This window comes from Chelmon rostratus, chromosome 24, assembly GCF_017976325.1.
Source record: "Chelmon rostratus isolate fCheRos1 chromosome 24, fCheRos1.pri, whole genome shotgun sequence".
Taxonomy (NCBI): Eukaryota; Metazoa; Chordata; class Actinopteri; order Chaetodontiformes; family Chaetodontidae; genus Chelmon; species Chelmon rostratus.
Window position 1 is genome coordinate 15,106,810 of NC_055681.1, and position 72,089 is coordinate 15,178,898.

Here is a 72,089-nt window from a genome sequence, read left to right on the forward strand (position 1 = left end):
GAAAACCGTAAGAGATATCAAAATGTGCCGAGGGTCATTTGGAGCCGACAAAATTATCTACGTTTTAAAGTTCAAATGAAGTCTCTCGGTGAATGTATGCCTGAGCTACAGACGTTTGAAAAACTCCAATTTCCATCTTTTTTTTTCGCCCGTCCCATTCATTCTTATGGGAAATTTATCGCAGTTTTTCGCGTCTTACGACGCGAAAAACTGCGATAAATTTGAGAAAAGTAATAGCACACCGATCCTGATCAAACCGCACGTTTTGATATATAATTTGCAAGGGTTTTCTCAAAGCTGCGGGGCGAGTTCAGGGACAAAAATTTGGAGGATGATGAAAAATAATAATAACTAGAAAATTCCCCCTGGGAAATTTTGAAAGGGACACGGGGTGTGTTCGAGCCGACAAAATTATCTACGTTTTAAAGTTTGAATGAAGTCTCTAGGACAAAGTATGGCCGAGCAGCGGACAATTGAAAAAGGCTGAAATTTGAGGAAATTTCCCCATTCATTTCTTATGGGAAATTTATCGCAGTTGTTTGCGTCTTACGTCGGCCTTCGATGGTCATAGCTCGAAAACCGTAAGAGATATCAAAATGTGCCGAGGGTCATTTTGAGCCGACAAAATTATCTACGTTTTAAAGTTTGAATGAAGTCTCTAGGAGAAACTATGGCGAAGCAGCGGACAATTGAAAAAGGCTGCAAATTGAGAAAACGGCAGATATCAGAGGTAGTCAGTCCCTGATTAATGAATTGCTCTCAGCTGTGTTTCTGTGGCTTTCTCCTTGTCTGTCTCTGTTGATCACCTCAGCTGTCTGTGTCTGCTTCTCTCCTCTGCTTCATGTCTCTGTTAACATGAATTAATGAACTGAATCAATAAACATGAATGGAGCTAATGCTAACGGAGCTAACAGAGCTAACACTAACTGAGCTAACAGCTAAAGGTGCGAATATAGCTAACGGCGCTAGCGCTAACAGAGCTAACTGTGCTAACAGAGCTAACAGAGCTAACGGCGTTAACAAGGGGGCGGGGGGGTGGGGTTTTTCATTATGCATTTGTCTGTGTGTGTGTGTTTATGTATCTGTCGTTGTGTGTGACTGCGTATGTGTGTGTCTTCGTCTGTTTGTGTGTGTGTGTCTGCTTGAACTACACAAGCAGCCCAACCAGCTCCTACATGGAGATGTGTCTGGTATATGTGTGTCTGAATGTGTGTGTGTGTGTGTGTGTGTTTGTTTGTGTGCGTGTGTAACTTCTGCCCCACCTGCTGATAATTACCTCTCTACCTCTCCCACTTTTTACCTGTTCCTGTTCAGTTTTGACGTGCTTGTTTTTAATCACTTTTTAGCTGTTGGTTAGCCCTGCTTGTGTGTGTGTTTGTGTGACTACTGTCTCAACCTTTTTGGCAAAGCGCTTGGTGAAGCTGAGTTTAACTGTTTGTTGGATGGAGATTGTTTTCAAACAATGCCCTTGTTTTGACTGAGCTCGTTAAGATAATCATTCTCAGGCTTGTTGTCCTGCAGATGTGTGTGCGTGGGTTATTGACCGGTGTGTGTGTAAATGACAGTTAATGACACACCTGTTAACTGAAAAGCGGCTTTTTCGCTGTCGGTTTCTTCCGAACAACTTGCGATTGTGTCAAAACCGTAGCTGCTATCAAAAAACCGATTACACTGTGAGATGCGGACAAGTCTGGGCCAGATGTACGTGTGTTTTATGTCCAGATATTCTTTAGAAAAATGACAAAATGGTCGACTTAAAAAGACTCTGCGACTCAGAGAACAGGAGTTTGTATTGTATGCAGTGAGATTTGGGTTCGGCGAACCTCCTGAACTAAATCCTCTGGTGAGAGAACCGTACCTCGTATCAGAGTGTACTATAGATCATCGGACTCCCGAGAACTTCCTGAGTCCGAATATCATCTCGTTTTATTCCTGAGACAACAACTTTTCGTTTTATGGCGATGTAAAGACAGGAGGCATTTATGCTTTTCTCACAAAACAGCTCTGAATTTTTACATTGGAGTCAATGGGAGAGCTAGAGGGAGGTGGCTACACAAAAAGCCTCACTATTTAAATTCAGTAAGTCTCTCTGCTTTTTCGAGGACATCACATGAAAGAGGACAAGTTTGTCTACAAAAGATCCCAAAATTATGTGTCTCCTATTCACCGTTTGTATTTTACGGCAATTTTAGAAACACATTTCAGGGGATTTTTCACCGGCTGTCTCACTCTAACTTATGACATCACCCACTGTAGAGGGAGAGATTCTGAGCATTTTTGTGAGAAACTTGATGGTCTTCAGATGGTCATAGCTCGAAAACCGTAAGAGATATCAAAAAATGTGCCGGTATTAATTTTGAGCTGACAAATTTATCTACGTTTTAAACTTTGAATGAAGTCTCTAGGACAAAGTATGGCCGAGCTGCGGACAATTGAAAAAGGCTGAAATTTGAGGAAATTTCCCCATTCATTTCTTATGGGAAAGTCTTCGCAGTTGTTCGCGTCTTACGTCGGCCTTCGATGGTCATAGTTCGAAAACCGTAAGAGATATCAAAATGTGCCGAGGGTCATTTGGAGCCGACAAAATTATCTACGTTTTAAAGTTCAAATGAAGTCTCTCGGTGAATGTATGCCTGAGCTACAGACGTTTGAAAAACTCCAATTTCCATCTTTTTTTTTTCGCCCGTCCCATTCATTCTTATGGGAAATTTAATAATTTAAATTTGAGAAAAGTAATAGCACACCGATCCTGATCAAACCGCACGTTTTGATATATAATTTGCAAGGGTTTTCTCAAAGCTGCGGGGCGAGTTCAGGGACAAAAATTTGGAGGATGATGAAAAATAATAATAATAAGAAGAAACACGCGGGATAGTAATAAGTGACTCGGGGCTATGCCCCGAGTCACTGGCTCCTGCAGCAGAGCTGCAGGAGCCAGTGCCTCGGAGCGTGCCCCGTGTCCCTAATAAGAAGAAACACGCGGGATAGTAATAAGTGACTCGGGGCTACGCCCCGAGTCACTGGCTCCTGCAGCTATGAAATAGCTGTAGGAGCCAGTGACTCGGGACGTTGCCCCGTGTCCCTAATTACTGGTTACATAATCAAAAAAATTACTTTCCGGGTCTATATCTATATCTTGTTCCTGCATAATTCAATGTGGTTGCAAACAATCACCTTCCCAGTCACACACAGCAAGATTTGAGCGTATACACACCTACAAAATTAGGTAATGAGACAATGGATTGTCAGAGCCAAACATTCAGAGCTCTGAGCTCCAGCTCCAGCTCATCCAGACATAGACAGAATCGCAAGAGCGTTTCCCAGGTGTCAGACTGCGGGGGGACAAGAAGCCAGAGAATTAGGGCTAGAGTTGGCTGTGGACGGTGATGTCGGTAAGTGAACAACAGCCACTAACACTGAAAGTTTACATTCACGCGATCACCATGACCAAAGCCCGATTCGAGTCTGTCACCGGCCGCTTGTAGCCTATTGAGCTGCAGCATGACAAGACATGCTGCTCGCATTGAGCAGAGGAGAGAGAAGGTGATTGGAGATCAGGGAGGTAATGTTAGTCTGTGGGGAGCAGGTGCATCTCGGGTCCGGCGGCTGGATTTATCTTGGGTTTACAACCCACTGTGTATTATAGCAAACGCGAATACGAATCCATCACCGAAACAGCGCAAACGAGCAGCAGTGGAACAGCAGAGGAGCCTGTAGGGAGAGACAGGGGGCTGTCAGGCAGCCCACAGTCAGAGCTAAGGAGGGGGCGTGTCCTGGGTCCTACCCACACTGCTACACATTTTCTTGTCTTTGCCGGTGACTCTAGCCATCCATGTTCGTCTGCTCCACTTGTGTCTCCATGTTCACCTGGCTTGTTCCTTCCAGTGGGTCACAGGGTGTGAGGTACACTGTAATTAGCTCCTCCCCATTGTCCTCTGAAACCTGGGTCCAACCTGTGCAGTTAAACAAGTTGTAAAATGTCAACCAGATTTGTGTTCACTTTAGATTACAATTTTTTTGGACTCTTCTGATTCAAAAAACACAGGATGAGATGTTGATATCCTTGTGCGAGCATATATAGGATAGTGGAAGGATAAATTTGGAGAAGCTTTGGGGTAAATTGAATTTATGGAATGCATGCATCAGTAGTGCTCCTCTGGCTCATGGGGTGTTTTGGCCTTTAACACAATATACCTGTCAGGGTGGAATGGCTGAACAAAGCTAGGAGACCCAGGAGCAGGCGGAAGACAAAAAGTCAATCAAAATGTAGTTGTCATGACCCGTGCCATGCACGGCGGTTTTGTTTAGTTTTCCTCTCGATGTTTTGCCTTATTCAGTTTGTAAGTGTTCATTGTAGTGTTCTTTGTTCATGTTCGTTTCTCTGTTCTACTCCGTGTATTCATTATGTCTTCTAGTCATGCCATGTGTTATGTGCTTGAGTCTTGTCTTAGTCCATAGTCATGCCATGTTTTATGTAAGAATTTTGTATTGTCTTAGTTCTCTACCCTTGCCCTGTCTTGTTGGTTCTTTTGTTAAGTTTCCCATTGTGTCTTGTCTTTGCCTGGTTTTCGTTACTTCCTGTTTTATTTTGAAGGTTCATGTTATGTGTCCTTTTGTTACTTTACTTCCTGTGTTTTCCCTCCCGTGTGATTGTCTGATCGTTTCCACCTGTGCGTCATTAGTGTTTGCCCCTAGTGTATTTAAGTCCGTGTCTTCCCTTTGTCCTTGTCGGTTCGTTGTCTGAGAAACCATAGTCAAAGTCATAGTCTAAGTTATCATTATAATTCTTGCCATAGTCCCATAGTGAGTGTTTGTTGTGTTGTTTCTTTGTCATGTCCAAGTCTGGTTTCACGTAAGTGTTTCTGTGCTGCGTTATCTTTGTTCACGTCCGTGTAGTGTTTCATGTGTATGTCTCCTTGGTTTGCCTCTGTCCTTTGTTTCAGTCCCTGTAAGTTTGTTTTTTGTCTTTGTTCTTGTCCATGCTGTGTTCTCTGAGAGTTTTCCTTTTCTTATATTTGCATAGTCAAGCTTTGTTTTGTTTTCGCTAAACTATAGCCGAATTTCAGTTCCTTGTTAGATTGTCCCTTGGTTTTGTTTTATTTAGTAGTAGTGTTGTCTCCCTCAGAGTCTCAAGAAGTGATTTTGTTCTGTCGTTTTGTTAAGTCCTCAAGGTCTTTCATAGCTTTTGTGTTTTCCTCCGTTGGAAGCATTTTCTGTTATTTATTTTATTCCCTGATAGTTTGTTCCTAGTCGTGTCTATGTCATTAGTCCTGCCCCAGTTTATGTAATTGAGTTTCTAGTCTTGTCTTGTTATAGTTCTGCCACAGTTTATGTAATTGAGTTTGCAGTCTTATGTTATAGTCCGCCACGTTTTGTGTTAGAGTACCTGTGCTGCCCTGTCTCATCCATGCCCATTGTGTTTGAGTTAGCGTGTTTCTATTGCTCAGTTTTTTCCCCCTCAGTGTTCCCTCGTTGTATGTATAGCCCTTGTCCCTAGAGTGTGTGTTTTATTATAGTTTCCTTACTTGTAGATTTTCGTTGTGACTGAATAAACATATATTTGATTCTAGTGCATTCCTTAGTTTGTCTGTGTTCATGTCCTTCCAGTCGTGAGTGGTTTTCCGTGTCTTGTCTGTGATCATGTCCATGCCACGTCTCATGTAAGTGTTATCTGGTCTTGTCTTTGTTTGTGTTACCATGCCATGTACCTTGTCAATGTTTTCCCATAGTGTCTATCCATAGTCTACGTCCCCTTTGTTTGTCTGCACCTGGGTTCAACCCTTTGTTTTCCCCTCATAGTTCCCCTTATAGATCCCCCTAAGTCCCCACCTCCCTGACAGAACGAACCGACCAGTATGAACCCAGCAGACATAAGATTCACCTCTGACTCGAGTTCGACTCGGATCTGGACGACCTCCTGGGTGTCCCATACTGGGGGCCTCGCTGGTCCTTACTAGAGCTTCTGCGGGAAGAACTGCCCCCCCAGGTCTGTACCGTACCGGGCTGACCCCTCTACAGCTCTGACGAGGATTATATCCCAGTGCCCGTTTCTGGGATTTCCGCTGGACCCCGATCCTCCTGCACGGAGGAAGCGGAGATCCAGACGACCGAAGGTGTTGGCTAGTCAGCCTGCTAGCCTCCCGTCGTCCAGTGCCACCCCCAGCGACCAAGCCAGCACCTGCACGGAGGAAGCGGAGATCCCGACGACTGAAGGTGTCGGCTAGCCAGCCTGCTAGCCTCTCCTCTCCTCCTGTGCCCGAGCTGCTTCCAGTCTCCGAGCTGCCACCAGTTCCACTGCCCAAGCTGCCACCAGAGCCCAAGCTATCCTCGCCTCAAGTGCCCAAGTTAACCATGCCTCCGGTGCTGCCACCACCCGGATCAAAGCCACTGCTGCCGCCAGAGCCGCCGTCGCGGCTGCTGCCAGAGCTGCTGCTGTTTCCCGCCGCCGCCAGTTCCAGAGTCGCCTGAGCCGTTGCTGCTGTCGCCGCCGTCTGAGCTGGTGCTGCCGCCGGAGCCGCTGCTGCCAGCCAGAGCCGCCGTCGCCGCTGCTGCCAGAGCTGCTGCTGTTCCCACCGCCGCCAGTTCCAGAGCCGCCAGAGCCGTTGCTGCTCGCCGCCGTCTGAGCTGGTGCTGCCGCCGGAGCCGCTGCTGCCGCCAGAGCCGCTGCTGCCGCTGCTGCTGTTCCCGCCGCCGCCAGTTCCAGAGCCGCCAGAGCCGTTGCTGCTGTCGCCGCCGTCTGAGCTGGTGCTGCTGCCAGAGCTGCTGCTGTTCCCACCGCCGCCAGTTCCAGAGCCGCCAGAGCCGTTGCTGCTGTCGCCGCCGTCTGAGCTGGCCTCGAGCTGCCGCTGCCGCCGCCTCCGGACCTCGAGCTGCCGCTGCCGCCGCCTCCTGACCTCGAGCTGCCGCTGCCGCCGCCTCCTGACCTCGAGCAGCTGATGCTGCCGTCTCCTGAACCTGAGCTGCCGCCCCCTGACCTCGAGCTGCTGGTGCTGCCGCTGCTTCCGGTCCTCAAGACCTCGAGCTTGAGTTGCTGCCGCCGCCGCAGCCTTCTGAACCGGAGCTGCAGCGACCACCTCGACCAGGATTACAGTCCTCCTTGTTGCCGGCCCTCTGTCCTGTTGCCATGTTGCCGGCCCTCTGTCCGGCTGCCATGTTGCCGGCTCCCTGTCCGGCTGCCATGTTGCCGGCCCTCTGTCCTGTTGCCATGTTGCCGGCCCTCTGTCCTGTTGCCATGTTGCCGGCTCCCTGTCCGGCTGCCATGTTGCCGGCTCCCTGTCTGGCTGCCATGTTGCCGGCTCCCTGTCCTGTTGCCATGTTGCCGGCCCTCTGTCCTGTTGACATGTTGCCGGCTCCCTGTCCTGTTGCCATGTCGCCGGCCCCCTGTCCTGTTGCCATGTTGCCGGCCCTCTGTCCTGTTGCCATGTTGCCGGCCCTCTGTCCGGCTGCCATGTTGCCGGCTCCCTGTCCTGTTGCCATGTTGCCGGCTCCCTGTCCGGCTGCCATGTTGCCGGCTCCCTGTCCTGTTGCCATGTCGCCGGCCCCCTGTCCGGCTGCCATGTTGCCGGCCTCCTGTCCTGCTGCCCCGCTGCCGGTCTGCTGTCCTGCGGCCTCATCGCCAGCTTCTAACCTTGTTGGTCGTCGCCGGCCTCCAGAGGGGTTCCGCCCTCGCTGCCGACCTCAACGGGGGTTCCGCCCTCGCAGCCGGCCTCCAGAGGGGTTCCGCCCTCGCAGCTGGACTCAATGGAGGTTCCGCCCTCGCCGCCGGCCTCCAGAGGGGTTCCGCCCTCGCCGCCGGCCTCCAGAGGGGTTCCGCCCTCGCCGCCGGCCTCCAGAGGGGTTCCGCCCTCGCCGCCGGCCTCCAGAGGGGTTTCGCCCTCGCCGCCGGCTTCAACGGAGGTTTCGCCCTCGCCGCCGGCCTCCAGAGGGGTTCCGCCCTCGCCGCCGGCCTCCAGAGGGGTCTCGCCCTCGCCGCCGGCCTCCAGAGGGGTTCCACCCTCGCTGCTGGTCTCCAGAAAGACTCTGCCTTGGTCTTTGGCCACTGGCCAGACCACCAGAAAAACTTTGCCTCAGCATGGACTTAAATACCCTGCCCAAATGGGACTTTTGAACTCTTTTGACTATGCCTTAGCCTGGACTTTAAGTCCCTCCTCCAGATCCCCCTCCACCCACCCTGCTTGACTTGAACTTTTGGACTCCTTTTTTCCATGTAGGGACATCTGGGATCTGTCCCTTTAGGGGGGGGTTCTGTCATGACCCGTGCCATGCACGGCGGTTTTGTTTAGTTTTCCTCTCGATGTTTTGCCTTATTCAGTTTGTAAGTGTTCATTGTAGTGTTCTTTGTTCATGTTCGTTTCTCTGTTCTACTCCGTGTATTCATGTCATGTCTTCTAGTCATGCCATGTGTTATGTGCTTGAGTCTTGTCTTAGTCCATAGTCATGCCATGTTTTATGTAAGAATTTTGTATTGTCTTAGTTCTCTACCCTTGCCCTGTCTTGTTGGTACTTTTGTTAAGTTTCCCATTGTGTCTTGTCTTTGCCTGGTTTTCGTTACTTCCTGTTTTATTTTGAAGGTTCATGTTATGTGTCCTTTTGTTACTTTACTTCCTGTGTTTTCCCTCCCGTGTGATTGTCTGATCGTTTCCACCTGTGCGTCATTAGTGTTTGCCCCTAGTGTATTTAAGTCCGTGTCTTCCCTTTGTCCTTGTCGGTTCGTTGTCTGAGAAACCATAGTCAAAGTCATAGTCTAAGTATCATTATAATTCTTGCCATAGTCCCATAGTGAGTGTTTGTTGTGTTGTTTCTTTGTCATGTCCAAGTCTGGTTTCACGTAAGTGTTTCTGTGCTGTGTTAACTTTGTTCACGTCCGTGTAGTGTTTCATGTGTATGTCTCCTTGGTTTGCCTCTGTCCTTTGTTTCAGTCCCTGTAAGTTTGTTTTTTGTCTTTGTTCTTGTCCATGCTGTGTTCTCTGAGAGTTTTCCTTTTCTTATTATTTGCATAGTCAAGCTTTGTTTTGTTTTCGCTAACTATAGCCGAATTTCAGTTCCTTGTTAGATTGTCCCTTGGTTTTGTTTTATTTAGTAGTAGTGTTGTCTCCCTCAGAGTTCTCAAGAAGTGATTTTGTTTCTGTCGTTTTGTTAAGTCCTCAAGGTCTTTCATAGCTTTGTGTTTTCCTCCGTTGGAAGCATTTTTCTGTTATTTATTTTATTCCCTGATAGTTTGTTCCTAGTCGTGTCTATGTCATTAGTCCTGCCCCAGTTTATGTAATTGAGTTTCTAGTCTTGTCTTGTTATAGTTCTGCCACAGTTTATGTAATTGAGTTTGCAGTCTTATGTTATAGTCCGCCACGTTTTGTGTTAGAGTACCTGTGCTGCCCCTGTCTCATCCATCCCAGTGTTTTGAGTTAGCGTGTTTCTATTGCTCAGTTTTTTCCCCCTCAGTGTTCCCTCGTTGTATGTATAGCCCTTGTCCCTAGAGTGTGTGTTTTATTATAGTTTCCTTACTTGTAGATTTTCGTTGTGACTGAATAAACATATTAATTTGATTCTAGTGCATTCCTTAGTTTGTCTGTGTTCATGTCCTTCCAGTCGTGAGTGGTTTTCCGTGTCTTGTCTGTGATCATGTCCATGCCACGTCTCATGTAAGTGTTATCTGGTCTTGTCTTTGTTTGTGTTACCATGCCATTACCTTGTCAATGTTTTCCCATAGTGTCTATCCATAGTCTACGTCCCCTTTGTTTGTCTGCACCTGGGTTCAACCCTTTGTTTTCCCCTCATAGTTCCCCTTATAGATCCCCTTAAGTCCCCACCTTCCTGACAGTAGTTTATTCAGGCAAAGGCGTCGACAGGGATGAGGCAGAGAATCAGAGTCAATGGCAGGCAGAGTTCGAATACCGGCAGGCAATAAATGATCAAGCAAATCTTCACAAAAAACAAAACATAGGCAAGGCTCACGTGACAGTAATTTCCAAAAAAGGCCAAAAACACAAACAAAGAAAAGAGCCAGAAATGTCCCAAAATTGACCAAAAAACAGAAAAAGGCTCACTTGGCAAAAACTCAAAAACAGCTCCAAAAAGCTTCAAATAACAAAGACAAAACTCACGTGGCAAGAGGGGTCACAACAAGGCAAAAACAGGCAAAGCAAGGCTTGAGCATGGGCAACAGGAGCAGAGTTCACTTCAGAGTGGCAAACAACAATCTAGCGCTGACCATAGTCTTTGGCTTAGTTTTAAAGCCGTGGCTGATGAGCAGAGTGGAAGCAGCTGTAGCCTGGCCGTGGTAGGTGATTGGTCGCAGGTGGTGTGGTGTAGGTTCAGACCAATGTCACCAGAGGGCAGGGGCACAGGGGAAAAGTGGGCCAGTATATACAGGGCCAACCCTGCATGTTAGATTGCAGGACAGGTTAGAGCTGGGCTGTGACAATACCCTCCCCAGAGGTGGCCAGCTACAGGCTGATAAGATCTAAGCTTGCGTCCCATGCCCAATTAGTCGTGAGAGCTGCCTTGTTGTCAAGTGGCAGACATCTGAATCTATTCAGTATCACCCTGTCCCTTACATACTCTATGGTCAGTGTCCTGTTCTGAAAGCTGATGCTAACAGACTCAAACTCATCAGCTGCTCCTGTCCTGGGAGTGGAGACCCAGCTGGCTGAGAGAGGAGGATGCTGAGGAAAACTTTCAGTATCATGGACATACTTTTTCTACTTTTTTCCTTATATATATATATATATATATATATATATATTATTGTCAACCACTGTGACTTTTGAACAACAATAATAATATGGTGTCCCTTCTGAATAAAGAAAGTTCGATTTTATCCAGTTTTATATTACATTATTATATTGTTTATACAGGACAATAGCAGAGTATCATATCAACTTAAAAATGACATAAAGTCTGAGAATTTAAACTAAACTATTGAGTGCACACTAATATGTGTGCGGTGAACTTTAAACGTCATGCCTCCAAGGTAGCAGAATATGTTGTGTGAAGTATTCAACCAATAATTAATGGATTTCTTTTTATTCGTATTATTTTTATTAATTGTCCATTTGCATCTCTAGCTCTGCTTGGGTAGTAGTAGTATTTTGTTCTGCATCTCAGGAAGGTAGACAATCAATGGTCATATCTGTGCATTATGTCAGTAGTTCACTATCAAAATAGACATTATACTGTCATCCCCAAATTTATGCAACATGCTCTATGCACAGCTCCACTACTTCCTGAACTTAAGGCAGCTCCTTAATTTCCTGTCTAACATTATTGGACAAACTGAATAATCTAAGTGTGTCTGACCTCAGCAGTCACAATGGTCAGACACACCTGGATTAAGCAGTTTGTCCAATAGCCGCCTTAAGTTCAGGTAGTACTGGAGCTGTGCATGGAGTCCATATATAACTATACAGATGAAAACAATGGCAGTGGACAGGCATAACAGTTTTGAGTCAGCTGTCTTTCAAAGTGTACAAAAAATCATTTTTTTTGAGTGTGTATTATCTGGATGTATCTAAGGCTAAATATCTAAGGCTAATATATTAGCATACAATGCATGCATCTCACCTTCACAAAGGTACTCATAAAATGACCCTATTTTGTGTAGGCAAAATCAGTCAGTCCAAGAAGAAAAATCGGCTTGTAGCCAATAGCATGTTTCTCAAGCTGCAATGACACAAGTTTGTATTATCAGTTAAAGATAGCTCTTAAAAGTGCCTTTGGGTTTATTTAGATGATTCAGGATGGGTTGACAGAAACTACGAGGAGAAAAGAGACAAGTATTTAGTCCTGCAAGCTAGCTATCGTTCACCTGTGTTTTCTATTCATACAGAAAGATTTAAAAAGTGTATGCAACTGATTGGACCATGATTTTCCCATCTTTTGAATGAATACAAAAGATTTTTTCTAAATCAATACACAGTGTTTAAGGAGGCCTAATGAGACATTATGCCTCCTGTTATTATATAACATAACGTTACAGTACAGTAACTATTAGCATACACATAGCTGTCTTCAGCTAGCCAGACAAAATTGTTCCCCTCACAAGTTAGAAAGTCGTTTTCATAGTCTTGTGTTAAATAATGAGACCTCTGTTAATCATTGCTTTAACATTTAAACCGTGTGAATAATGGAAAAGTAAGACATCTGCTCAGAGAAAAACCACACATCTTACCTTGGGAAGAATTAGTGGGAGAAGGGCAGAATGCTTCCGGCAGAAGGTGGCGATTGCCATGGGGGGAAGGACTACGATACTTTCACAAGGAAGAGAAAAAAAGATATTACACTAATATCAGATGGCATTGTAAACGTAGTGGTACCTTAAAAACCGTAATGTATTTGCCGTTTATGAAAAATAAATGATACAGATATTCGAAATAACAATAAAATCCTTTTTTTAATCACTGAATCCTGCAGCCAAAAAGAAGAAGAAAGGCATTAGATCATAAAGATGGGACCTGGGACTTAAATGTACAGGCTTGAAGTTACATTAAAGCTCAGAGAAAAAAATACTTATGAGCTAATGACCGAAGATTGCATTCAGCAGTAGTGTGAGTGCATGCATGTCTACTTCCAAAACACAGTGGTTGCTATGGAGTTCAGTGCGTTTGATTTAATGCACTGGGACGTTTTCCACGGCTGATCCACAGACATCAAGACACGCCGCTTGTGTCGAATTGACTTGGCTCAAATACCACATAAATTGAGTAAATGTAACTGTGCTGCCCCTTTAAGAGTAGGTTAATGTGCAATGTGTTTTTTGTCCATGTAGGCTTGCCGTAGTTCTTTTCCAGTGAGGATAGTTTGAAGCAAAGCTGTTGTTTTTCTGCTCCACATTTACTTTTCTCTGCTGAACCTGGAAGAGCACGTCTGTAAGTAATAGTTACCTTTTTATGTTGAATTTGTTTGTGATAGTCTTCTGAAACTGTTCATAATTTGCTTGGAAAACTTAAAAACGGGAGCGATGCTAGCGCATTAGCCGGTCTATGGCGTTTTCAATGTTAAGTTAGCATCAAGCTAATCGCCAGTTTACTGTAGTGACTAATCAAACATATTTTCAGCACATAATTAATGACTCGCGTTTTTGGATGTAATTGAAAGAGTCAAATACATTATCTTTGTAACATTTTATTTTTATTTTTGTATTGCAGTTTCATAGTGCTTCTGACAGTAAACATCTGAAACTTGCCTGCTGACTCCTGGATGTTTATTAAGGAACCTGTTTAACTGTCGGCCAAGCTAGAAATCAGCTCTACATCCTAGTAAGGGCAGAATAGTGAAAAGACATTCACCTGATGGGTTACTTACAGAAAAGTGGATCTTCGTGGAAACACAGTTTTCTTCTGCCATCAAAGCTGCAGTAAACACAATGGATAATAATGAAGACACATTTGAGACACAGTCGGTATGTTCCAACACCTCACGTGTCAGTCAACGTTCCTCTGCAAGCGCCATTGCAGCCAAAGCACGGGCAAAGAGAAGCAGACATGATTAAAGCACAAGCATACATTGAAGAGGAACAGCAAAAGGTTGCAGCAGAGGCTGCTAGAAAGAAAACGGAACTGCAAGCCAGTCTGCATACACTGAGGCTAGAGAGTGCGGCTGCCGAAGCTAATGTTCTGGAAGCAGCTGTGGAGAACTAATTTGGAGAGCCACATCGTGCTAGCCTAAAAAGTGAATATACTGAGCATCAGTATATGGAGAATCCAAAACCTGAACCTCACCAAGATTCAAAGCTTCTGGAACCCACACCAACATCAATGTGCCAGCTAACTATGGACGATGGTGAGACAGCTGGAAACAATATGGGGGAAGGTAAAGAGGAGTCAAGTGAGATCAGCCGCTATGAATTCTGGGACTTACTGTTCAGCAAACATCCAAACTGAGGGATGATGCTTCTCCATATTACCCCCATGCTCAAAGATCAAGCAGGACTGGCCATCTGAAGCGGGAGCATCAGCACGGTTTAAATCCATCCAAAGACACTTACAGCCACCAAACGCAGTCACACAATACTAGACCATTCAGTGATAGCTACCAACCTCCTCAGCCACATAAAGGCGCTGCTCCTAGAACCGAAGAGCCCTGTTCATCATCTACAACCGATTTGGCCAAGTATTTGATACGTCGGGAGATGATAAGCTCCGGCTTTTTAAGGTTTGACAATCATCCAGAAATTACTGGACCTGGAAGGCGTCTTTCTGCAGTTCTACGGAGGACTTAACAGCAAGGGAGGAGCTTGATCTGCTGTGTAAATGGCTTGGGCCAAAATCTTCCGAGCATGCAAAGAGAATACGAGCAATCCACATCCACAACGCAGCAGCTTCTCTTGGAGCTTGAAGCTGCTAGCGCAGATGGATATTTACCTGGTCTCAACTACCTGGACACATCTCGTGGCATCACTCAGATCGTCTAAAAGCTGCCATACTCCATGCACGACAAATGGGTCTCTCTAGCATCTGGGTACAAGGAAAGCCACCAGACATCTTATCCACCTTTCTCCTTCTTCGCAAGCCAAAACACTCAATGACGCAAGCTTTGCCTCACTCACAGGCAGTTGGAGCACTGGAAAAGTAGAGCATTCCTTTAAACACAACATGAAAACACCCGTCTCTGTCAAAAAGACAGAGGTCTCAGTAGACTCAGACAGCAGCCATGACAACCCTTCAGAAAAAAGGATTGCTGACCCAGACAAGCAATGCCCGCTAGGAAAGCCTACCTTAAAGAGAAGAATATTTGCTTCAGGTGCTGTGCATCATCCAGTCACCTAGCCAAAGACTGTGGACAAAATGTCCAGTGCAGAGAGTGCAAGAGTGAAAGACACCCTACTGCACTACATCCGGGGCCGGCTCCGTGGATATCTGAGACCTCTGTAACCACGAGAGATCAAGGCGGGGAGCAGGGGGAAGAGGCCCCCTTCCAGGCCCCCCAAGCTGTCACGTCAAAATGCACTGACATCTGTGGGACTACAGTCAGGTCAAGATCGTGCTCTAAAATCTGTCTCGTCCGAGTTTATCCAGCAGGCCAGAAAGAGAGAGGCGTTAAGGCTTATGCTGTCCTGGATGAGCAGAACAATAAGTCCCTGGCAAGAACAGAGTTTTTTGAACTCTTTGGTATTACACAGGGCACGGCAGCATACACCCTGAAGACCTGCTCCGGGGTCATTGAAACTACAGGGCGACGAGCAAACAATTTCATCATGGAGTCATTGGATGGTAAAACTCACATCCCACTCCCTACTCTAATCGAATGTGACATGCTACCAGATGAAGTCAGAAATCCCCACGCCTGAGATTGCCAGACACTATACACACCTCAAGCGGGTCATGGGCAGGATCCCAGCTCTAGATCCCTTTGCAGCTATCCTAATTCTGCTTGGCCGAGACGTACCACGGGCACACAAAGTTCGAGAACAATGCAATGGACCCCACGACGCTCCCTACGCCCAGCGTCTCGACTTGGGCTGGGTGATTGTAGGAGAGGTCTGTCTAGGAAGAGCCTACAAACCAGATTGTGTCAATGTCAACTAATGTGCTGTGTAATGGGCGCACCTCTCTGTTCGACCCCTGTACTAACAGCTTCCACATCAAAGAAGTTTGATACTTCAGTCCATCGCCATCAATCTCCAAGGGCTAACGAGATGAAAGACTTGTTCGATGAAAAAGACAGCCTTAGTGAAGGAGTCTTTCAGCGTACGCCAAGTGATGACAAGCCTGCCATGTCCGTGGACGACAAGGCCTTTCTGGAAATAATGGACAGGGAGGTCTTTATGGATGACTCAAACAGTTGGGTGGTGCAACTACCCTTCAGAGAACCAAGGCGCAAACTCCCTAACAATAGAGCACAAGCAGTCAAGCTCTTTTCAACGCTACGCCACACTCTTGGAAAGAAGCCAGACATGAAGGAACACATGGTTGCTTTCATGCAGAGGAACTTTGAGGCAGGTCATGCTGAACCAGCCTCACCGCTCAGTGAGGGTCAACATGGGCGGGTCCAGAGAATTTTCTGGTGGGGGGCACAGGGGGTGACAACAATAAATCTGGGGGGGGCCGCCCAAAAGTAACAAAAATGAAGGCGGCCCACTTTAATATTCATTGCTGTTTTGTGCATGTTTTCATCTTGCTTTTCTTGGCCACATTAAATCTGCTAGGTATAGTTTTACCAAGTGGCTAACACACAGAACACTATGATGTTTGCTGTAGCCTACAGTCAGTCAGAAGGTGGTGCTTTTTTGGGGGGGGGGGGGTTACATTTATTTAATTTTTATTGTGTGTCATCTTCATTTACTATTCACCAGTAACACATACACTAATAATTACCCATCTCAACAAATCCTCAAAGTGTTCCCTATGACACCAAAATTATTCAAACAGACCTTGTGGTTCCAGATGTACTCATTTTATTAAATATATGCAATTTTCAAGCAGAGGAAAAAAGGCTCAGCAAAGAACAGTACAGAAAAGCCAGTAGCTGAGGTGAACGTTGTCTCTGGAACACAGGGCAGTGAAAAATGCCTACATGCAAAACAAAAAGCACAGTCCTGGGAGTATTTCACCCAGGTTTCACGAAGCCCTGAACGCTCTGGTCCTACCCTATCCGTGCTGGGTGCGAGGGAAGGTCTTCAGGACAGGTTGCGCAGGACCTGCAGCTCTGGTTTGAGAAATGTCTGGAAATATTAAAAATAAATCCAAAATTAGTTTGTGGAAATTAATACTCATGATCAACACTGACAATTAAAGACAGAAATATGCTTTTGTTATTGTTCCTATGGCAAAAGTTTGAAAAATATATGCAAAGATTCAGGAATTTTTAAATTAGGATTTTATTCAACTTATTAAAAGTTGAGTTGGATCATTAAGCAACAACAACTCGAAAGTAACATTTTGATTGTCAAGCCCTTTAAAATATATAAAGGGACAACTGCATTTCAGCAGAAAATTAATACAAAAGAGTAATTCAGATGTTGCTGGTGATAGGTTAATATAATTTTTAATAAATATTCTACCTTGGGGACCTTTCGGCGTAGCAAAGGATGGATGAACTGGGGGGTTCCTGTTGCTGCTGGAGCTGCTGCAACTGCTGTAGCTGCAGCTGTCATCTGACTCAGCATGGTCAGACCATTCTCAGTCCTCTCCCTTTGTGCATCTGAAAGTATTGATTGACAAAGTCAGCACTTAATTAACTCATTTTTTAATTGAACATACATTATAAAGTGTACATGATTATTTTTTAAATAATATATAGCATGAATATATGAACTGTTTACCAACTACACAATTTTAAGTGCGTACTGGTTTAGTACCATGATTAAAAGGAGGTAGCCTATTTAAATTCCTTAATTCACTAAATAACTGTAATTGTGCAGAGAGCACCACACATTACACATTTTAAAGCATTTCCCTAATTCCTGCATTTTCACCTGGAAGTCCATGAGCGCTGTTCAGGCCCTGGAAACTTTGGTCATTGTTAGCTTGGCTGCATTTACCCTGATTCTCACACTCCTCCTGGTCACTCTCCCTAATTTTCTTCTTCGTGAAGAAGCTGGAGATATCTCCCTGCCTCCGTTTCATACTATAGTCTACATTGAAAAACGTGTCCACAAACACAATGAAAAGCAACATGTTATTTGTACCGTCACATCACAGTGGCAGTTAATTTAAACACAAGATACTTGTGCTCAAAAAGAGGATTCATTCTCAGTGAAGAACCTTGGAGCTCTAATCTGCCTCTATACCTGCCAAAGAGCAGTGATTCCTAACACGTCTCTGGGGGTCATCAGGTGGAAACCTCCCTTCAACAGTGTTTCGCCTACTTAGTCCCACTACACCTCCAGGAGGTTAGGCAGTGAACTCCGGCGTCCCAGAGTCACCCCCCCTAGTGCCAGTTCACACTGCTCCTACACAATCCAAACAGCACCGCCACGTTCAACTGACCCAGAGATGCTCCAGGTAGTGGCCAGTACCGATGCTACCATTTAACTATTGCTAATGCTACTGCTAACCGCTAGGAAGAACAGAAGAAGACAATACAGTTCCGATGCTACCATTTAGCTAATGTTATGTGCTAACCGCTACCTGCTAAGAGGAACAGAAGAAGACAATAACGCTAGATTCACCTATACTGTTAATGTTAATTGCTAGCTACCAATACTAACTGCTAAGATACTATCATACTCTCACCGCTTTAGCTATTGTTAGCTGCTACAATGCTACCACAGGCCTAGATGCCACATGTAACTGCCGATTGCCACACTACCATCATCTACCCCTGCCTCTCACCAACTGCACCAAGAAAAAAGCGGGGTGGGAATACAAACCCTGGTTCGGGTAGGGGATAGAAAATAAAGAGGTAGAGTCAAAAGATGAAAGCAGGGATTGGATACAGACCCTTGTTCGGGTAGGGGGTGGAAAATTTAGAAGGTGCTGAAGGTGGAGGCCTAAACCACAGACTAGATTTAACAGCCTCTTCTAACTTTTCCTTCAAGAAGCAGCAAACCCTACCATTTCCTTCAAAAAGCAAACAGAGCAGGAAAACAAACCCTAACATTTCCTTCAAGAAGCAGACAAAACAGGAAAACAACCAAAAAGATCAAAAAACAAGCCAACTCTGTGTCTTACCACGCAAACTCACCTGAACAGGCCGCATGGTCCCAAAGAGAGACTCTAGCTGGCCACACCCCCACCTTATCTAAACTTCCTGGTTCTCTTCCTATTGGCAGAGCGAGAAGATGGGGCGGGGAAAGCAGAGCAGAGGAGAGGTGTCTTGTTCAGACTTTAACCTCTTCTCTTGCCGGGTTAGGCATGCATGTCCTCTGCCTGCCCCCCCACTGTCCCTATTTCACCCCCCAACTACTATTATTTCTCCTGATCCATATCCACTGACTAGACCTAGCAGCCTCATCTGACATCTCCCTCACTGTCTTTCTTAAATTTTGCCCATGCACTCCCAGCTCCCTCAACAGTGAAACAGCTGACCCTGCAACAAAACCTCTACACCCCACTTCAACCGGACAGACCCTGGTCTTCCATCCCCTCTGCTCAGATTCTGTCTTTAAATCTGCATACTTAGTCTTCTTCCTTTCATAAGCTGCCTCCACTGAATTTTCCCAAGGGACTGTTAACTCAATAAAATACACAGTCTTTTTACTCATGGACCATAAGACAATGTCTGGCCTCAGATTACTATAAACTATTTCCTGGGGCACAACTAGCTGTCCTCCCAAGTCGACCTGCATTTGCCAATCATCAGCCCCTACCAGGCAGCCACCTCCCTGCTTTCTCCCTGACTTAGCAGCTTTATTTTTCTCCCCCTCTCGAACAAACTGCACATCTAACCTCTCCTTTCTAGAACTTCCAGAATTCACCTGCTTCCTTCTCTCCTCAATGCCTGCGGCTAAGCTTCTCAGCACCTGATTATGCCGCCATGTATACCGGCCTTGTGATAAGCTAATTCTACAACCTGACAAAATGTGCTTTAAACTTGCTGTACCTGAGCAGAGTGGGCACGATTGATCGCCCTGTACCCAGAGACTTAGGTTCTGCGGGGTTGGCAACACATCGTATGTCGCCCCTATCAGAAATTTAATACGGCCTTCCTCCATATTCCACAGGTCCCTCCAACTAAGTTTCCTCTTCTCAACACCTTCCCAATTCAACCATTGTCCCTGTTTGGCTTGACCAACTGCTTTTGCCCCTCTTAACAACTCCTCCTGCCTACGCACCTGTTCCACTACAAGCTTTCTTTTCTCCTTTAGACCTGCTTTATTCCACACTGGTTTGCCTGGGCCAAGCCCCAAGCCTCCCCGGCCAAATTGAACATTTCCTACTATTTCTGCATGCCTAAGAGCTGCCTCTGCCTCCTGCACTGCTGCCCTTGGGTTCCATTTCCTCCCCCCAGAAGGATTCGGAACCACATTGCTAACTAACATGTCCTTACTCCCAGATAATAAAAGTTCTGTCCTAACCTTAGTGCATTTAAACTCCTCTGTTAGACTGGATACTGGCAGCTGAAGCATTCCTTTCCCATACAAAGCTACATTGCTTAAGCACCTGGGAGCACCCAACCATTTTCTAATATAAGAGCTAACTAGCCTTTCCATTCTCTCTGCTACAGATAATGGGACTTCATATACTGACATTGGCCACATTAACCTAGGATACAAGCCAAACTGCAAGCACCACAACCTCAGTTTTCCTGGGAGCCCTGATTTATCTATTCTCTCCAGCCCTTCTGCAACATCCTTTCTAAATTGCACAACCTGTTCAACATCATTCAGGTCCACATTGTACCACCGTCCTAGACTCTTAACTGCTTTCTCCCTAATTGTTGGGATTTCCTCACCATCTATAGCAAACTTTCTATCACTTACTTTCCCTCTGTATATTGAAATACTCCTTGACTTACTAGGCTTAATCTTCATACTAGCCCACTTGAGATTCTGATTGACTTTATCTAACAACCTCCTTGTACATGGCACTGTTGAAGTTAGCAGTGTCATATCATCCATATAAGCCCTAATTGGTGGAAGACGCATTCCATTCTGCCGTCTCTCTCCACCTACGACCCACTTGGAAGCCCTAATAATTACCTCCATAGCCATTGTGAAAGCTAGCGGGGACACTGTACATCCTGCCATAATACCAACCTCCAATCTTTGCCAGCCTGTTGTGAGCTCTGCGATACTTGCACACAGTCTGATGTCTTGGAAATATGCTTTCACCAAGTTAACAACTATCTCCGGCACTTTAAAGTAGTCAAAGGAACTCCAAATAAGGTTATGTGGCACTGACCCAAACGCATTAGCCAGATCTAAAAATACAACATTCAAGTCTCTTTTCTCCCTCTTAGCTGTCTGAATCTGATGCCAAATCATGCTAGTATGCTCTAAGCATCCCGCAAATCCTGGTATCCCTGCTTTTTGCACTGTCGTATCTATCATACCATTCCTTTCTAAGTATTTAGCCAGCCTCTGTGCTACGATACTAAAGAAAATCTTTCCCTCAACATTTAGGAGAGAAATCATCCGAAACTGGCTAAGGTCCGATGACTCCTTCTCCTTAGGGATGAAGACACCTCCTGCCCTGCGCCATGCTCTTGGAATACTTTGTTTCTCCCAAACTATTCTCAGGTATCTCCATAGTGTCCTTAAGATGCCAGGTGCACTCTTATAGACACGGTAGGGGACTCCATTAGGCCCTGGGGCCGAAGAAGCCTTTGCACGCCTAACCACCTCCACCACTTCTCTCCACCTAGGTGGGCTCACATCCATCTCCTGCTCCACTTCCCCTAATGGTGGCATGTCAGGTGGAAGACCTATGTTCCTATTCTCCTTTGAATCTGAATACGTCGACTTCAAATACTGTTCAATCTCTGATTTCGTTGCCTTAAGTTGCCCTCCTTTTTCTTGATTAAACAAGCCTTTCACAAAATTAAAGGGGTTCCTAAAAAATGCTGACCTTGCACGTTCCTTCTTCTTTCTCTTCTCCCTAAGGTGTTCTGCCCTTCTGAGTACTGCTAACCTGCTTCTCAGTTCCTCCTGCAACACCTTAATTCCCTCCCTTTCTTCTTCTGTCGCCTTCCTCCACTGCTTTCTTAACTGCCTCCTTTCCTTTACTAACTTCTCTATTTCTCTTTGCCGCCTAGACTTGCCGACCTGCACCCTCTCGCCTTTCCTTTTGACAAGCACCCCAAATCTCTCTCGACCATAGGAGTAGATCACATCTCCAATTTTATCCAATTTCTCCACTACATCTCCTCTAAGCCTGCTTAATATGACTGATAAATCTCTATCAACTGCCTCCCACTCTTTGCTATCATTAGCCCTCGGCCACTTAACTCTAGCTTTCTGCTCCATGCTTCTCTCCTTGGCTGGCCTGTTGCCCTCAACACCAACTGCATCCCCTCTCCGTACCTCCTCCTCTCCAGGGATAGTGTTACTGATATCCTGCGAACTGTGGTTTTCTACCTGTCGCTGGACTTCATCCGACTGATTCGACTGACTTCTCAAGAAATACTGGTCGATGCGGCCACTCTGCCCTTCCACCGCTAAACACTTCCTCCTTCCCTGATGAGTTCTAAGGCCTCGGATTGATGTTATTTTCTGCCAGCCACATGGGCAAACTTGAAGCTTCTTATCCTCTGCTGCACAACTTTTGCTCTCCTTAGTTGCCTTCCCTGTCACCTGAGTACTGCTACCTCTGGCCCTAAGAGATGGGTCCGTGCCCCCATCCCTCACTGAGTCATGTATCCAAGGCATAGTCATATCCGTTATCCTGTTCGTTACCATGCAATCCACCTGTGAGTCATCTTCCACCCCTGCTCTCGCTGACTCTTGGGGTATTTTCCTTATATTGGTTGTAGCTAAGTCTGGTTGTAGCAAGGTTAAGGCTTGCCACTGCTGCCATGGGTTGCTAGCCCATACCAGCACCTGTGGGGTCTTTTCCCTCCTGTCAGCTGTCTTTCCAAGCAGTCACATGGTCTTTCCCATGTTGTCAGCTGCTCTATTCACAACAGTCACTAGCCAAGCTAGTTGTGAGTTAATTTAAACACAAGATACTTGTGCTCAAAAAGAGGATTCATTCTCAGTGAAGAACCTTGGAGCTCTAATCTGCCTCTATACCTGCCAAAGAGCAGTGATTCCTAACACGTCTCTGGGGGTCATCAGGTGGAAACCTCCCTTCAACAGTGTTTCGCCTACTTAGTCCCACTACACCTCCAGGAGGTTAGGCAGTGAACTCCGGCGTCCCAGAGTCACCCCCCCTAGTGCCAGTTCACACTGCTCCTACACAATCCAAACAGCACCGCCACGTTCAACTGACCCAGAGATGCTCCAGGTAGTGGCCAGTACCGATGCTACCATTTAACTATTGCTAATGCTACTGCTAACCGCTAGGAAGAACAGAAGAAGACAATACAGTTCCGATGCTACCATTTAGCTAATGTTATGTGCTAACCGCTACCTGCTAAGAGGAACAGAAGAAGACAATAACGCTAGATTCACCTATACTGTTAATGTTAATTGCTAGCTACCAATACTAACTGCTAAGATACTATCATACTCTCACCGCTTTAGCTATTGTTAGCTGCTACAATGCTACCACAGGCCTAGATGCCACATGTAACTGCCGATTGCCACACTACCATCATCTACCCCTGCCTCTCACCAACTGCACCAAGAAAAAAGCGGGGTGGGAATACAAACCCTGGTTCGGGTAGGGGATAGAAAATAAAGAGGTAGAGTCAAAAGATGAAAGCAGGGATTGGATACAGACCCTTGTTCGGGTAGGGGGTGGAAAATTTAGAAGGTGCTGAAGGTGGAGGCCTAAACCACAGACTAGATTTAACAGCCTCTTCTAACTTTTCCTTCAAGAAGCAGCAAACCCTACCATTTCCTTCAAAAAGCAAACAGAGCAGGAAAACAAACCCTAACATTTCCTTCAAGAAGCAGACAAAACAGGAAAACAACCAAAAAGATCAAAAAACAAGCCAACTCTGTGTCTTACCACGCAAACTCACCTGAACAGGCCGCATGGTCCCAAAGAGAGACTCTAGCTGGCCACACCCCCACCTTATCTAAACTTCCTGGTTCTCTTCCTATTGGCAGAGCGAGAAGATGGGGCGGGGAAAGCAGAGCAGAGGAGAGGTGTCTTGTTCAGACTTTAACCTCTTCTCTTGCCGGGTTAGGCATGCATGTCCTCTGCCTGCCCCCCCACTGTCCCTATTTCACCCCCCAACTACTATTATTTCTCCTGATCCATATCCACTGACTAGACCTAGCAGCCTCATCTGACATCTCCCTCACTGTCTTTCTTAAATTTTGCCCATGCACTCCCAGCTCCCTCAACAGTGAAACAGCTGACCCTGCAACAAAACCTCTACACCCCACTTCAACCGGACAGACCCTGGTCTTCCATCCCCTCTGCTCAGATTCTGTCTTTAAATCTGCATACTTAGTCTTCTTCCTTTCATAAGCTGCCTCCACTGAATTTTCCCAAGGGACTGTTAACTCAATAAAATACACAGTCTTTTTACTCATGGACCATAAGACAATGTCTGGCCTCAGATTACTATAAACTATTTCCTGGGGCACAACTAGCTGTCCTCCCAAGTCGACCTGCATTTGCCAATCATCAGCCCCTACCAGGCAGCCACCTCCCTGCTTTCTCCCTGACTTAGCAGCTTTATTTTTCTCCCCCTCTCGAACAAACTGCACATCTAACCTCTCCTTTCTAGAACTTCCAGAATTCACCTGCTTCCTTCTCTCCTCAATGCCTGCGGCTAAGCTTCTCAGCACCTGATTATGCCGCCATGTATACCGGCCTTGTGATAAGCTAATTCTACAACCTGACAAAATGTGCTTTAAACTTGCTGTACCTGAGCAGAGTGGGCACGATTGATCGCCCTGTACCCAGAGACTTAGGTTCTGCGGGGTTGGCAACACATCGTATGTCGCCCCTATCAGAAATTTAATACGGCCTTCCTCCATATTCCACAGGTCCCTCCAACTAAGTTTCCTCTTCTCAACACCTTCCCAATTCAACCATTGTCCCTGTTTGGCTTGACCAACTGCTTTTGCCCCTCTTAACAACTCCTCCTGCCTACGCACCTGTTCCACTACAAAGCATCCTCTGACATGATACTCTGTTGTTGGCTATTAATTCATGTAGCAAAACGCTCAACACACGAAGGATGCATGACCATCATTTATCCAGATGGAGAGTTAACTAAAGTAAAACACAGTGAACAATTTCCCATGCCAATTCAACCAAGTGGAACAGAATTTGGAAAAACATTGTTTTTAAGAACCTGGATTGTTCTGTTCTTACCTTAGCTCGGTGCACCTTTGAGCATCACGTCGAAAAAAAAGTCTGTGACTGGTGAAGTTACACAAGTTCATGCGCGGAGCCGAGGAGCCACTTCCTTCTTTTTCCAAAATAAAAGCTTTCATGAGTTTTTAACATAGTCTAATCAAACAAGGTTTTGGCTTTACTTCCGTCATGCAGCGTCGGTAACTTTACGCAACGCAATGATTGACATTATGATGAGTCAATAGCTGTTGGGGGGGCACACGGGGTGGCCAATCAGACTGCAGGGGGGGCGGGTGCCCCCCCGTGCCACCATGGAAGCCTCACCTCTGAGGGTCAAGAGTGTTGGTTCTTGCCAGTGTTTGGAGGTAATCATCCACGTAAATCAGGTCAGGTACGAGCAGTGTTTGACTCCAGTGCCAAGCAGGACGGCGTCTCCCTTAATGACATCCTGTTGAGTGGCCCTGACCTGAATAAAACACTTGTGGGAGTTCTCACTCGCTTCCGTAAGGAACCTGTTGCGGTGGCAGCAGATATAGAACAAATGTTTTACTGCTTCAAAGTCTGCCAGAAACACCGCGATTCCTTACGTTTCCTCTGGTTCGAGGACAATGACCCTGCCAAAAAGATTGCAGAGTACCGCATGACCGTTCATGTATTTGGCAATAGCCCTTCTCCTGCTGTTGCCATATACGGCTTGAGAAGAGCTGCCATGCAAGGTCAGGACGAATATGGCACGGAGGCAAAACAATTTGTTGTAAGGACTTTTTATGTTGACGACGGACTTACCTCCTTCTCCACCGACGACGACGCCATCCAAGACCTGAAAAAGACCAAAGAAATGTTAGCTGACTCAAACATCCGACTGCATAAGTTAGCCTCCAACCATAATGCAATGATGGAAGCGTTTCCATCTGAGGAATGTGCTAAGGAGCTGAAAGACCTGGAGCTAGGTGTGGATCCTTTACCCCTGCAAAGACGCTTAGGTCTCAACTTGCACCTTCAAACTGATAGCTTTACTTTCCTTGTGTCTAGAGAGGAGAAGCCATTTACCAGTAGGGGTATTCTCTCCACGGTCAACAGCATATTCGATGGGGTTCTTGGCTCCAATGACAGTACAAGGCAAGGCAAGTCAGAGAACTATGTGTTGAGCATTGCGAATGGGATGACCCAGTACCTGCTGAACAAGATTCAAGAGTCTTTATTGTCATTGAGCATGTCAATGAAATTTTCATTGCAACCCCCATGTTAGGAACAGATAGTAAGAAAGATAAGAAGATTAGAAAGAATAAAATTAATATAACTACAATAAAATTAAAAATACATGCAGTAAAAATATTTGTAAAAGCAAAAAAAATAATATAAAAAAATATAACAGAGTGAAAATACACTAAGGCAATAAAATATACTAAACAATAAACAATAAAATATGGAAGTGAAATGTGCCAACAGAATAAAATATACAAGCAGAATAAAATACACACAGTGAAATGTACTGACAGAATAAAATATACTAGTGGACAATAAAATATACCAATGAAAATGGAATGTGCTAATATAGTAAAAAAGAATATAACTTAGTTAAGTGTATGTGTGTACCTAAAAGTTGAGTACACAAAAGGTGCAGGTGGTGGTGTAGGTGTAAAGTGCGGTGTGCAGTGGTTCACAGTTCTCACAGTCTCTCACTGCAGTGAGGGGCTGCTGGGGGTGATAGCTCTAACAGCTCTGGGGAAGAAGCTGTCCCTCAGTCTGTTAGTGGTGGTGCGGATGTCCCTGTACCTCTTTCCTGATGGTAGCGGTACAAACAGTCTGTGGCCCGGACGGCTGGGGTCCGTGGTGATGGATCTCGCCCTCTTCCTGACCCGGCCTTCATATATAGAGTCTAGGTCAGGAAGGGGGCAGCCCACGATGCCCTGTGCAGTTTTAACCACCCGTGCCAGTTGTTTCCTCTCCTGTGCCGTGCAGCTGCCATACCACACTGTCACACTAAGGCAGAGGATGCTTTCAATTGTGGCCCTGTAAAAATTGACGAGCAACCGAGAGGAGAGTCCAGCCCGTTTCAAGAAAGAGCCTTTGTTGTGCCTTCTTCACCAGGCGGGAGGTGTTCATGGACCAGGAGAGGTCAGATGTGATGTGGAGACCCAGGAACATGATGTTGTCCACACGCTCCACCACTTCTCCGTCCATGAGGAGGGGGGCGTGATCCATCTTCCTGGACCTCCTGAAATCCACAATGACCTCCTTGGTCTTCCCTGTGTTCAGCACCAGGTTGTTGGCTGAACACCACTGGGTGAGCTGGCGTATCTCCTCTCTATAGTGGGTCTCGTTGTTATCTGAGATGAGATACAATGGAAGTCTTGGAAAGACTCACTCAAAGCACTTGAGCAACTCCACATACCAAGGCCATACCTACCTGTTTCCTTGCGCGCCACACAGCACCGGGAACTATGTGTCTTCTCTGACGCGTCCACAGTGGCCATCTCTGCGGTGGCCTACCTTAGAGCAGTCGACGATAAAGGGCACAGTCACATAGGATTCTGTATGGGGAAATCCAAATTAGCACCACGTCACTCGCCTAATGTGCCCCGTCTGGAGCTTTGTGCGGCCGTGCTTGCAGTCGAGCTAGCCGACATGTTAGTGGATGAACTAGATGTTGAAATCCACACAATGAAGTTCTACACTGACTCCAGAGTGGTGCTTGGCTATATCTATAACACCAACCGCAGGTTCTACGTGTATGTCGCTAACAGAGTCGCACGCATCAGAAGTCCTCCCAGCCGGAACAGTGGCACTTTGTCAGCACGGACCACAATCCTGCAGACCATGGTATACGACCAGTAACAGCGGCGCTCTTGGGAGAGACAAATTGGTTCTCAGGACCCTCCTGGTTTAAAAAGGATGATGGAGCTACACTTGTTAAGGGGGGCAAAAGCAGTTGGTCAAGCCAAACAGGGACAATGGTTGAATTGGGAAGGTGTTGAGAAGAGGAAACTTAGTTGGAGGGACCTGTGGAATATGGAGGAAGGCCGTATTAAATTTCTGATAGGGGCGACATACGATGTGTTGCCAACCCCGCAGAACCTAAGTCTCTGGGTACAGGGCGATCAATCGTGCCCACTCTGCTCAGGTACAGCAAGTTTAAAGCACATTTTGTCAGGTTGTAGAATTAGCTTATCACAAGGCCAGTATACATGGCGGCATAATCAGGTGCTGAGAAGCTTAGCCGCAGGCATTGAAGAGAGAAGGAAGCAGGTGAATTCTGGAAGTTCTAGAAAGGAGAGGTTAGGTGTGCAGTTTGTTCGAGAGGGGGAGAAAAATAGAGCTGCTAAGTCAGGGAGAAGGCAGGTAGGTGGCTGCCTGGTAGGGGCTGATGATTGGCAAATGCAGGTCGACTTGGGAGGAAAGCTAGTTGTGCCCCAGGAAATAGTTTATAGTAATCTGAGGCCGGACATTGTCTTATGGTCCATGAGTAAAAAGACTGTTTTTTATTGAGTTAACAGTCCCTTGGGAAAATTCAGTGGAGGCAGCTTATGAAAGGAAGAAGACTAAGTATGCAGATTTAAAGACAGAATCTGAGCAGAGGGGATGGAAGACCAGGGTCTGTCCGGTTGAAGTGGGGTGTAGAGGTTTTGTTGCAGGGTCAGCTGTTTCACTGTTGAGGGAGCTGGGAGTGCATGGGCAAAATTTAAGGAAGACAGTGAGGGAGATGTCAGATGAGGCTGCTAGGTCTAGTCAGTGGATATGGATCAGGAGAAATAATAGTAGTTGGGGGGTGAAATAGGGACAGTAAGGGAGGGGGGGGGGCAGAGGACATGCATGCCTAACCCGGCGGGAGAAGAGGTTAAAGTCTGAACAAGACACCTCTCCTCTGCTCTGCTTTCCCCGCCCCATCTTCTCGCTCTGCCAATAGGAAGAGAACCAGGAAGAGGAAGTTTAGATAAGGTGGGGGTGTGGCCAGGGGGTGTGACCATGTGGCCTGTTCAGGTGAGTTTGCGTTGTAAGATACAGAGTTGGCTTGTTTTTTTTATCTTTTTGGTTGTTTTCCTGTTTTGTTTGCTTCTTGAAGGAAATGTTAGGGTTTGTTTTCCTGCTTTGTTTGCTTTTTGAAGGAAATGGTAGGGTTTGTTTCTTCTTGAAGGAAATGTTAGAAGAGGCTGTTAAATCTAGTCTGTGGTTTAGGCCTCCACCTTCAGCACCCTCTAAATTTTGTGGGGGCCATCATCTCTGTTGCCAGCTCTCCTTCCACATCGATGGCTGAATCCTCAACAGTCTGTAGACATTGTAAAGGAAAGTGGTTAGAGCAGGGAGAATGTCACCAGAAAAAAATAAATGATTAACATATATAACAAATTTGAATGATATGAATGGAACCATGCAAATAATAATAATGGGGGTGCTAATATCCTCCCCTCCTCCTCATACATGTTTTGAACTTGTAGTTTGACTTTGGTGTCTCTGTGTTTCCAAAGATTCTCAGTTGCAGTCTTTCCAATAAACACAAAAGGGCAAAGTGCAGCTGACTATGTATTTTACTGCACTCACCTCAAACTCCTTGATTAAGGTACTCACGTCTTCTTCCAGGTGATCAATGAGACATCTGATGACTTCTCTAGTTTTCTCAATGGGAATTCCACTCTGTTAAGAAGAAATGTATGTGAAATGTATTTGAACAGTTGACAAAATACAGTAGTCACTCTCCGAAGTGCACATTTAAATATTATAACAGATTTGATTAGACTGAAAAAAATGAAACAAAATTTAGTCGAGCAGTTAGTAAATCATTACAATTTTTATAAACAGTCATCATTCATCCCTTATCTGGAGTGGCCACTGCAACCTTGAAGTCATATTTGCCATTTGATATATTTTTGATATATAGCTCAGAATACACTCACACTGAAACAGAGTAAAAATGAATGAACAGTATAACATTAGATCGATAGATAGATAGATAGATAGATAGATAGATAGATAGATATACTTTATTTATCCCAAGCTGGGAAATTGCAGCTTATAATATAGTAGGCAGATGGGTAGAGGGGCAAGATTGGGCAGTATATGATGTATATTAAGTAGAAATACATTGTTAGGTCAGATTGAGAAACAATGGTGGAGAAGAAAAGAGAGTGGTGACAACAAAGGTGGGGGAAAATTGATCTCAATAGAGGAGTAAACTAGAATACCTGCAGCAGAAGATTCATCTCAGCACGATGCCTCTCTCCAGCAGCACCTTTCTTGGCTTGGAAGATGGCATGCAGTTTTGGGGTGTAGTGGTCCAACTTGAACATGAATTTTGCCTCAAGATTTACAGTGGTAATTCGGTGGAACTCAGCATTGACCTGGAAAAAAATAGAAAAAGACAAAAAAAAAAAAAAAAAGGCACAAGGCCCACTTTACAGACTTAGATTTAAACAAGATGCACAAGGTGCATTTGCATTAAACTGTACTGGAGGTTTTTCTTCTCACCTGTGACATGTCAAACAAGGCAGGCCACCTTTCTTTGATCTCTCTGATGCTCAGCTGAAGACTGACAACATCCTGTCTTCTGTGAGCAAAAGTGTTAGACATCAATTCAGTGATGGTTGCCCTCTCTCTCTTCTTTAATTCGGAGAGGATTTTAAGCCGCTGTTCCTCTTGTTGTTCACTGCTTTCTCCTGAGGGATATTGTGGGAGATACATCACTTCCCCCTTGTGTGCTTTTTTAACATTTTTGGCTGGTTTCCCCTCACCAGAACGCTTGTTTTAAAGAGAGTTGCACGTGACTTTAGGAAATCCAAGATTCCTCAACTTGGACCTATAGTTCCCCATTTTGTATTTGTGGCAGTACATCCATCCAATCCATCCATTGTGACTTCCAGGTTCTGTTAGACATGGGTGTTTTTGAACTAAGGCTTCTGCAACCTGTCCAACCCGAAGGCCTGTGGGATAAGCAGTGTAACTGTACAGGTAATCTGCCAGCCTTTCCATTATTTCAGATTTGACCCGGGTGTTGTTGAGGACAGTGCCATCTTTCAAAAACTGTTTATTTGCATCCCTGAGTACTGCCTCTGTCGCAACTGAAAAAAGTGGAATCTCAACTTCACTTGGCCACAATGCCCTTTGAGGGCTCAACAATATAGTATCTTGTGATGACAGTGATGATGTGCCATCTGACTGGTAGTCTGCAGAATACCAGATGTGCCATCTGACTGGTAGTCTGCAGACCATTACCATGTCTTTGAAGTAAAGCTGGAAGTGCCATGCACATCATCTGCATCTGCCACATTTTCAGTGTCCGGTGTCGCTAGTGTGAGCACAATGGAAGGAATGATGACCACTTTGATTGTCCCCTTATGTCTAACCTCCGTAGTAGAAGGAATTGTGAAGCAATCTCCGAAGTCCTCATCAAGGTAATGAAGAATGAATTCCACATGAATCAGAAAAGTGTGCTTCACAGTCTTATGCAATTGCTCCACTGTATCTGGCATCCCTGATGACAGTGTGAGCTTCTCACTATGATGATCAATAATCACCTTCACAACAACAGGGTCCATCTGTACAAAAACAAATACAGGCTTTTAACTCACCTAATACTGGACAATAATATGTTGTTTTAAACTGACCATGCATTTTCCTCCCACACAGTATGGTGTCAGCGGGTATGTATCACTAAGTTGCTCGATGCCCAGCAGGGTCACTTTCCCAGAGTGCTCCAAAGCAAACCCCTTAAAATGTTCATAATACCAGCTGTTGAGCAACTTAACAATGAAGTTAGCCTGAAGCATCTTTCCTATGGCTATGGCTAACTTAGCACAGGGAAAAGTGTTAAATTTTATTGCCAAACCGGTCCCCACCTTGAAATATGCCTGCATATGCATGTTCGAGCTACACAGTGTCTCAAAAAAGCCCATGACTCACTTAAAATGGTATAATATTAGGGTCTATTCAGATGTTAACGAGGCCAATTAACTTTGGTGAGGAATGGCTTCGTCACAACAGTAATGTTTGTAAACTGATATTTCATGCTAATGTCTGGCTTCAGCAACTAAGGAATGTTGAAATGGAGAAATACATTAATTGAAAATCAGATACTTACGGTCAGCTCATGCTGAACTCAATCCGCTGTGCCGCCAGCTCTGGTCTGTCCTAACCATCAGGGGATGACGTCACGACGTCACGACGTCAGCGTCACGTTACTTGATTTTTTTACGTAGTTAAGTTGCTGTCTAATAAAATTGAGTTGACTTGTTTGATAATTACACTAACATAAAACTAATTGATATTTGTAGTGCATTCTCAAAATTATTGTTGAAACATACCTTTATTATTACAAATATTTAAATCATGTAATCTGTGAGTCAAATATTAATTTATTTTAAAGACATTAAAAAAATCAAGACTTGATTTTAGTGTGGATTTTTCACACAAAGATTCCTGTTGGATTTTTACTAATGAATTTTGATGTAGTCAAATCAAATTCTCATCATGATGATATTCAGCATTTTTATTAAGCATGCATACCTATATATTACTGCCATATTTATAGGGGTCTTGAATTATTTCTTTCAGTGTTGGAACAATCAACATGTTAGATATAAGATCAAATCTTTGTTTTTTAAGAGCTGGTTTCATTAAACTATCTGCGGCGTGTTGCACTATATGTAAAAGATTTGTCCCCTCAAAAATTTTTAATTGCCTGAGCTACTGTATATTGTAGGCTATAGTAAAAAAGCAGGAAGAAAAGATTAAAAATAACCACAAAAGAGTTGCCTGATCACAAAATGCCTGAATCCGCAGCAGAAAAGAAGAAGTCGTATTTAGTGGCTCCCAAGGCTCAGAAATTAAATAAAATCCAACTCCTCCTGCGGCATGTGATTGCCGTGCTTGGATGCATGAAATAAACTTCCCATTAAAATACATTAGTTTGAAATCCGTTCTGGGTAGCACGAAAAAAGTGAGGATATTGTGTCGGCACGCAAGAAACAATAGATGAATTAACGTGACAGTTTCACGACTTTCTGTAAGACTGGGTTGTACAGTCTGCGGCCTCTCTTGCCCTGGTAAAAAAAAAAAACGTAAACCCTTCCTGGTGCCCACTGATCCTATTCCTGCCCACCCATATATGTAAATTCACCTGACCTGTCCAAATTGCCCACTACCTGCAAAGCAAAAGCATCAACAAATACACAAATTAGATAAATACTTATACTCATGTTGTAATCACACTGAACTATGTTCTACAAACAAAACAGCAACAACATAAATAATAGATATTTAGATTAAAAAGATATTTAATCATTATGGGTTTTGTCACGTCCTGTTTTATTTTGAAGGTTCATGTTATGTGTCTTTGGGTTACTTTTCTTCCTGTGTTTTCCGTCCCTGTAATTGTCTGATTGTTTCCACCTGTGTGTCATTAGTGATCCCTCCTTGTGTATTTAAGTCCATGTCTTCCCCCCTGTCCTTGTTGGGTTGTTGTCTGTGCTACCTTTCTTTCTTGTCACTTTGCTGTATACCACAGCCACAGCCATAGCCACAGTCATAGTCATAGTCACAGCCTTAGCCACAGCCATAGCCATAGCCCCATAGTGAGTGTTATTTGTTGAGTTTTCTTTGTTCAGTGTCGTGTTTCAGGTAATTTTCTCCTTGGTTTGTCGTTGTCCTTTGTTTGCTCCTATCCCTGTATGTTTGTATCTTGTCTTTGTTCTCGTCCATGCCTTGTTTCATGTTAGTGTTCTGTCGTCTTTAATGTGAGTTAGTGTTATTTTGTTGCATTATCTTTGTTCAGGTCCGTGTCTCTGTTCATGTCTGTGTTAACCCTCGGTTTGTCTGCGTTCATGTCTGTGCCGTGTTCTCTCTGAGTTTTCCTTTTATTGTAATTTCTATCGCCTGGTTTTGTTATTTTGGTTCCTGCTAGTTATAGCCGATTTTCAGTTCTTTGTTAGATTGATCTTTGGTTTTGTTTTATTTCTTAGTAGTGTTATTTTCCTCCGAGCTTTCAGGAGTGACTTTTGTTTCGGTTGTTTTGTTAGTTATGTTCTAGGTCTTTCATAGTCGTTTGTTTCTTCCTCCTACGGGAGTGTTTTCTGTCCCTTATTTTAGTCATTGATAATTTGCTCATAGTCTTGTCTTTGTCTATAGTCCTGCCACGTTTTGTGTTAGTGAGTTTGTTGTGTTCTCTTAGTCTTTTCCCCTGCTCCGTTGAGTTTGCATGCTCTGTGTTTCCCTGTGTTGCTTCGTTGTATGTATAGCCCTTGCCCCTAGTGTGTGTGTTTCCTTAGTTGTGGTTTTTCACTGTGTCTAATAAATTTATTAATTTGAATCAAACGCCCCCCTTGTGTGTCTGCATCTGGGTTCAATCCCTCATAGTTCCCCACTTTCCTGACACTGCCAGCTCCTGTGCCTGCCACCTCTTCACATAAATATCAACTCCAAAAATTCCAAAAGCAATTTTAATGATGCATACGAAACAATAGACTAAAATCTACAGTTTGGTGCTAGAACCGTCTGCCTTGCAATCTGGACTGGACAGTCTGGGGAGACGCAATGCCTATTGAGTATGGCTAGTAATCTCACAGTGTATAACCAGAAATTATAGCTTCTAACATCAGGCATTTCTCTGGTACACAAATACCATTTACTACTGAAACACACAATATAATCAATTTGACATCATATGAATAGCACAGTAGTATACAATTCCTCCTAGTCTGGAGCTTAAAGATAACACATTAATTAATCATCACTATTTGTCCTTGGCCTGGCTTAACTTGTCAAGACATCACTTTTTAACCTCTCTGGTTGCTTTCGGTGCTTTCCACAGCTCTAATAAAGGTGTTTGCAATCCTCCAATCCACTTTCATACACTTCTTTACATGCGCCTTTATATTCTCACACTGAGTTCATTTAAACACAAGATACTTGTGCTCAAAAAGAGGATTCATTCTCAGTGAAGAACCTTGGACCCCTAATCTGCCTCTATACATGCCAAAGAGCAGTGATTCCTAACACGTCTCTGGGGGTAATCAGGTGGATACCTCCCTTCAACAACCCACTTAGTCCCACTACACCTCCAGGAGACTAGGCGGTGAACTCCGGCATCCCAGAGTCACCCCCCCTAGTGCCAGTTCACACTGCTCCTACACAATCCAAACAGCACTGTCACGTTCAACTGACCCAGGCCTGTTTAGGAGATGCTCCATGTAGTGGCCAGTACCGATGCTACCATTTAGCTAATGCTAATGCTAACCGCTAAGAAGAACAGAAGAAGACAATAAAGCTAGATTCACCTATACTGTTAATGTTAACTGCTAGATGCCAATACTACCTGCTAAGATACTATCATACTACCACCGCTTTAGCTATTGTTAGCTGCTACAATGCTACCACAGGCCTAGATGCCACATGTAACTGCCAATTGCACTGGGTGTGGGAATACAAACCCTGGTTCGGGTAGGGGGTAGAAAGTAAAGAGGTAGAGTCAAAGATGAAAGTAGGGATTGGATACAGACCCTTGTTCGGGTAGGGGGTAGAACGTCTAGAGGGTGCTGAAGGTGGAGACCTAATCCACAGACTAGATTTAACAGTCTCTTCTAGCATTTCCTTCAAGAAGCAACAAACCCCAACATTTCCTTCAAGAAGCAAACAAAACATGAAAACAACCAAAAAAGAACAAAAAAACAAGCCAACTCTGTATCTTACAACGCAAACTCACCTGAACAGGCCACATGGTCCCAAAGAGAGACTCTATCTGGCCACACTCCCACCTTATCTACACTTCCTCTTCCTGCATCTCTTCCTATTGGCAGAGCGAGAAGATGGGGTGGGGAAAGCAGAGCAGAGGAGAGGTTCGGGGAAAGCAGAGCAGAGGAGAGGTGTTTTGTTCAGACTTTAACCTCTTCTCCTGCCGGATTAGGCATGCATGTCCTCTGTTGCTGCCCACAAAGAAACAGAAGGCTATAGGAAGACAGCAAAGCTGTCAGGATTTGTCATCTCTGCCTTTAAGTTTTCCCTGTGTTTCCTGTTTCAGCCCCCCTTGTGTTTTTGTGTGTGTTTCTTTCTCTCCCTCTGTGTCTTTGCCCGTATCTGTGTTGAGCTAGGCCTGGTTACCTGCTCCCTCCTGCTGCCTATGCACCTACTTACCTGAGGCTCGTCAAGCAATCAACCACTGCAGTATATGAACCCCAGCTCTTCAGTCCAGGCCAGATTGTCTCTTATCACTTTTGGTATGTAGTCTTGGCTCCTGCTCTAGTGCCAGCCAACTCTCTCTCTGGGTACATCCCAATTCTCTTGCGTCTTAGTCCCTTAGTCACCAGGAATGCATGGAGAGACACAAGGGGTACATCCCATTTCTCTTAATTGCATCCACATTTCCCTCACTTGCGTCTTTTCCTTGTGTCTCAGTCCGTCCGTCCATGGAAGCATGGAGAGACGCAAGGAAACCACGCAAGGAGAGAAGAAACAAGGAAATACGTTTTAGTAGAATTGAGATGTCCTGTCCTCAGAAGCATCATGTGAAGTTATGTGGCACAGCTGCCTCTGCTGCCTTTACTGCTACATTCACACTGACACAAACACCCCCTGCCTTCAATACTCTATTTAGACACCTTCACGTTTTTACATTATAAGAAAAAAAGTCACCAACCTAGCAAATAGGTATGTAACACTTTTATTAATGCACATGAGAACTAATTACTTCATTCTTGTCTAGATGCCTCTTCCCAGTTAACAGGTGTTCTGACCTGAACTTTATCACCCTCACTGTGTCTTTTTTTCCTGTTCAATGAGACATATTTCAGAGCTGTCAGTAAGGGGAAACCTACAAGCCATGAAACATATTATTTCACTCAGAGTGGAACAGAATTTGTAAAAATGTTAAAGTAGTTTCAAGGGATGCAAGAGTACGTCTTATTCAATTCAAAATTATACATTGTTTTTATTGGACTCCTTTTAGATTATTTAGATTAGGATTATTATCCACATCACACTGTTGGTGATGCAAATCTGAGGAAAGTAATTTAGTTCATGTACTATGGTTGTGTGATTAAGTCCAACAATATTGGTCCAATATTTATGATAATTTGTGTGAGATTACAGAGATACAAATACCATTTAACCCTAGATTATTTATTTTGGGTGATCATTCAGTCCTGACAGGACAGAACACATCAAAAGTTACATCCAAACCAGTATTATGATTGAAAGACAAATACTCATCAGGGGATGGAAGAAGAAGGGGGTGCCCTCTCTTCAGAGAAAGCTGAAGTTGCAGCATTTGAAAAAATGTCATATAAACAACTGGGTAAATTGGATGTATATCAAGCAAAATGGGGCAATTATTAAACATTTTTAAGGGGCTCCTGAAAGGGACCGTATTGTGGAGGGATGCAAATGTTCAGTTAATATGGATAAATATACCACAGTGCCTCTTGTTTGTTTGTATTTTATTTCAATCCAGTCTCACAGAAAGTCGTGAAACTGTCAGGTTAATTAATCTATTGTTTCTTGCGTGCCAACACGATATCCTCACTTTTTTTGTGCTACCCAGAACGGATTTCAAACTAATGTATTTTAATGGGAAGTTTATTTCGTGCGTCCAAGCATGGCAATCGCATGCCACTGTATACAGGAGGAGTTGGATTTTATTTAATTTCTGAGCCTTGGAAGCAACTAAATAAGACATGTTAGTAAATTAACATCTAGGCAAGAAGCTAGCTTGTCCCGACACAAGCGGCGTGTCTTGATGTCTGTGGACCAGCCGTGGACGGTACCCGTCAGCTGCCTCAGGAGTCCCACGTCCCAGTGCATTAAATCAAATGCACTGAACTCCATAGCAACCGCTGTGTTTGGGAAGTAGACATGCATGCACTCACGCTACTGCTGAATGCGATCTCCGGTCCATCCATCCATCCATTCTCTTCCGCTTATCCGGGGCCGGGTCGCGGGGGCAGCAGTCTAAGCAGGGAAGCCCAGACTTCCCTCTCCCCAGACACTTCCTCCAGCTCTTCCGGGGGGACCCCAAGGCGTTCCCAGACCAGCCGAGCGACATAGTCCCTCCAGCGTGTCCTGGGTCTTCCCCGGGGCCTCTTCCCGTTGGGGCATGCCCGGAACACCCTCCCAGGAAGGCGTCCAGGAGGCATCCGGTGAAGATGCCCGAGCCACCTCAGCTGGCTCCTCTCGACGTGGCTCTACTCTGAGCTCCTGCCGAGTGACAGAGCTCCTCACCGTATCTCTAAGGGAGCGCCCCGCCACCCTGCAGAGGAAACTCATTTCAGCCACTTGTATCCGAGATCTCGTTCTTTCGGTCATGACCCAAAGTTCATGACCATAGGTGAGGGTAGGAACGTAGATTGACTGGTAAATCGAGAGCTTTGCCTTTCAGCTCAGCTCCTTCTTCACCACGACAGAGGGGACAAGCCACCCTTTTCCGGTCGAGAACCATGGCCTCTGACTTGGAGGTGCTGATTCTCATCCCAGCCGCTTCGCACTCAGCTGCAAACCGCACCAACACATGCTGGAGGTCCTGGTTCGACGAAGCCAACAGGACAACATCATCCGCAAAAAGCAGAGATGAGATCCTGTGGTCCCCAAACCAGACTCCCTCCAGCCCTTGGCTTCGCCTAGAAATTCTGTCCATAAAAATAATGAACAGAACTGGTGACAAAGGGCAGCCCTGCCGGAGTCCAACATGCACTGGGAACAAGTCTGACTTCCTGCCGGCAATGTGAACCACGCTCCTGCTCCGGTCATACAGAGACCGGACGGCCCGTAGCAAAGGGCCCCGGACTCCATACTCCCGAAGCACCTTCCACAGAATGCCACGAGGGACACGGTCGAATGCCTTCTCCAAGTCCACAAAACACATGTGGACTGGTTGGGCAAACTCCCACGAACCCTCGAGCACCCTGCGGAGGGTGTAGAGCTGGTCCAGTGTTCCACGACCAGCACGAAAACCGCATTGTTCCTCCTGAATCCGAGGTTCGACTATCGGCCGAATTCTCCTCTCCAGTACCCTGGAATAGACTTTACCAGGGAGGCTGAGAAGTGTGATCCCCCTGTAGTTGGAGCACACCCTCCAGTCCCCCTTTTCGAATAGAGGGACCACCACCCCGGTCTGCCAGTCCAGAGGCACTGTACCCAACTGCCACCCAATGTTGCAAAGGCGTGTCAACCAAGACAGCCCGACAACATCCAGAGACTTGAGGTACTCAGGGCGGATCTCATCCACCCCTGGTGCCTTGCCACCGAGGAGCTTCCGAACTACCTCGGTGACCTCAGCCTGAGTGATGGCTGAGCCAACCTCTGGGTCCCCAGCCCCTGCTTCCTCTACGGAAGGCGTGGCAATGGGATTGAGGAGATCCTCAAACTACTCTTTCCACCGCCAGACAATATCCCCAGTCGAAGTCAACAGCTCCCCACCTCCACTGAAAACAGTGTTGGCAGGGTACTGCTTCCCACTTCTGAGGCGCCGGACGGTTTGCCAGAATATCTATGTTGCCGACCGATAATCCTCCTCCATGGCCTTCCCGAACTTTTCCCATACCCAAGTTTTTGCTTCAACAACTGCCCGTGCCACAGCATGCTTGGCATGCCGGTACCCGTCAGCTGCCTCAGGAGTCCCACGAACCAACCACGCTCGATAGGACTCCTTCTTCAGCTTGACGACATCCCTTACTTCCGGTGTCCACCACCGGGTTCGGGGATTGCCGCCACAACAGGCACCAGAGACCTTACGGCCACAGCTCCGAACAGCTGCATCAACAATGGAGGTGGAGAACATGGTCCATTCGGACTCAATGTCTCCAACCTCCCTCGGGATTTTGGTCAAAGTTGCCATAAAAATTAGAGACTGTTTATTTATTTCTTAGTATGAAAACTTTCAAAATCAGGGGGGATCAAATACTTATTTCCTCCACTGTATATATAAGGAAAAAAAGTAGAAAAAGTATGTACAAAATATAGTGTGAATGGAGTAAATGCCAATAATGGTAGGAGTAATGTGCATGCGTGGCATTCAGTGGGTGAGAGAAATTGTCCATGATACTGAAAGTTTTCCTCAACATCCTCCTCTCTCAGCCAGCTGGGGCTCCACTCCCAGGACAGGAGCAGCTGATGAGTTTGAGTCTGTTAGCATCAGCTTTCAGAACAGGACGCTAACCATAGAGTATGTAAGGGACAGGGTGATATTGAATAGATTCAGATGTCTGCAACTTGACAACAAGGCAGCTCTCACGACTAATTGGGCATGGGACGCAAGCTTAGATCTTATTAGCCTGTAGCTGGCCACCTCTGGTGAGGGTATATTGTGTTAAAGGCCAAAACACCCCATGAGCCAGAGGAGCACTACTGATGATGCATTCCATAAATTCAATTTACCCCAAAGCTTCTCCAAATCTGTCCTTCAGCATACTATATATGCTTGCACAAGGATATCAACATCTCCTCCTGTGTTTTTTGAATCAGAAGCGTCCAAAAAAATTGTAATCTAAAGTGAACACAATTCTGGTTGACTACATACAATTAAGGAGTAGTGTCATCTTTTAAAAGATATATGAGTGAATTGTGATCTTTTATTGCAGTGGCGACAAGACATATGCCAGAGAGGAAGAAGCTACAAAAAAGTAAGTTTGAATTATTCCTGTTTGTTATCCTTACAGTGCAAACCAATCATTTAATAATTTGTCTTTGGCAGGAACTTGGATAATGGTTCACTGGTTCACTGAACTGTATTTCCTGTATTTCAAAATTGCCCAGCCCAGGATACCTGGCCTTTATTGGGGGCAGGCTTTTTATTTGAGGGAGGCTTTTATTTCTAAATCTCTCCTCATCTGCTGATGGGCTTTATTATAGCCATGGTGTCTGTGCATGAGGTGAGGTGTTGGTCAGGTGTCATCTGAGTGCCATCGATGTAGAGAGAAGGGGGCAGACGTGCGGAAATTCACAACCATTGGATTTCTGAATGTTGAGGATGTGGTTGTTGTCTCCGCACCACAGTGTCACATCCTCCACTTCCAGCCTGTATGCTGGCTCATATCCGTGGGTGATGAGTCCAACCACTTCTCTGTCATCTGCGAACTTCACCACGACTCAACGTTGTTCTTGTGGTGAGCTCTGTAGTCGTAGGTCATCAGTGTGTACAGCAGAGGGATGAGCACACAGCCCTGGGAGAGCCAGTGTTCAGGATGATGGTGGAGGATCTGTTGTTAATCTTGATACTGACCTGCAGGTCAGGAAATCCAGGACTCATTTGCGCTAATTACAATTTTGCCCTGTTACAATTACATTTCTGAGATGAGAATCGGTATAAAATAGTTGCAGTATATGCAGTTTGTTGTTAAGTGAAGGTTGGTTAATATACAGAAAACTTTGTTGATATTTACCATTTTTTCTCCTCTCTTTTCAGTGGAAAGAAGTGGGCCAAGTCCTGGCAGCCAAAAGACTCAATAATACATTTGTAAATATGTATATACTGTTGTTAAGTTTCAACTCCAGTCCTGAGGTTTCATAGACCACTGATGGGTAATGTAATGTAGTTTGATATACCAGATTAACAGATATGTGTATACAGTGTTTTATTTTGTTCTCCTGTTTCATTCTAATTTTAATTATCTGTATGCATGTTCTATGTGTGAGGAGTATGGAAGGGGCGACATCTCTTTGATTCATTTTTGCAGACCTGTGTTGTAAAATGACAATTAAATTACCTTTATTCCCCGAATCCTTGATTCCTTTACCTTGCTAATCAGAGTACAGATGACAGCAGAGGACAAGATGACTCCTGCCTCTTATTAAAAACATGACCATCTTACAGAACCACTGCAGCATCCTCTGAAAACAAAACTGTGATGGAACTATGATGTGCTGTTTCAATAATAATTACAATCTTGTCTCAGGTATGTTATTAATACATATAAAAAAACATAGCCCTTTCAGGTAAAGCATAGCTCCAGAAACTGGGCTTTTTAGACTTTGATACAACAGTAACTGTATTTTGAAATATGTTTTCATCAATTGACTTTATGTACAGCTCAACTACTTCCTGAACTTCAACCAGCTCCTTTATTTACAGTCTGTCATAATTGGACAAACTGATTAATCCAGGTTTGCCTGACCTCAGTAGTCACAACGACAATGGTCAGACACACATGGATTAATCAGTTTGTCCAGTAATGACAGATGGTTGAAGCTGTTTGAAGTTCAGGAAGTAGTGGAGCTTTGTTTAAAGTCCATATTCCTTGCTGTTTTTCCCCACTACTGCGGCTGTCACATTTGTCTAACATTCACATTGATTCACTTAAGTGTTATCTGAATAGGAACCAAGTAGCAGTCTCAATTTATCCCCGTGTCTCACATTTTATCTGTTTCCAAATGTTTGTTTCATGTTGAAAAGTGTTTGGCTGAATGGGAGTTCAGGGGCAGGCAATTACAAGTGCAGTATCTGTAAAAACAGCACAGATGTGGCTATCACAGAGCCATTCAACAGAGCCTTTCATCCAGTATATAAAATATTATAGTGCAATATATACCTTACATTAATCCTAAACCCTAACCATAACCATTTTGGTCGGAGCATTGGGCGGTCGTTTTGCTCTCTCGTTTTGTTGGCGAACGAGCCTCCACTAAAATATTAAAATAAGTACTATCCCTTTTGTTTTCTTAAAATATTTATTTACCATGATGTAGTTAGCACAAAATATCAAGATAGACAAAATTCTATTTTTTTGTCTGTTTTGGCCCTTTGCCACAAATGAACGTCAGCAACATCCAGTGGGTTTTCCCAGACTGCCACACATATTGTGTAAGATGAGTCATTTAGTTTACTGACCGGTTTCACTTACTTCACTATTTTCATGCTTTTTTTTTCTTAAATCAGGACACATTTTGTCGAGATAAAAATTGGCAAACATCATGTGTAATTCATGACACAATTCATGGGATGAGAAGTTAAGTTGTCTGTCGCTGTTCACTGCGTTACATATAGAGATGTCACAATTCTCCAAATGCTTGATTCAATTCTTTATTTTAAGGTTGTGATTCAATTAGATTATTGCTCTTTTCCCCTCTTTTTTTTATTATTATTTTCAAAAAATTATTTGTTCTAATTCTAATTTTTATTTTCAGTTTATTTTTCCCTTGTTCTTCTGCCCCTTCTCACATTTACCACCATATCTGGCCAAATTTGGCATAGTTTCTGAAGTGTTGGAACCCCATCTATCACATAGCTACAATTAATAGAAAGAGATAATTCACTCTAATTAGCTGCAAGGCTGTTTTCTGCTGAAATTCCAGGATTGTTTTGTGAACATCGGCATAGAGGTGAGTACATATTGAGTGAGTACATATTATGCTTGAATGACGGAATATCGTTTTAAACTGTCTTTAACTTTGTTGTTAACATTATTGTTATTGTTAACGTTATTACAACTAGTTGAAATACTCAAAATACACAGTCATTGTACTTTAAAAAATGAGTACTCCTGTGTGTATTGAATTTGAATAAAGATTCAGATTCAGATTTCTTTATTCTTCCCAAAAGGGAAATTAATTTGTTTGTCAGCTCATCTGCCTTTTGGTATAGAATTATAAAGCCTGATGGCTGTGGGTAGATCTTCTGTATACCTGAGTAAAAAGAAAGGAGTATCCACCACTGTAGTTTGTTTGCTCCATCAAGATGAAGTGGATGATCTGTGTTGTTCAGAATGATGAATCCAGTCAGGTGGGAGGAGAGAGTCACATGATTGAAGTCTCCTGAATTTATTAGTATTATAAGTGCCTCAGCTGTAAGTGTGTGTGTGTGTGTGTGTGCCTGTGTGTGTGCCTGTGTATGTGCGAGAGGGAGAGTGAGTGACTCACATATTGCTCCATAGTAGCTCCGGTATTACTCATTTTCTTTTCCAAAGGAGAAATAAAGGAGCCATTAAAAACGCTGAATTGAGATTAGCAAGGTATCTCCTTTAAGTCTCAAGTATGACTCCCTCTATTTGTTCTGTCTCACCTATTTCTCCTAGTGATTTTTAGAAGAAACATGTGAGAAACATTTTAGACAAAACAGAAACTAAAATGAGGCTGAGATGAGAATCTCAAATTTGTCTCCCGAGCTATAAAAGAGCAAGCTTTGAGCAGTAAAATTTTCCTCTGGGAGGTGACAATTTTGAACGGCTAACAGTAGCAGAGTCCTCCATCAAGACGCTCCAAAACCAGAACCAGTTGCTGCTGGACCGGTGTAACGACATCGAGAACCACTCACGCAGATCTAATCTCCGTATACTGAACATTCCCGAAGGCAGTGGAGACGGCAAAGATCAACTAAAATTCATGTCAGATGCTTTGATGGAAATGATGGGCCCCGAAGTTTTTCCCACACCGCCTGAACTGGAGAGAGCCCACCGATCCCCGACCTCTAGAGCCGACCAGAGATCATCCCCCCGTACGTTTCTGGTCTGCTTCTCCAGGTTCCAGCAGAAAGAAGCGGCTCTGCGCTGGGCCAGAAATCACGAACTCAAATATCATGGTGCCGTTATTAGGATCTTTCAGGACTTTAGCACAACACTCGCTAAAAAGAGAGCCGCATCAACGGCATCAAGCAAGCCCTGTATCACAAGAATGTCAGATTCCATCTGCTGTACCCGGCCCGACTGCGACATGCTCACTTTTGACTCTCCTGATGAAGTTCAGAAGTTCTTTGATCGGAGGTTTGTTAAAGAATAGGACTGTGTGTCACGCTTTGGACTGTACAATTTGCCGACGATTGATCTCTGAAGCCCGTTGACATGTAAGTTCACATCTTCGTCATAAATGTCAACCTACGGTCCGCGGACCCAAGGTATGGACACTCAGCTATGTTATCCCCGGACTAATTAATATTATGCTGTACTATATTTAGAATTCATCTTCTATACAAACTATGTTGATTCTCTGTCAGTATAAAGATTCTATACGTTTCCATGCTTATGTGTGCCCACTTATTTGACAGTTACTGGGCTGCTGTTTAACTATTTCATTTTTTGTTTCCACCTTGGTGTTAAAGAGGTTTTAAAATAGTTTTAATATAGCCTATGGAACTGGGAGCCTTCCTAGGCAGAAGTGCTGAGGAAATGCACTACCAGAAGTTAGTGCATTAAATGCACTACCAGAAGTTATTTGAAAGAGTGCTTGCCTCAGAGAGAGTGACAAGTATAGGCTTATTTCTAGTTCTGTTTTTGGTTTTGTTGTTATACAGGGTTAGGGATAAGGACACCGCCATATGATTGCAGCATTTACTTGCTTCCACTTGCTTAGGAGGAAAAATGAACCAGACTGTGCACTTTAACATTATTGCTTCACCTCTCTTAATTATTTATTTTTATTTTTATTTTTATTTTATTTTATTTTATTTAGTTAAAGTTGGTAAATGGTACAGATCCAAGGATGGCCACTATGCGTTTTATTAGTTGGAATGTGAAGGGTTTAAACGTTCCAAAAAGAACCCGTGATAGGCAAAATCCGTGAAGTAGAAACCTTTGTTCCAATTGTTATACAATTAAATACTCTATTATACATTGAAAAGAAAGAACAAACCATTTTACAGGCACAAATAAAAGTACTTTAGAAAAGTTTTTTTCAACAAATAACTTCTGTACTGTACTGTCAAATAATAATTTTAATCATCAATGTGAACAGAAGGCTTCAAATTGCGGAGATTAGCACCGCCCACCGCGACCCGAGTAATTGGATTAAACGGGAGAAAATTAAAAATGATTATGAAAAAAATACAAAGTACAGTCGGACAAATAGTGACTCAGGTGTATTTCACTGCTCTTCAGACTGAGCCACTGCATCCTGACTCCACTCTGCAGTGTTTTCTTCTTTTGAAGCCCGCAGTGCAGGTGTGTTTGTTTGAGAGAAGAACATAGTGATAGGCAGTTGTTGTCGCTCTTTTTTCTTCCGAATCTTCCGCTGCCTTTTGGGCCCTGCCGCAGGTGCTTTTGTCGGTCCAGAGCCTTGTGTCGACATTATGGGTTTTAGAGAAACTCGAAATTGCAAGAGAATTTGCACGTATGTAATGTAAATTTGGCAAGCTGTTTTACATACGTGTACATATTAAACTGCAACGTTATTGACGCACAGGTAGAGAAGAAGGGGAGTGACTTTTTAGCCAATCAGAATGCAGAACACAATGCACGATGCAAACCATGAAAAGTAAACCGCGTTATAGCGAGGGATCACTGTACCAAGAAAACTTCTGTTGGCTATTTGATAACGTAAAATTAGACCTGAAGAGCTGGAAACGACTTCACCTATCCTTGGCAGGGAAAGTGAACTGTATCAAAATGAATGTACTCCCCAAGTTTCTTTATTTGTTTCAATGTATCCCACTTTATCTTTCTAAATCTTTTTTTTTTTTTAATCTATTGATCAGGCTTTATTTAAGATTTTATTTAAGATCAGGGCCGTGGCCTAGAGGTTGGAAAAGCGGCGTGGAGTATCTCCTCAAGGGCACATCAGCCGAGCAAGGCACTTAACCACCCCGGGTGCCTGATGCGGCAGCCCACTGCTCCTGTGTGTTCACTGCATGTTGCATGTGTGTGTTTACAGTGATGGGTGAAGTTTGTGATCCCCCAGTTTGGGATAAGTAAAGTGAATAAAATTAAATTAACTTCATTCATATGGGACGGGAAGAAACCCAGAATACAGCTAGAATTGTTACAGAGGCCCAAAAACCAAGGTGGTTTAGCTCTTCCAAATTTTTGTACTATTGGGCCTCAATGTTCAAAAAATCATGTACTGGCTCAATACTCCTGATTTCGACTGGTGCCACCTTGAAGCAGCATCTTGCATTTCCACCTCTCTCCGCGCCCTAGTCACCACCAGCCTTCCCCTCCCTCTCTTACAATATACTAATAGTCCTGTAGTCATAAACACCCTCAAAATTTGGGTTCAACTTAGACATAACTTTGGATTTAAAAACCTTCTCCATCTAAGTCCCATACATAATAATCACCTCTTCCCTCCAGCTAAGGTAGACTCTGAATTTACTCTCTGGCAGAGATGTGGCATTAATAAGTTTAAGGATATGTACATAAACTCTATTTTTGCAAGCTTTGGTGATCTATCGCACAAATTTGGCCTCCCTCGTTCTAGCTTATTCTTGTTATTTCCAAGTCCGCCACTTCCTTCAACATCATGATCCCAATTTTCCTTACATTTTCCTTCCTCTGGTTTAGATGAATTGTTAAAAATTCCATTCGATTCTAAAAGACTTATCTCAAGAATTGGTGAATGTATAGCCTCCTTTAAAAGCATAACACTGGCAAAGATCAGGGCAGGATGGGCAGATGACATGGGGGAGGACTTGGAAGATGGCACTTGGGAGAGCGCTCTACTAAGAGTGAACAACAGCACTTCCTGTGCTAAACTGAGCATTATACAATTTAAGATCCTACATCGCATCCACTACTCCAAAGCAAGACTGGCTAAAATATACCCTAACACAGATGCAAGCTGCGACAAGTGTCAAAACGCTCCTGCTGACCTGACACATATGTTTTGGTCATGTCCAGCCCTGGCAACCTATTGGTCTTCCATCTTTAAAGTCCTGGCAGAAGCACTGAATATCATTCTTGAACCCAACACAACTATGGCCGTATTTGGTGTCACAGATGGAAGACACGCAACACTAAGGAAAAGTTATAAAAACATAATTGCTTTTACGACATTGCTTGCACGTAGAAGAATACTAATGCACTGGAAATCAAAATATCCACCCAAAGTGTCTTATTGGTTTAGCGATGTAACACAATTCATACAATTAGAGAAAATAAAATATACTATCAGGGGATCCAGGGACAAATTCTTCTCTGTCTGGGATCCAGTACTGAAGCATTTAGATAAACTTAAAACTGTGCCCACTTAGTTAGCGTGTGGTGGCCATCTCTCCCATATGCTTTTGTGATGGTGATTGTATGTATGTGAATTACTTCTTGCTTAGTGTGTATATATATATATATATATATATATATATATATGTTTGTGTACACATGTGTGTATATGGGTATGTGTGTGTGTGCGTGTATGCATGTGTATGTATTTGTATATTGCATATGTATCTATTCTTCTTTTTCTATTGTAATCAGTTTTAATGGATTGGTGTCCACCATGTTCTTTAGGGTGGGGGGTGGGGTGGGGTTAAAATATAAATTTGAGCACTTTGATTCCTTTTTATGTATTTTTATGTTCTATGTCGCCAATGCTCAATAAAAAGACATTTAAAAAAGAAGCCTGGAGAAGTGAGGAAAAGGACTGCCTCCTGACCAATTTGATTTATCTGACATTTGTTTAATTTAACTCAGGGTAATTTCAGTTTTGAGTTTGCACTATCGAATGAAAGGGCAGTTTAAGCCAGGTTTAAAGTTGCCTACATTACACTAGAATGTTCGAAAATTAGCCTAAGTCACTTTTTAAAATCTTGGCTTATGTTTGGCTTTTGCCTTTTTTTATAGGACAACTGAAGACATGACAGGAAAGGGGGGAGAGAAAGGGAATGACATGCAGCAAATGGGCTGCAGGTACCAACTGAGCTGCTGGTGCCTTCAGTGGTATGAGGTGCGTTTGGCGTCTCTATAGAAATAAAAGTTAAAGTGAATTCAGCATAGCAGAACACAAAACACTAAATGTAAGTGTTTGTTCTGGTCTACAGATAAAACTCACTTGGTTGTAAACCATGCTATGTGCATTCTCTGCACACTGTTGATTTCTATCTGCTGTTGCTTACCTCCAGCTGCCCATTCATTCACCTCAGAGATCCACTGTAATGCCATTTCATCTGAGCAATGGAGCTCTGTTTTTAGCTCAGCTAACCTTGCAGTCTCGCCTTGGAGCCTTTGACATGTCTGATAAACAGTGTTGTACAATAATCAGGTTAAAGCTCTTTGGGATTGACAAGCCAAGTGAACAACAAATGTGTTAATAAATTACTCAACAAATCCTTAAATACAGACTTACCTTTACATATCTGGTGGAAAGTGCCTGGTGTAGAGAGGCCCTTTTTTTGTGGTTCCACTCCAAAGCATGCAATGTAAGCATGTCCACGCGTGCTGTTGAAAACAAATAATGAGTTTCTGAAATACAATCTAATAAGGGGTGCAAAGACATGGAAAACAAATTAATCACCTGCTTTCGACATGTATTTCGTTGTCAGGGCACAAGACATAGGTAGCTGTTCACTTGCTCCACCTCCTCACCAGCAGTTGTCCCAGCTCCTTCCTGGTTCCTACCACTCCATTTGATCTATAAGTAAGTAAAGGTGTTAATATCAATGAACAAGGTTACATACCATAGTTATAAACAGGCTTAATTTGTAAAAAAAAATGCACACATGACACAAAAATATTACCAATACCTCACACGTTGTTGCATGAGCCCTTGCATGCATAACACTTAGGAACGGCTTCATTTTTGTCAGCTCCTGGAGGGCAGGAATGGCACTGACAGCTTTTTCTAGGTAGGGCCAATATTTGCAGGCCACATCCATGGCAAAGAATTGAGGCTTGGCTGGCATCAGCTCTTTGTGAAGGTACAGGGGGTAAGCAAATATCTCCCCCCGTACATGTTAAGGGCTTTCAAAAGGAAGCCATGGCGACAGACAGCAACCTCCATCCCCTCTTCATCCAATTTGGAAGCCCTCTTTGAGCTCTCCCTTGCCGCTGTCCACTGGGAGTCTCCACATTTCCCTTTTCCATGTGTCTATGACATACACAACAAACATAAATAAAATGAATGCAATTGGGTCTGCTATACAGGCCAGTGTTTCTCTCAATTCAATTTCGGTAATATTTCAGGAATACAGCTATTTTGTGACATTATCAATAATACTTGCATTTTTCACTGCTTTTTGGATGGTCTGCGATAGAAAGAAATCATTAATCCCCGACGTGTAAACGTCGGTACAGGTTTAGCAGGCCTGTGTACATGAATAGAAAAAATTGAAAACGCTATTTTGACATCTGCAGCACACTGAAATGCTTATGTAGCGGTGCACAGAATGACGTCACAGAGGCTCAATCTGGTGCCACATATTTAATATGAATTTCTGTAACATACAAAATATATTCATTCCTTGTTACAATTTCCACACAGCGTTGTCAGTATTCGATTTGACCACAGATACTCTCGCTATCAGATACGATAACGACATTTTTTCTTGTCCTGACATCTTTTCCATTGACCCCCATTTCTTATTTAGCGGTCATGTAACATCTAAACATCGGTGGCGTGGGCTCCCTCACACGAGGGCTCATTGCTGGTGGCCGCCCCACGCTCCGTCTACCACATTAGCCGCTAACATGCTAACATCAACAACGATATCCTAATTAATCAACAAAACTGAGAACAGTGAAACACAGGTACAGTGTCCACATTACCCTTGCCCGTGAGCACATTATATCATCATCAGCTTACCTGTAACATACAAAATATATTCATTCCTTGTTACAATTTCCACACAGCGTTGTCAGTATTCGATTTGACCACAGATACTCTCGCTATCAGATACGATAACGAGATTTTCCTGTCGCGCTTCCTCTACACTCACTCGTGTAGCCATACTGACACCTACTGGCGATCCACAGGTGCTGCTGAATCACATCGTCACTGATAATGAAAACACTGTACCCCTCGTTTCTCAATAAATTTGAAACATTCCTCTTAATGAACACATACAAACACACAGTAGAAATAAAAAGAACCATCTCAACTAATATCAACCCTCAGGAACAACTGCCCTCAAAACCAAAGCAAGGCTTATTTGTGCCACACTCTCCCCCTCAATTTTTAAATGTCCACAGACATTTAGTTATCAAAGAACACTTCCACTTAACATATTGACTTTCCCTCTCACTGAAATCACGGTATTACTCCTAAATGGGTCTCACTGTTACATGACATCTATTGCACTTGTAATAAACTGATGAATCCACAGTTTCCATTTTTTTTTCCTGTACATCCATTACCATTTACCATACATTTTCAGTGGCAGTAAACTCACAATCCATACAGACCATTTTGCAGTGTAACAGAACTCAAATTTCGGCCTCAGTTCTCTTAGTCTGTTACCAGTCCCTTTTCTCGTTTACCACACATGTCACATATGTTTTGTTTTTTTTTTCACTTGGCACAAGTGTCTTTTGCAGTGTTCATTTCACTGTCACAACTCAGTCTCTTCTCATTCATGTGTCTTTTTTTTTTCACCCTGTAAGATGTCCCTATGCAGTGTGATTAACTCATTACCCCAATACCTGGTGTTATCCACGGTCGCCACAGTCTGTTGCAGGCTGGAGACATACTCACGTTCAGGCTGTCGACACCAACCTCCACGACGGCTGGTTCACCCAAGGCTCTGTAGGTCAACATCCTCCGTGGCCGTCTCTGTCTCTGCGGGTAGGCGGCTGCAGATGACGGGGCTGGCACATCTTCCTCAGATGCTGGTTCCTCAGATGACTCTTGCAGACTCTCTCCAGGTTCAGCAACATGGTCCTCCCCACCTGCCGCTGGTGTAATGTCCATGACATCTCTCTCCACTTCCTCTCGTCCTGACCCTCTCTCTTGATGCACCATCTCTGGCACAAAAGGCTCGGCATCTGGATTCATACGCACAGTTCCATGACTTGGTCGCTGATGGTGTGGGAAACGGCAAACCAATTCAGCATCCTCACTGTTTTCACTGTCTGAACTCCCCACTTGTCTGTTTGTGTGTTTCTTCTTTGTTCTTGACTGTGTCTGTCGTCCCACCTTTTCCTGTTTAGCATTCCCTTCAAGTTCATCCAGGGGCAGGCTATCACATGGGAGTAGCAGATTTCTATGCAAAACACGACTTTTGCCTCCACCCTCTGGGACAACCTCATACACTGGACTATCACTGCTCCTTCTTGATACTACCACATGGATTTTATTTTCCCAGTAGGATCGCAGTTTCCCAGGTCCTCCTCTTTCTGACAAATTACGCACCAGTACACGTCCACCAGGTTGAAGTTCAGCTCCATAAGCTCTTTTGTCATATCCCCTTTTGCCTCGGGAGGCTTCTCTGGCTGCAGTTTTCGAGGCTATCTGATAAGCTTGTTGCATTCTGGTTTGCCAGTTCCTGACATACTCAGCATAACTTTCTGATGTCTCACTGGGCTGGAGGTTAAAGAGCAGGTCTACTGGGAGACGGGGAGAGCGCCCATAAAGCAAGTAATATGGAGAGAAACCGGTGGCCTCACTGCGGGTGCAGTTATAGGCATGCACCATCTTGGGTAACGAGCTCTTCCAGTCAGCCTTTTGTTTTTGGGTGAGTGTGCGGAGCATTGACAGGAGTGTCCTATTAAAGCGCTCCACCTGTCCATTGCCTTGTGGGTGGTAACAGGTGGTGTGAGAACCTCGAACATCACAAGACTTCTGCAGCTGGGCCATCAACTGGTTTTCAAACTCTCTACCCATGTCATGGTGAATCTTTTTGGGGAACCCAAAACGAAGGGCAAAGTCATTGAACAGTTTCTCCACAACAGTTTTTGCAGATTTATTTCTTGTGGCATAGGCCTGAGCAAAACGGGTGTAATGGTCCATGACAATTAGAATGTACTCAAATCCCTGTTTACAAGCTTCCAAATGCAGGAAGTCAACAGAGACTAACTCAAATGGGTGTGTAGTCACAATGGGTATCAAAGGGGCTCTGGTTGCTCTGTGTGGTCGCTTGGCTTTCAGGCACTCACACACTTGAGTCACAAAATGTTCAGTGTCACTGTACATGTGAGCCCAGTAGAATCTGTCCCGGATCAAATTTAGAGTCCGTTCGACCCCCAGATGTCCCATTTCTCTGTGCAGCTCATGAAACACTGTCTGATGATGTTCTTTTGGTAAGACAAGCTGGCTTTTGCCTCCTGCTTTCCTGTAGAGAATCCCATTTTCATCCATGTACAGTTTTTGCCACTGCCTCAGCAAAGCTCTTACATCTGCAGGCTCACTTTTAAGAGACTTTCTGGAAGGGGGCCTGTTGTTCATCTTGTACTGTAAAACTTTACCAATGACTGAATCTTTCTGTTGACTTTCCTTGATCTGTTCTGGTGTTAATGGCTGTGTGGGTGAGCATGCATCACTCACCAAGGCCAGCACATCTATGCGAGCTGTCGTTACCCAAGGGGGTGGAGCATCTTTCTGTGCCATGACTCCCTGAACAGATGCGCTGATCACTTCCTGGTTCACTTCCTCTGTACACTGCTGAATGAGTTCATTTATGTCCAGTGGCATGCGGGAGAGGCCATCTGCGTCAGCGTTGTGCTTACCAGGCCTGTACTTAATGGAGAAGTTAAAATCGGCCAATTCAGCAACCCACCTGTGACCAGTGGCATTAAGTTTAGCTGTTGACAGGATATATGTAAGGGGGTTGTTGTCTGTATATACCTGGAAGTGAGGTGCATGATACAGATAATCCCTAAAACGCTCGCATATGGCCCATTTCAGTGCTAAGAATTCTAACTTCCCTGAGTGCATGTGATAGTTTTTTTCAGGTGGAGTCAGTGTTCTGGAGCCGTACCCAATTACTACCATCTTGTGATTCTGTCTCTGATAAAGTACTGCTCCCAATCCCTCCTGAGAGGCATCACAATGGAGGATGAAAGGTTGTGTAAGGTCTGGGTATCCCAGGATGGGAGGCTCTATTAGTTTGTCAAGGAGAGAGTTCAGAGTCTCTTGGTGACCTTGTGTCCAGTGTATGGGGGTGTTAGGTGGGAGGTTACCTTTGTTTTTGGTGTTGACCAACTTTTCTTTTTTTTCTGGCTTCCCAGGCAGTGATTTCACAGGCGATGTGGAGAGCAGCTGGTAGAGGGGCTTTGCTATTCTGGAGAAATTTGGTATGTATGCCCGGTAATATGAGAGAAAACCAAGCATCCTCCTCAAATCTCCAACCGTTTTTGGGACTCTCTCCTTTAAAGCTTGCACTGGGGCCACCTCATCAGGATCCATGGTATAGCCTTCACTAGACACCAAACGACCTAGAAACCTCACCTTCCTTTTGAACACCTCACACTTGCGTGGACTGAGTTTTACTCCATGTCCCTGATACCTCTGCAACACAGTCCTCATGTGGGAGACATGGTCCTCAAAGGTAGGGCTATGGACCAGGTTATCGTCCAGGTAAGGCTGACACATGATATCTCTCAAGCCAACTAAACACTCTTCCATGTTTCTCTGGAACTCTGCGGGAGCTGCACTCAAACCAAATGGAATCCTAGTCCACTGATAGAGGCCCCAGGGTGTTACGAAGGCAGTCAGGGGCTGGCTCTCCTCGTCCAGAAGGCCTTGATGGTAAGCTTTCCCCTGATCCAACACAGAGAACCATGAGCTGCCTGTGAGAGAGTCAAGCATGTCCTGAATACGGGGGATTGGGTGGCGATCAGGGACTGATTTTCTGTTCAGCTCTCTGTAGTCGCAACACAACCTCAGAGTCCCGTCTTTCTTTCTCACACATACGACTGGCGATGCATATGGTGACCGTGACTGAGTGATCCACCCCCGATTGAGCAGGTCCTGTAGATACTCCTTGACTTCCTGATGTAAAGGTTTTGGGACAGACATGTATGTTTTCTTTACAGGGGTGGTGTCATGGAGGGTGATGTGGAGTTTCAAGGAGGGAATAGAGCCTATGTCATCTTCATTATAGGAAAAAGCATGACACTCTTCTCTTAGTAACTGTCTCACCGTCTCTCTTTGGGCCTTGCTTAAGTGACTAAGGTCAACTTGGGGATCCCACTGAGCTGGAGTCTGTGTTTCTGTTTTGCCACCACTTGCTTGGCTTCCTCTTTCCATAGGTACTGTGTCACCTTGTTTATTCTCTTGCTGTTTTCCACCCTCACTTACATTTATCTGTTCTGTTCTAACAGTGTAACTGGTTTTAAATGTTTTAAGGTGACCCAAAACCATACGTTGGTTGATCATTACGTCTTGCTTGTTGGTGTTAGCAATGGGGACGGGCACATAACCTGACCTACCATTAGGGACAGTGATTAGACCCTCCTCGATAGTGACACCCTGTGGTAGATTTGACTGCTCACTTGGGACTAAAAGCAGATCCTGACCTTTGAACTGAGCCCCAGTATTAACTTTAACATAGGCAACAGTGACCTGTTCAGCCGCTAAGCTGATTCTCCTCTTCCCCATGTGCACTATTCCTACACCTTCATCACTATCTGAGTTCTGGATTATCTTAAGCAATGTCTGGGCTGTTTTAAATGTTACCGAAAAGGCATTACATACCCTCTTGATGGTCTCTGCCTTTGGGTGCTGACTGGCTGCTCCACCTACCACTTCTTCTATCACATTATAGCCAATGATAGGTTGTTCAGCCACATTTGGGTCACTAGACACGAGAATGGGTACCCACAGGGGCTCTGACTGAGCTGAATCTTTGCCTAGTCTGAATTCCACTTCCACCCAACCCAGGAAAGGAATTTGTGTCTGGTTGGCAGCTAGTCCGATCAGTGTATCTGACTCTAACCGTGTGGTATGGCAAGTTCATTTTTCTCCATTCCTCATTAATGAGACACGCCTGGGCCCCTGAGTCCCATAATGCTTCTACTGGAACCCCACCCAGCTGACAATGGACGATGCATCTTTTACCAATGAGGTTCAGGAGTTTTGCTTTGCGTCGAGGTGGAAGGTAGTTGACTGATGTTGCATGGGGAGGTGTAGAAGAGGGGGTGGTGCAATGCTTGACGGGACTGGAAGGAGAGTCGTGGGCTACTGAGGGTCCCCGCTCAGCAGCCCTCTCCAGTTTCCCTGCTGCTCTCTGCTTCGTCGACAGCCTCTGGAGAGGTGCCCCTCCTGACCACACCTATAACAATGCCTGCATGACTCACCTAACTGGGCGTCCTGGCATGCTCTGCAACCCCTTGGCCTTCTACGGCTCTGTGTGTCCGTTCCCTCTGTCTGATTTTTCTTAGTAGCTTCCACTGTTTCTTGCACTAACTTCTTTATTTCCTGCACCTCAGCTTTCAGCCCCTCTATGAGTTGACTGGTATCTTCACCCTGGTCTGTGTTTCGCCCCTGATTTTTCTTACCCTTCTTTGCTATCTCTTTGTTATTTCCTGTTTCAGTTCTGCCTTCCCTCATTTCAGTTTCTGCACTAACAGACAGTTGCCAGGCATGTGGGTATGCCTCTACCTGCACTTCACTGACTCTTGGGGGCCTACTCATAACTGCCTTTCTCAGTTTATGCTGCCTTTCCTGTTCTAGGTTTGAAGCCTCACTTACTCGCTCAATTAACACATCATCTGTTACAGAGGGATCACTTAAATAAGGCTTAAGCTGGAACTTCACTGCATCACTCAACAGTCCTGTGTCTACAGAGCGAAGGAATTTTCTTTGAATTAGCTCTGGACTGAACTTCTCACCTTCATCCTCATCATCTGATTTCCACAATAATTTTTCTTTCAGTTCAATGGCCCTAAATAAGAAATTCTGAGCAGACTCCTTTGGCTCTTGTGAGATGTTCATTAGTCGGTGCAATAGATCAGAGGAGGAGTCTACTTTGAAGTGACCTCTGAGGATGGTCTTGAGTGTGGGGAGTGTCAGTCCTCTCTTAATTTCCAGCATCTCCCTCAGGTGAAGGCCTGGGCTTACTGCACGTATGACTGCTTCAATGATCTCAGATTCAGAATGTCCTTTCCGTTGGCCAGACTCTATTTGGTTGATGAGACTTGTATAGGACAGTTTGTCTCGCTGACCCGCTTCACCAATCTGTCCACAAATCCGGAACTCCCTTCTCAGAGTCACCTCTGGCAGTGAGGTTAGCGGTCCAACTGCAGTCAAAGTGTCCTCTACTCTTGTCTTTATTTTCAGTCTCTCACCTAATATCCCAATTTCCTTCTGTAACTGTTTTTGGGCCTCATTCTGTTCCTGCTTTGGCCTTGTTCGTTCCTCATCCTGGGCGTCTGACTCACTGGTCTCCTCTAACTCCGTTCCTGATGTATTTAGTTTTGGCTGTTTCAGGGAGCTCATGACAGACAGCAGGTGCTGAAGGAACTGCTCAAATGATTCTGAGTCCTCCTCCTCTTCTATGTCATCTAAAGTTTTCTCTGCCAACCTGATGAGGGCTCGTCGAGTTTGGCTTGCAAACCCTCCCACTGGCTCACTACACTTTAGATGCTCGCACACAGAGATGAGCTCAGACTTTTCTAGTAGCAGTAACATTCTGCTTACTTCGTCCTGCAGCTGCTCCATGGTCCGTCAAACTAGTTCAGGCTCGTCTCCTTTGGATTGGACCACTGGCTGGATCACACTCCTCCTGGCTGGCTCGCCAAAATATGTAGCGGTGCACAGAATGACGTCACAGAGGCTCAATCTGGTGCCACATATTTAATATGAATTTCTGTAACATACAAAATATATTCATTCCTTGTTACAATTTCCACACAGCGTTGTCAGTATTCGATTTGACCACAGATACTCTCGCTATCAGATACGATAACGACATTTTTTCTTGTCCTGACATCTTTTCCATTGACCCCCATTTCTTATTTAGCGGTCATGTAACATCTAAACATCGGTGGCGTGGGCTCCCTCACACGAGGGCTCATTGCTGGTGGCCGCCCCACGCTCCGTCTACCACATTAGCCGCTAACATGCTAACATCAACAACGATATCCTAATTAATCAACAAAACTGAGAACAGTGAAACACAGGTACAGTGTCCACATTACCCTTGCCCGTGAGCACATTATATCATCATCAGCTTACCTGTAACATACAAAATATATTCATTCCTTGTTACAATTTCCACACAGCGTTGTCAGTATTCGATTTGACCACAGATACTCTCGCTATCAGATACGATAACGAGATTTTCCTGTCGCGCTTCCTCTACACTCACTCGTGTAGCCATACTGACACCTACTGGCGATCCACAGGTGCTGCTGAATCACATCGTCACTGATAATGAAAACACTGTACCCCTCGTTTCTCAATAAATTTGAAACATTCCTCTTAATGAACACATACAAACACACAGTAGAAATAAAAAGAACCATCTCAACTAATGTCAACCCTCAGGAACAACTGCCCTCAAAACCAAAGCAAGGCTTATTTGTGCCACATTAACATTCTGACGCCTGGAGCTCTAACTGCTGCGTGTCTGTCCGATCAAACTCTTGCCAGCGAAATATGAAGCTTAGTGTGACGGTTGGTGTTTCCGGTGCTTTTATTTTTATTTGCCACTTCTGGTGTTGCTGTCTGTGTGCGCTAACTTTACCCTTATCTTCTGAGGCTCCATTCCCCCCTGCTGCGTCGAGGAGTGATTGGTCACACCTGGATTCACTTCCGAATCAGGACTGCTATTTATACTCTGCGGAGACGCTCCTCGACGCCAGAGTATACTACGTCGTTCCGTGGTACCGGTGGCTTCACGTCTCTCTAGTGGTAAAACCTTTTGAGATTTTGCTTGTGAACTTTCCGTGTGGATTAACCCTGTCTCTCTTTCGTTTGTTTTCCAGTGCCTCCTGCGCCCACACAGCCCAGCACTCTCTGAAGCCTTTTTGTGTTTGTTTGGACCACGTGCCTCATCGCCTGAACCTTTACTTTTCTGTTTGTGTAAATAAACTGTTCAAACCTTCTCCGTTTCCGCTTTTGGGTCTCCCTCAGATTACACGTCACAGAATACTCTGGCCACAATGGACCCAGCGGAACCGGACCCTATTCGGACTGCCCTTGCCCACCAAGGACAACATCTCGGTCAGCATGAGGACATGCTGCAAGGAGTTCTGGAAACCGTTCAAACTCTCAGTGCTCAAGTCCGCGACCTCTCCACGCAACTCAGCCGCCCGGACACCCGGCTCATTCCCCTGTGATCCCCGCTACACCAGCACCGCCCCCAGCGCCTACCTCCGCCCTGGCCGCCCCCCAGTCTGGTTCACAGCGTGAGCCCCATGTGCCGGCTCCTGAGCCGTTCTCAGGTGAGGTTGGGAGTGCCGGGGGTTTATTCTACGTTTCTTGTTAGTTTTTGATCAGCAGCCTTAGTTATCCTTCTGATCGAGCTAAAATTGCCTATTCGGTTAATTTATTACGAGGTAGGGCAGCGCAGTGGGCTACCGCTCTGTGGGAACAGCAGTCACCTATCCTTTCCTCTTTTGATAACTTTGCTAGTGAACTGGGTAGGATTTTTGACCACCCCCGGCAGGGACAGGAGGTAGCCAAACGCTTATTTTCGCTCCGTCAGGGCTCAAGATCAGTGGCTGAGTACTCCATAGATTTCCGCATCGCAGCCGCGGAGAGTGGGTGGGGGGAGCTAGAGTTAAGGGGAGTATTTTTACAGAGCCTCTCCAGTGAACTTAAGGACGAATTGGCCTCTAGAGATGATTCTGATTCCTTAGAAACTTTGATTTCCTTAGCCATTCGCATAGATAATCGCTTACGGGAGCGACAGAGAGAGAAATCTCTGATCCGCTCCTCTCGTGTTTTTGAACCAACCCCCTGTGCACTCCCACCAGCTAATCTCAGCCCCAGCTCTTCTCCTCGCCCCACTGCCACCGCTCCTTCCACGCCTTCCCCCACGGAGCCCATGCAGCTTGGTCGAACCCGCTTACACCCCAGTGAACGACAGCGCCCCTTCAACCAAAGACTGTGCATCTACTGCGGCCAGGGAGGTCATTTCCTGGCAAATTGCCCTCAGACCCCAAACGGTCAGGCTCACCCGTGACGGAGAGCGCACTGGTGAGTCAGACTTCCCCCTCTTCCAGCTCTCCCTCCCGCTTTACGGTTCCCTCTTGCCTGCTCTGGGGCCGCGACTCTCTACCTTTAAAAGTATTGATTGACTCCGGAGCAGATGAAAGCTTTATCCATGACGAACTAGCCGCCCAACTTAAATTGCCCCTGGAGCCGCTGCCCCTCCCTAGAAATGTAACCGCCTTAGACGGTCGACTTATAGCTCATGTTAAACAACGCACCGTCCCTGTTACGCTTATTATTTCTGGTAACCACCGTGAAGATATTCAGTTTGTAGTCATTCCTTCCCCCCATGTTCCCCTGGTTTTGGGTCTTCCCTGGCTGGTTAAACACAACCCCGTGATCGACTGGAAGACTGCCAGCATAACCACCTGGAGTCCCTTTTGCCATGCCCAGTGTCTCCGTTCAGCCAACCCCTTTTCGGCCCGCTCCTCTGTGCCACCCCCCTCACCCCCGGGGCTTACCTCCGTGCCTCCTGAGTACCATGACCTCGCCCCGGTGTTCAGTAAAGAGTTGGCCCTGACTCTGCCTCCCCATCATCCTTACGACTGCTCCATAGACCTCCTCCCCGGCGCTCCTCTCCCCTCGAGCCGCTTGTATAATCTCTCACGTCCCGAGAGGGAAGCGATGGAGGCGTACATCCAGGATTCCCTCGCCTCTGGTCTCATCCGTCCCTCTTCCTCGCCTCTGGGGGCAGACTTTTTCTTTGTTAAGAAGAAAGACTCTTGCCTTCGCCCCTGCATCAACTTCCGGGGTCTCAATGACATCACGATCAAAAACAAGTACTCCCTTCCTCTCATCGATCCCTCCTTCGAGCCCCTCTGCTCTGCCACCATCTTTTCTAAGCTGGACTTGCGGAACGCTTATCATCTGGTTCGGATAAAGGAGGGCGATGAGTGGAAAACTGCCTTTAATACTCCCCTAGGTCATTTCGAGTACTTAGTTACGCCTTTTGGTCTCACTAACGCCCCTGCAGTTTTTCAGTCCCTTATCAACGACGTACTGAGAGACATGTTAAACCGGTTTGTGTTTGTTTATCTCGATGACATTTTGATTTTCTCCCGTGACCTAGCCGAGCACAAGCAGCATGTCCGGTCTGTTCTTCAAAGACTCCTGGAGAATAAACTCTATGTGAGGGCGGAGAAGTGCGAGTTCCACGCTGACTCCGTCAGCTTCCTCGGTTACATCATAGCCAAGGGTCAGTTGAGACCAGACCCAGCCAAGGTACGTGCGATCACGGAGTGGCCTGTCCCCACCACTCGTAAGGAGTTACTAAGGTTCCTTGGTTTTGCCAATTTTTACCGGCGTTTCATCCGGGACTTTAGCAAAGTAGCTCTCCCTCTAACCCAACTCACCTCAGTGAAAATCCCCTTCCAGTGGTCCACGGAAGCACACCGGGCTTTCACCCGGCTCAAGACGTTGTTTACCTCAGCCCCGGTGCTTAAACATCCCGACCCCGCCCTCCAGTTCGTGGTCGAGGTGGATGCGAGACCCCAACACTCACAAGCTGCAGCCCTGTGCGTTTTTCTCCAGACGACTATCCCAGGCAGAGCGAAACTACGATGTCGGAAATAGAGAGTTGCTGGCTGTGGTTTGGGCCCTGCAGGAGTGGAGGCACTGGCTGGAGGGCGCTACGGTCCCCTTTTAATCTGGACCGATCACAAAAATCTCGCTTATCTACGGTCCGCTAAGAGACTTAATCCCCGTCAAGGCAGGTGGGCTCTCTTCCTGAGTCGGTTCAATTTCTCCCTTTCTTTTCGCCCTGGCTCTCGCAACGTTAAGCCGGACGCCCTGTCCCGCCTATACGCCTCTCCCTCGGATCCGGAGCTCCAGGACCCCATTCTTCCGCCGGCTTGCATCATGGGCATGGATACATGGGAGATTGAGTCCGTCGTGCTTAAGGCACAGAGGCAACAACCGGACCCAGGGTCCGGTCCCCCCAATCGTAAGTTCGTCCCTGATTCCGTCCGATCCCAGGTTCTCCAGTGGGCCCACTCCTCCAAGCTGACATGTCATCCGGGCTTCAATCACACGCTCCAGTTCCTCCGTCAGAGCTTCTGGTGGCCTCAGATGTACCGGGATACCCGGGAATTTATTGCTGCTTGCTCCGTCTGTGCCCGTGGTAAGGCTTCCCATCAGCCTCCGGCGGGGTTGTTACGCCCCTTACCCATTCCGAGTCGACCGTGGTCCCACATTGCCGTGGATTTTGTCACCGGACTACCTCCTTCTGAAGGTAACACTGTCATTCTGACTATTGTTGATCGATTCTCTAAATCTGTTCACTATGTCCCCCTGCCTAAACTGCTTTCTGCCCTCGAGACTGCTAGTCTACTGGTAAATCATGTCTTTAAGCTCCACGGGATTCCCCTCGATGTGGTCTCGGATCGGGGTCCCCAGTTTGCGTCACAGGTATGGAGGGAGTTCTGTAAGGCAGTGGGCGCCACGGCGAGCTTGTCCTCCGGCTATCACCCCCAGACTAACGCCCAGACAGAGCGTGCAAATCAACACCTGGAGTCCGCCCAGTGACCTCAGCCCTCCGACCGTCGCCCCACCTCCCCCCCGACTCATTGACGGTCATCCCGCCTACACGGTGTCTCGGATCCTGGATGTCCGCCCGCGCGGCCGGGGTTCCAGTACCTGGTTGACTGGGAGGGTTATGGCCCGGAGGAACGCTCCTGGGTCTCCAGGGGTCTCATTCTGGATGAGACACTTCTCCGTGACTTTTATGCTGCCCATCCGGGCAAACCGGGTAGAACGCCTGGAGGCGTTCGTTGAAGGGGGGTACTGTGACGGTTGGTGTTTCCGGTGCTTTTATTTTTATTTGCTACTTCCGGTGTTGCTGTCTGTGTGCGCTAACTTTACCCTTATCTTCTGAGGCTCCCTTCCCCCCTGCTGCGTCGAGGAGTGATTGGTCACACCTGGATTCACTTCCGAATCAGGACTGCTATTTATACTCTGCGGAGACGCTCCTCGACGCCAGTGGTAAAACTGTTGTGTATGAATATTAAAAACTTCCCTTCCCATAATGCCTTGTGTTCAGGCGGGCGCTATGTAAGAATAGAGCGCCCCCATTTCACTCTCTTCTGCGGGGACCAGATATGTACAGCGTCATGTTACTGTACGAGATACAGTGATCAATAAATGCTCTTTTATAATGTTCAGCACTTCACTCTCCTCTCGCCTCCTTATGTGTATGCATGACCTTACTCGGACACAACATACTGGCGACGAGGTGTGGAATAATTAACCACGACTTTGGAAGCGGATGGAAGTTGCTACACGGACGGCGACGTTAGCAGAAGAAGCTAGCACAACGATGGCAGTGTACAGCAGCGAGACGGGCTTGTGCTTTGATGAAAGCAACGAAAGTTTCAAGACGTACGAGCAAAGATTTGCACAGTTTGTGGAAGCCAACGGAATTGCGCAAGGAAAACAACGGGCTGTTTTCTTATCCGTGGTAGGTGCAAAGACTTTCTCATTACTGACAGACTTACTAGCACCGAAAAAGCTGTCTGACTGCACATTAGAGGACTTGTTAAAAGCACTGAGAGAATTCTATGTGCCGAAGAAAAATGTGTTAAGTGAACGTTACACATTCCGTGTTCGAAAGCAACAAAATGGAGAGACTGTGGCTGAATATGTGGCTGCGTTAAAAGGACTTGCATCAACCTGTGAGTTCGGTGATAGATTGGATGAGCAGCTGAGAGACCAGCTAGTTTATGGAATTAGCAGCAAAGAGCTATGAAGCAAGCTGTTAAGTGCCGCTTATGGAGAAAAGCTGAAGTGGGCGAAAGTCATGGACATTGTTCACAATTTCGAGTCCACCACGAGCAGTCTGAAAACAATTCAGCAAACACCGCTTCGAACCGACAGCGTGAGCTACAACAAGGGAAAACCTCACGCGCGCCAAAACGATTCTGAGAGGAAACAAAAGTCAAGTGCCAGCGGCGGTGACAACAACCAGTGCTACCGTTGCCAGAGAGAAGGGCATTCGCCTGCGAACTGCAAATACAAAGATTTCCAGTGCAGAGCGTGCAACAAGAAAGGACATCTGGAGCGAGCCTGCAGAACGAAGGAATCCGGCAAGCAAGGCGGTGGTCAGCGAGCGTTAGCGAGGAGCGCCCCAACCGAGCGAGAGACCCACACCGTCCTGAGAGAGCCACCGGACAAGGGACAGGTGATGAGGCAGAGCCAACGGCCAGCATCGCCTCCCGAGGGAGCCGCATACGCACCAGGACAGCCTCCAGACGCAGAGAATTGTACAGACACTGAAGTAGCAGGGGTCTCAAAAGACTTTGAACTATTTACATTGAAAGGTGACAGTGAGTATGTGAAGCCATATATGGTTATGGTGAGATGCAATGGTGTCAAAATTAAGATGGAAGTGGACACAGGTGCAGCAATGAGTGTAATATCTGAAAAGCTGTACATAAAGCGGTTTAAAAAGTGTAAACTGCAACCATGTGAGGTGCATCTTAAAACGTACTCCTCAGAGCCAATTGTGCTTATGGGTCAAATCCAAGTGAAAGTACAGTGTGGTGAGCAAACAAAACAGCTGACACTCTTAGTGGCAAAGGGGAGTGGTCCAACACTAATGGGCAGAAATTGGATGCAGCACCTGCGCTTAGACTGGTCTAGAGTGAATCACTTACCAGTTACTGATCCTCTATCAGAGATGTATGAGAAATACTCTACTGTGTTCAATGCAGACCGTGGGGTCATTTCAGGTGTAAAAGCAAAACTTAGAGTGATGGAAAATGCCAATCCAAAATTCTGCAAGGCTAGAACAGTGCCTTATGCACTGACTGCAGCAGTGGATAAAGAGTTAGACAAACAGCAGGAATTGGGAGTTTACACTCCAGTGGAGTATAGTCCAACTCCAATTGTGAGCATACCAAAAACAAATGGTGAAGTCAGAATTTGTGGTGACTACAAGGTAACCGTAAATCCATGGTTAGAGGTAGACAAATACCCTCTTCCTAAAACACAGGATCTGTTTGCCAAATTAGCTGGTGGAAAATATTTCACAAAGCTAGATCTTACCCAAGCTTACCAGCAGGTGGAGGTAGATGAAGACTCCAAGAAATACTTGACCATAAATACACCAAAGGGGCTTTACCAAATGAACAGGTTACCCTATGGAATAGCTAGTTCCCCGGCAATATTCCAACGTATTATGGATCAGGTGCTTCAGGGTTTACCTAAGGTTGTATGCTACCTTGACAACATATTGATCACGGGATCAACTGAGGCAGAACACTGGAAAAATGTCGATCTGGTGTTACAGCGCTTACAAGACAAATTGACTGTGAAGGGTTACACCCTGTAACCTAGAAAGTTGAAGCAATAGTCAACGCTTCAGCTCCGAAAAATGTCACAGAGCTTAGGGCCTTTTTAGCCTTACTGACGTATTATGGGAAATTTATGGAAAATCTCTCAACCATTATCAAACCAATGACAGTGTTACTACAGAAGGACAGTCAGTGGAACTGGTCCACCCAATGTCAAGCCGCGTTTGAGAAGACAAAATCACAGCTGGTGTCTTCTAGTGTTCTCACACATTTCGATCCACAGTTGCCGATCTTACTGGCTTGTGATGCAAGTGCATATGGGTTAGGAGCTGTGATATCACACCAAATGACAGACGGTAGTGAACGACCAATAGCGTTCGCGTCACGTACCCTGAGTAAAACAGAGCTGAATTACTCACAAATTGAGAAGGAAGCGTTAGGCATCATTTTTGGTGTACAAAAATTCAGAGATTATCTCTATGGCCGGAAATTTGTATTGGTCACGGACCATAAGCCACTTGTAAAAATACTGGGACCAACGACAGGAGTACCAGCATTAGCTGCTGCGCGTCTTCAGAGATGGGCTTTATTGTTGTCAGCTTATCAGTATGACATAGTCTACAAAGCGTCTTTACAACACGCCAATGCAGATGGGTTATCCCGATTACCGCTACAGAAAGAAGCGCCTCAGAGCAACCCAGAATTCAGAGTGTCGTGGCTAGAATCTATCCCTGTGTCAGCAAAAGACATACAGAAAGAGACAGACAAAGACAAAATACTTACCAAGGTGAGACATCTTACACAAACCGGATGGCCAAAACATGTGAGTGAAGGTGACTTAAAACCATACTGGAACAGACGTAATGAACTTACCGTGGAAGCAGATTGTGTTTTGTGGGGGTTAAGAGTAATAATACCTACCGCATTGAGACCTAAAATGTTGAAAGAACTACATGAAGAACATTTGGGCATTGTTAGGACAAAGGCTTTAGCTAGGAGCCATTTTTGGTGGCCAAGCCTGGATATTGAAATTGAAGCCATGGTAGAAAGCTGCCCTACTTGCCAGAACAATAGGCATGCACCTAACAAAGCACCAGTGCACCCATGGAAATGGCCAGAGCTGCCATGGGAGCGAATTCACATAGATTTCGCAGAAAAAGGTAAACACCAATTTTTATTGGTTACTGATGCATATTCACGTTGGCCAGAGGTGAAATTAATGACAAGTACCACAGCTACAGCTACTGTTGAAGCTATGAGGAGTCTCTTTGCAGCGTATGGGCTCCCCCAAGTGGTTGTTTCAGATAATGGCCCACAGTTGGTTTCAAAAGAGTTCGAAACATTTTTGGAAGCCAATGGAGTGAAACATATCAAATCAGCTCCATACAATCCAGCCTCCAATGGATTAGCTGAGAGGTTGGTCCAAACATTTAAACAGTCACTGGATAAACAGAAAGATTCTGGACGATCATTGCAACACTGTATAGATAGCTTTCTATTCAGTTACCGAAACACCCCATGCTCCTCTACAGGAAAAACACCAACTCAGTTGTTTCTAAAAGAAATGTCAGAACCAGGTTGTCACAAGTGACACCAAAGTTTTCTGTGCAAATGCAAGAAAAACAAGAAAAAGTGAAAAAAGAACAAACTCGTGTGAGAGTCTTACAGCCAAATCAAAGGGTGCTGGTTAAGAATTTCCGGGGAGGAGAAGGAAAGAATGGAAACATGGTGTAATTGAACAAATGCTGGGTCCTCTTACTTACATGGTTAACATAGATGGACAAATAAGCAAAAAGCACATTGATCAACTGATTGCTAGTAAGATTTCTGGTGAATGTACAAACACTGAGAATGATGAAGTGATGGCCGAACAATTGTGTGATCCTCCTGAAACAGAGATTGTACCCAGTCTTGAACTGGAAGGAGATGAATTGATTGTATTGGAAGGAGATGATTTAAATGAAATTGAGGATGAACCAGTCAGTACACGACCACAGAGAATCAGGCGTGCTCCTGAACGTTTAACATACAGTGTTAAAATGTAATGTGTTAATGTTGAAATCTAATGATTTCATGAGGTTATTCTGTAAAAGATACAGATGTTTTTTTTGTTATGGGTTCAGATGGACTGACCATGATTTGTAAGTGTAAGGAAACACTATTGTTTTGTTTTAACAGAAATTAATGAGGTTAAAGGTTTCCGGGGAGGAATGTTGTGTATGAATATTAAAAACTTCCCTTCCCATAATGCCTTGTGTTCAGGCGGGCGCTATGTAAGAATAGAGCGCCCCCATTTCACTCTCTTCTGCGGGGACCAGATATGTACAGCGTCATGTTACTGTACGAGATACAGTGATCAATAAATGCTCTTTTATAATGTTCAGCACTTCACTCTCCGCCTCCTTATGTGTATGCATGACCTTACTCGGACACAACAAAAACCTTTTGAGATTTTGCTTGTGAACTTTCCGTGTGGATTAACCCTGTCTCTCTTTCGTTTGTTTTCCAGTGCCTCCTGCGCCCACACAGCCCAGCACTCTCTGAAGCCTTTTTGTGTTTGTTTGGACCACATGCCTCATCGCCTGAACCTCTACTTTTCTGTTTGTGTAAATAAACACTGTTCAAACCTTCTCCGTTTCCACTTTTGGGTCTCCCTCAGATTACACGTCACACTTAGATTTTTTCAGGATATCCTAAAACATCAAAATGATGTTGTGTTTAAGGTGGAAGAGGTTGAAAGAGGAAGAGGAAAACATGTGTCATCACTGTTCGAGAGCTCTGATCTATACAATATTCATATTTGATACAACACTAGAATTCAACATCAGTCGAAGACAAGCAAGTGTATGACAGTATTATTTGCTGCAGAAATGCAATACAACATTATATCATAAAGTATCAGGAAGAAAACTGAAAATGATTTAGGATGACTTTTTATTTAATATTTTCAATTACAAGAAAGAACAAATGAACAAGTTGACAACAGACTGTCAAGAAAGTAAAACAAGAACACAAACAAAAACATGGGGGCTCCTTGAATGGTAATACTATAATTATTGTCCAGTGTCTTTACTTGTTAGTGTGTGGCATCCTCAATCGATTTGATAAAAGCAGTCCATTTCTTCCATTTCCTGTGAAAGATTGCTCCACTAGAACTGAGAGAGAAAGTCATCTTTTCCATTAAACACATCTCCTTCACTCTGTCAATCCATTGATTAATGCTTGGAGATTCAGTTTTATACCAGCATTTTGTTATAGCTTTTTTACAGGCCATCAACATTATTTTACATAAATACCAGTCTTTTTTAATAATCACATTTTCGTTTAAAACACAAAAATAGAGGACCATGACATCATTAGGAATTGTGTATCCCAAGATCTTTCCCACAGTAATACATACAATACCCCAAAAAGTTTGAATTTTTGGGCATAACCAGAATATATGGGAGTGGTCTGCGTTCATGTTTCCGCACTGCCTCCAGCATTGTTCTTGTGATTGAGAGAATTTGCTTTTTATAAGAGGTGTAATGAAAAAATGAATCAAATTTTTCCAGCCAAATATTCTCCACTTCTTTGAGCTTGTAGATGAATGCTGTGCACGCCACATAGAACGCCAAACCTCCTCTGATATTTCTATGTTTAGTTCTTTCTCCCATTTTGTTCTAATGTATCCTGTGTTGATCCCATTCTGTTTCTGAAGACCCTGGTAAATTTTCAAATTATTTTCATATTCTTCTTTTTGTAGGCTTCAGTCAGAATATCTATCACTGTATTGCCCTCTCTGGACAGTGCTGGTTTGATTCTTTTATTGTAATAATCTCTTATTTGAAGATATCGGAAAAAATCTTTGTTTTCTAGTCCGAATTCTCTTTGTAGCTGACTAAAACTTTTAAAGCGCCCTTTGTGAATTAATGTGCATACTGCTGTAATGCCCTTGTCCCACCATCGTCTGAATTCAGCATCACTGATTCCAGGTTCGAATCTGGGGTCTAGAGCAGGCCAAATTAATAAATTGATGTCTCCCTCCATATTGTATTCTTTTACCATCTTGCTCCAGATAACCAGTGTTTGTTTGATAATTTCATTTTCATTTTGTTGAGCCAATTTGTTTCCTATCTCCCCTAGTATTGCCTGAATCTGGTAGTTTTCCATCTTGGCCTCTATGTCTTTCCATCTTGCATGATACAGAGGGCAGCATGTACAGACCAAGAACTTTACTTGGGCTGCGTAGAAGTATTGTTTCAGATTAGGCAATGACAGCCCCCCCTCCTCTTTTGGTAGTTGAAGTGTTTTGTACCTGACCCTTGGTCTCTTTCCAGCCCAGATAAATCTCGATATAAGTTTGTCCCAGTGTCTAAATTGTGTTTCTGGAATCATCTGTGGGATGGATTGGAAAAGGTATAACAGTCTCGGTACAACATTCATTTTTATTACCTCAATTCGTGTCTCAAAGTCCATATTAAAGGCCGACCACCGCCCAATATCGATTTTGATATTATTGTTAATGTTATTATAGTTTATTTCAAATGTTTTGATGTGTTCTTTTGCCAATACCACGCCCAGGTATTTAATTACTTTGGAATTCCATTTGATTTTATATTTTTCTCTAAGTTCTCGACCAGGAGAATAATTCAGTGTAAGAATTTGTGTTTTTGCTATGTTTAATTTATAGCCTGAGTATTTGCCATAATCTTCTAATATCGACATCAGAATAGGAAATGTCCTGTCCGGGTCCTGGAGAGCAATAATAACGTCATCAGCAAAGAGCCCTATCCGGTGCTCTTGCTTTCCTATATGGATTCCTTTTAAGTTGTCATTTTGTCTGATCATTTGTGCCAGCGGTTCGATGAATAAGGCAAACAAAGTAGGGCTAAAACAACATCCTTGGCGAGTTCCCCGTTGTAAAATAAATCTGTCTGTTAAGTTTCCATTAATTTTGACCTTGGATACATTGTATTATCTGTTCATGAATCCCTAGTTTTCCCAGAACCTGATACAGAAACCTCCAATTGACACAGTCAAAGGCCTTTTCTGCATCAAGGCTCACTAGTGCTCCTCTCAGGCCCTGTCTTTGCATCTGATCTATTATGTGGAGAATGCGTCTAATGTTATCCTGAGTCTGCCTGCCTGTAATAAAACCTGATTGATCTTCATCTATCAAATCAGACATAAAATTTTCAAATCTTTTGGAAATTATTGAAGTGAAGATCTTATAATCCACATTTAGAATTGAAATAGGTCTATAGGATTCACAAAGTTCTTTATTTTTATCCTGTTTTGGAATAACCGAAATTATGGCCTCTTTCCAAGAAGGGGGCAGTTTGCCCTCCATAAGAGTCAGATTGAAAGAATTTAGAAGTAGTGGGGTTAATTCCTCCCTAAATGTTTTATACCACTCACTGGGGAATCCGTCACTACCTGGCGTTTTGTTTAATTTTAATCTGCTAATTGCAGCATCTAGTTCCTTTTTTGTGATGCTAGAAATTAGTTTTCTATTTTGCTCTTCTCCAATAGCAGGTAAGTCCAAAGATTCAAGGAATTCTTTCATTTCGCACTCTCCTTTTGCTGTGGGTTGGGTATATAAGTTTTCATAGTAATCTTTAAAAACCCTTTCTATTTCTTCAGGCTCGAATAGTAGTTGTTTCGTTATGGGGTCTCTAATCTTATGTATTGTATGGGAGGCTTGCTGGACCCTAAGTCTTCTTGCCAGATATTTAGTTGCCTTGGGGCCAGATTCATAATAGGTCTGTTTTATGAATCTTAGTCTTTTCTCAACCTCTTGACCTAGAATGTCATCTATCTGCCGTCTTGCACCGATCATCTGTTGCAAAACCAGATCATCTTTATTATTTTTATGTTGCTGTTCCAGTGTTATTAGTTGGTTAACTAACTTCTTATAGTCTTCTTCTTGAGTCTTTTTTGGTGAGCTGCCCTCGATATCAACCTCCCTCTCATTACAGCTTTAACCGTGTCCCATAATATAGTAGGATCCACTGGGCTGTTCAAGTTGTCCTCCACGCAGCGTTTAATTTCTTTCTTAATCTCCTCCTGTGTATTTTGGTTATTCAGCATACCCACATTTAATCGCCATAAAGTATTTTTGGTTCTCCTAGTTAGATGAATATTGAGGTAAGTAATACTGTGGTCGGACAAGTCAGTTACCCCTATTTTACATTCCTGTACTCTATATCTATCTATTGTGTTCATAAAAAAATAGTCAATTCTGGAGTACACTGCGTGTGGGGCAGAGTAATGCGTGTAGTCCCTCTCTAATGGATGGAGTTCTCTCCAGACATCGAACATCCCCAATTCAGCTAAAGAGGTGCTGACAAGTTTTGATAGATGAGTCTTAGGTCTCTTGTTATTTGTTGTATCCAGTTTAGCATTCAAAATCATGTTGAAATCCCCAGCACATATTAGAATTCCTTCATTTTCCTGGGCTATGATCTCAAACAATAATTTCAAAAATATTCGATCAGAGTTAGGTGGCACATAGACATTGACCAAAGTGACTAGAGTATTATTCAATCTCCCTTTTACTACTACATATCTCCCTTCTTTGTCATTTATTTCTTTGATGACTTCAAAACTGACAGAGTTGGAGATTAATACAGCGACTCCTCTCTTTGGACCTTTCTTAAATGAGCTAAAAAAGGTATTTTAAAATCCAAATCCAAATCTCCTCAATTTTTCGTGTTCATGCTGAGTTAGATGTGTTTCTTGTAAATATAATACTTGGATTTTTTCTTTCCTCATCTTAGCCATTACTTTTCTTCTTTTAATTGTATTGTTTAAGCCATTCACATTTAAGGATGCTATTCTCACGTTGTTACACTGCATTATGAATTAAAATAAACGAAAACATCGATGGCCCCACTGATAATGCCAAAACGGTGGCATAGAACAAACACAGTAAATATAATAGTTGAACTTCCGGACAATTGAGGATCTTTGCGTCCTCTAACAGTCTGATCCCGTTGGTGGATCGAGGGAAAACCCTCTTCAATAAAGAGGGACCTAACTTAGTAATGACAGGTCCTACGGTGAGGATTAAAGTAATTCTAAATGAGTCCAACTTTAGAACTAAAGAGTAAGAGACAAAAAGAAAATAACCCAGACCTCCGATAGTCACTTTTCTTTTAGCATAGGGATAACAGGGTAACCAATATTCTGACAACTAAAAACACAAGCTATATCAGAACATTCCTACCGGTTTTGCTTCATTATATAATCGCTGATATTAGTCCAACAATCTTCGGAACTCCTGCAGCTTTTCTTTGGCTCGTGCAGCTGCTGGTGTGTG